This window comes from Miniopterus natalensis, chromosome 15 (assembly GCF_054644295.1).
Source record: "Miniopterus natalensis isolate mMinNat1 chromosome 15, mMinNat1.hap1, whole genome shotgun sequence".
Classification (NCBI taxonomy): domain Eukaryota; kingdom Metazoa; phylum Chordata; class Mammalia; order Chiroptera; family Miniopteridae; genus Miniopterus; species Miniopterus natalensis.
This window is the reverse complement of record NC_142095.1, coordinates 8,007,988-8,067,481: the sequence shown is the minus strand read 5'-3', so window position 1 is coordinate 8,067,481 and position 59,494 is coordinate 8,007,988. Positions and strand designations below refer to the sequence as shown.

Genomic DNA, 59,494 nt, shown 5'->3' with positions numbered 1-59,494 from the left:
GGAGGCAGCGGATCAATGACTCTCGTCGTTGATGTTTCTCTCTCTCTCCCTCTCCTTTCCTCTCTCTGAAATCAATAAAGATATGTTTTTTAAAAATAAATAAAATTTTTGAAAAAGAGGGAAGATCTCATGTTAAGTATTCTTACCACAATAAAATAACATTTTAATTTAAAAATTCAAAAAAATAATAAGGAAAGTGTAGAGTGAGTTTCGGTCAGACGGCAGCATAGGTGAACGTCATACTCAGAACCTCCCACAACCACATCAGAATTCCAGCTAAATTACAGAACCACCATCATTCAGAAAGTTTGAAATCCAGCTAAACAGAAATCCAATAATTAAGGATATAAAGAAGCCCCATCGAGACTGGTAGGAGGGGTGGAGACATGAAACGGGCTGGTCCCACACCCACGTGTGGCAGATAAAATCTCTGCTGTGGAGGGTCCCCCCTAGGGAGCGAGGGGTCCAGACCTTACATCAGAACCCCAGCCCAGGGTTCCAGTGCCCGGAAGAAAACCCCCATAACTTCTGGCAGTAAAAACCAGACTGCAGATGAGTGAGACGAAGGGCTGCCGAAATACCAAGGGTTCCTCTTAGAGGGCCCATGCGCACTTACTGGGACTCGCTTGCCCTGAGCTCCAACGCTGCGGCAGCAACTCCAAAGGCGCCAGGGACACACGGCGAGGAGCGGAATTGTCTGGAGTCAGGGCGAGAGCTAGAGGGGCAGCTTTCTCCCAGACACAAATGCAGGCAGAGGCCACTGTTCCTTTGCCGAGCCCTCGCCTACAGAGCCCGCAGGTGGACGCCGGATTCTGAGTTTTCAGCCACCTGGCTAACAGTCAGCCCTGCCCTGGTGATTAACTGAGACCCCACCCAGCTTGCAGGCCCACCCAAGCCTTTCCAGTTGCTTTTCCATACAAAGGGCCTCTCTTGCCTCACGCTTTGGGCTTTCCTAAAATCTCTTCAACAAGCAGCACCTGGCCTCTGCATACCTTGTACCTCTTGCTAAGTGGCTCCAGGCCCAGCACTAGCAGCTGCCTGCCTTGGCCTCTCCTGGGCACCTTTAAGCCCAGACAAGTAGCAGCCGTCTACGGGCAGTGGCTGACTTTGCACCTCTGGGGAGACTCCAGAGCCAGTGCACACAGTGGTCAGCTTCAGACCGCACCGGATTATATGCACCCTGTGTTCATAGCAGTGTTATTTACAATAGCTAAGATTTGGAAACAGCCCAAATGCCCATCGGTAGATGAGTGGATAAAAGAGATGTGGGACATTCACACCATGGAATACTACACAGCTGTAAAGAAGAAGGATCTCTTACCCTTTGGGACAGCCTGGATGGAGCTGGATATGCTAAGTGAAATAAGCCAGGCAGAAAAAGACAAATATCACATGATCTCATTTATTTGTGGAATCTAATGGACAAAATAAACTAGCCAACAAAACAGGTCCAGATGCATGGTGATCACTTTGTAAGTTATATAAATGTCAAATCATGGGGTTGTACACCTGAAACTAATATAATATTGAACATCATTTGTAATTTAAAAATTAATTTTTTTAATTTTTAAAAGGAATTTTAAAAGTGTAGAGTATATGTATACATATATATTTATGTACTACATACTATATAGTATATACTACATACAAATGGAATATCATTTAGCTATAAAAAAGAAAGGAATCCTGCCATTTGCGACAATATGGGTGAACCTGGAGGACATTATGCTAAGTAAATAATCCAGACACATAGAGACAAATACTGAATGACTTCATGTATATGTGGAATCTAAAAAAGTTGACCCCATGGAACCAGAGAGTAGAATAGCGGTTACCAGAAACTAGGGGGCGGGGGAGGGGAATTGGGGAGATATTGGTCTAAGGGTACAAACTTTCAGTTATAAGATGATTAAGTTCTAGGGATCTAATGTGCAGTATGGTGACCGTAGTTAATACCGTATTGCATACTAGAAATTTGCTAAGAGAGTAGATCTTAAGTTTTCTCAGCACACCACAAAACAAACAAACAAACTGTGGGACATGATGGGTGTGAGAATGAACGATTGCAGTAATCATTTCACAGTGTAGCTGTGTGTCAAACCATTATATTGCACACCATCTATATACAATGTTTGTCAATTAGACCTCAGTAAACCTGGGAAAAAGTCAATTATGAACCATCAGTGTGATGTGGCTCCAGAAGTGATTTGAAAATATGGAAAGAGCTTAGAGCATGGAAAGGAGGTAGGGGACTTGAAGCAGCAATGGCTCAGCAGACACAAGGTTCTTAGTGAGACCGTGTGGTCATTCAGGTGGCTTGGGCTGGGGACTGGTGGAGATTAAGGAAAGCCAAATCTGGACCCCATGACACCTCTTGGTCCCGCCGCTGTCAGACTAGCACACCTCAGCCTGCATTTAGGAAAGTCATATACAGTACGTCTGAAGGAGGGGCGGCCCCTGCAGCCCCGGGCACCCCGCTGCTGGTGGGGAAGGGAGCCAGAGCTTGGCTGGAGCGCACAGAGGCTGCTAAGAGCACAGAAGCTGCGGCCAAGTACTAGGGAGCCCAGTGCGGCGACAGAACTGAGGGTGTTAAATTCGGAGACAGAGCACAGCGTCTCCCCACGTGGAGGGTGTTTCCACAAAGTCAGATCTCGGAGGAAATAAATGCATTAGCCCCAGAGGAGAAGCGGGTGGTGCAAGGTTTGCAGAGACCGCCTGGGAAGCGCAGTGCTGTCCCCGCAGCGTCTGTCACCTGCCTGTGAGCAGTGCGGGCCCTGGCCCGGAGCTGGAGCTCTGGAGCTGGATGGCTTGGGCTCGAGCCTCGTCGGGGCCATCGATGGGCTATGCGGCCTTGGACAAGCCTCCTGTTTCCACCACATGCCTCCGTGTTCTCGTCAGAACGAAGATTAAAAATAGTTCATCTTTCTTTAAGAGAGCTGTCGCGAAGATGAAAGGAGGTGATGCCAGTAAAGTGGCTACCGAGCCCGGAGTAAGTGCTCAGTAAATGTTAGCACTTGTGTTCTGAAGCCTCTTTGATTACTGCTTGTGCAGTGAGGGACGGGACTGCCCACTGAATGACCCTGGAGCTTCTACCTGCGTTGCCAGGCAACAGGCTACCTGGGACCAGCGGTCCCCCTCCCTGCGCGGGGTTTCAGCTTCCTAAGGGCCGGCATTCCAAGGCGGCTCCCTCCGGCCGCCCCTGTGCCTGGATCATTTGTAAGACAGGCGCCCGCGCTGTAGAGAGGTCCAGGAGTAGGGAGCGGTTCTTCCCGGGACAGGACCACAGCGTCCCCTGGCTCCCTGCGCATTCTTGGTGGGGGGGCTGAAGGGCTGGGACCCTGCATCTCATCTGGGGGCTGTGAATTCCTCTTGAAGCCTGCTCTGCGCCCACGCTGAATGGTGCCCAGTTTACCTTGGCTGACCTCCCCATACCCTTCCCCAAATTGTCCATTCCCCCTCATCTTCGGTCCCCGAGGGCGAGGGCGTGCCCCGGGCGAGTCCTCTGCCTCCTTCTAGGTCTGGCTGTGCTCGGTCCACGATTTCATCGGCTGCTGGGGGCTCGAATGTCACCCTTGTGCTGAGGACTCCTGGCCATGCCTTGTAGCTTCATGTGCCTGTAGGACGGAGCTCAGCCAGCCTCTCCGCCTCCCGGGGGTATCCCGGTCCCCGACATGGTGAGAGCTGCCTCTGGGGACAATGAGCTTTCTAGCACCCACCAGGGTTTGGATAACGCGTCGTTTCCTGCCTCGGTTCACCTTAGCCCTCGGCTCTTTGAATGCCGGGCTCGGACACAAATGCTGTGCTGCTCTCATGGCCGGGCGTTTGCTGCCGTCTAGTGGAGAAAACGTGACTCAGCCTCTTGCAAAACCCAAGTGGACCCTGTGCTCTCCCCAGGAGCTGGCTCCAGGAATCCAGCCCTGGTGAAGGGGGACCATATGGGGGTGAACAGGTGTCCGCGAGAAGGGCCAAAGCTTCTGCACAGAACAGATCCTATCTAAGCCCCTAAATTGTAATCTGGAATGGGCAAGACCATTTATTCCCAGATCCTCCGCTCCTTCCACTCAGGAGGTGTCCCTACTGGAACGATGGCCAGCCATCTTTTCCAGAAAACTTGGTAGGGATCTGTAAAACACCCATTTCGTAATCTGAGGCATCTTTTATGGAAGACGTAGGTCATCCCCAATGCCTCGGGCAGACCTGGCCATAACATTAGAACCGGTGCCCTTGCAGCCTGACATGGGAGCCGCTGTGGCGTGTCTCAAAGTTTTACTGCTCCTGGGACACCTCCCTCCCCCTCGCTAGCATGGGGAGGCTCAGGCTCCACCAGGCGAATGACTGCACACTTCCCGGGTTACTGTGAGGATCAAATGAGATTATTCATGACAAATGCTTAGCCAGTGCCTGGTGCACAGCCACCGATTATGTAAAAATTAGATACTGACAATAATTAGATAATGGTATTATTACTTTCTGCCAATGCTCCAGAGCCCAAGGCTGCCTACAAAACTCAGGAAACTCAGGCCCTGGACATGAATACATTGAGTCACGGTTAGATTGTGTACACATTGAAAATAATCACCCCTCCGTGCACCGCAGCATCTGGCACTGGCCTTCCCTCCACTGGACAGTCAGAGGCTCAACCCTCAGACTTCAGGCTGCTGATAGAAACATCAACTCCTCCAGGCTGTGTGCGGTACAGGATTCCAGGGCTATTTCTGCAGAATTTTCAATGTAGGTTCTTTGTCCTCAGTCCAGTCTCTGGGGACTGCCAGCCTGATGTCTTGTTTAGCCTCTGGGTGTTTCTAGTTTCTAGGGAGGTCCTGGGCTACCCCTGGGGCCAAGCCCACTTGATAGGCCTGGGTTGTTCCCTGGGCTGAATTTCATGCAGACATCCAACCAGAACTAAGTGTAGGGCTCATCAAATGGTTAAGATCACCAGCTAACCACTACGTCCCATGGCTTCCCCACCCTGGGGTCCAGATGCTGCTGAGGGGGTGGCCTCTCCACCGAAGGTGCCCACTACAGATTTTTAGCCAGAGCCAAGTGAGCCTCTCTTATTGGTTCCAGCCAGCGGTGTGCTGGAGCCAGCTTGGGCCAGCCCACGAGATCTGATGCTGGACATTTCTTCCCAGCTCCATGCTCAGGAACATCATGTTGGTAGCTTGAAATCAGCCATGATGGAAGAATTTGCCACAGAGATCAGTAAATGCTACAAATCCTGGCTTTTATACCCTTATCCGTACACCACCTGCTTTCACCTTTAATTCCAAACAAAGCATCGCATTTAAACCGCTGCTTACACAATCGCCAAACAAGAGGCTTTTAGTGTACTATCTGAATAAAATGCAAAATGAAAGTCTCATTTATTTATTTATTTATTTATTTATCCAAATATATATAACAGACTATAGCTGGTGAAAGATATGGTGGTAATTGACAAGTCAAGATCATGCTTTTAGGTTTGAAGTAAACCCCAAATATTTAATGTTGGTAAAAATATCTGCAGTGAGCTATTTATTTATTGTCAGGTTTTGAATTTTTACTCAGCATGCAAAGGAGCTCTATGTCATCAGCCACATACTTGCATTGAAAAAAACATTAAACAAAGGTATTGGATAATATACCTCAAAATATATGGAAAAACACAATTCAAAATTTTAATGTTTTTTTCTCTTTTTTTTGGCTTCTTTTTCCTTTGTTTTGACATAATTTGAACTGCGTTTCTGTCCTAATGTTAGTGTGTCCTCTTACTTGTGTCTTCTTATTAACACAGTATCAGGGGTTATAGTCAGGCAGCCTCATCTTATAGCACTGTAAAAACCATTTTAAGTGACCCCTGAAATATCACTTCTTTTAGCAAGAAAAATGATGGAATAGCCTGTTCAGTAAGTCCACTGTTTGTTCACACACTGAGCTGTGGATCCCTGGAGCTCAGAGGCTGGAGGCGAGGCTGTGAGGCAGGGGTGGCAGTGAGGGGCTCAATCACAGTGGACCTTGCCCTCAGCCCCCCCGGAGCCAGACAGGTTCCCATTGCAGAGCGAATGAGGCCTGCCTTCCACGGAGCACTTGTTTGTCTTCACCATCACTCTGTATTTTCGAAAGGCCTTCTGAATGACAGCAGCACATTTCTCCTCCTCCTTCCTCTTGGTGGTGCTGACTATGGGCTCATATAACTTCTTCAGAGGGTTGGCATCCATGAACTTCTCCTCCATCATTGCTTTCATGCTGTCCAGGCCAGTGGAGTCACCGAGGACCCTTGTGGTGAAAGCGAAGAGAATGTCCAGGCAGTGAAGGCGATCCCCACTTACCATGGGCAAGTCCATCACTAGGAACTGAAATTTATTTGGCTTTGCCACACGCAGAGGCTCAGGAAGGGCATCGGCAAAGTCGGAGAGGGCGGAATATTTGATAAACTGTGTGGCCTCTGGGTCAAACTTTTCCCAGACTTCATAAAACATTTCAAAGTCATCTTCACCCAGAGGGTCCTCACTTTCTTCGGTGGCTGTGTTGAAGTTTTCTAAAATCACAGCAATATACATGTTGACAACAATGAGGAAGGAGATGATGATGTAACTGACAAAGTAGGCGATGGCTATGGTCGAGAGGTGGCAGTTGTCTGTGCTGGGGTTACATGACTCTTTGGACTGCAACATGGGGTTGAGGAGGGTGTCCCACCCTGCTGAGGTGGTGATCTGGAAGAGACAGAGCAAGCTGCCCGCAAACGTCTGGAAGTTGAATATGTCATCAATTCCAGAGTCTGGCTTCACTCTGCAGAAAGAGTTCATACCGAAAATGGCATAAATAAACATAACCAGAAAGAGTAGGAGGCCGATGTTGAACAGAGAGGGGAGGGACATCATCAGAGCAAAGAGGAGAGTCCTGATTCCCCGTGCAGCTCGGACAAGCCTCAGGATCCTGCCAATCCGAGCCAGGCGGACAATCCTGAAGAGTGTGGGTGGGAAAGGAATGTGCTCCTGGTGTTCTAAGGCAGAGATCATCGTACCTGAGGAGGAGAGGAGTCCATCAGTTTCTAGCAGGCACGCTGGTTTCAGACCCTTGGAAATCTTAGTGGGACCAACTTTTACCAATACCTTTTCATTTATGCACAAAAGTAAGAATTTTCTTTACCCATATAAGGGAAAATATCTATCTGTGCCTTACCTTGGAAAATAATTTCCAAGGGTCATACAGTTTTAGGTGGGAATTTAGATGAGATAGGATGTCTGGAATATTCAAGACCCAAGGAAAGGTAAGAAAAGGCAGTGGATGAAAGGCTATTTTGTGAGTTATCTCATGCACTTGAAATGTATTATCTATGCTGGGCATTTAAAGTCATTTGTGGGATAACAGTATAATAGTTTTCCACATTTATTAAATGTATGGAATGGAGAACAGATAAGCTACAGATGGAGTATCTTAGAATGCAAAGAGAAATGTCTGCTAATGAAGGTTGGCTTAAGCCTGAGCTATCACTGGAACCCCTAACTTCAAAGTTCCTCACAGGGAAGGGTTCTTATTTGTATAGAGGAATTTGAACACAGCGTGACATAGGCGCGGTCAGGGCTGGAAGGAGATGGTGGTGTTAGGATGTTCATCTTTGGGCTAAAGCTGCCATGGATCTCTCCTATTTGTTAATATGGTAATTCCAAGGATTCCTGAAGTCCAAACTCAAAAAGTTTAAGGGACTGAATTGGAGGTACTTTGTCTGTTGTAGACAGTCCAGAAATGGCATCTCAAGTAGAGGTTTCTGCAAACTGCCTAACATTTGGCCTAAAATGTCACCCTGTTCTCTCATTGCCTACTTTGCAGGCAAGTGAAACAAAGATTTCAAACAACTCACATTTTGGCCCCAATATTAAAGAATGGCTGGAACGTGCTTGCCTTGAGTAGACATGGCCTTGCTCTGGGGGTCCTCTAAGGTCCTTAGGGTGTTGGGCAGCCAACACTGTCTGCCATCACCTAATGACTAAAAAGAACTAATTGATGACATACTTCACTGATGGCCCAATAGTGCCAAAGAAGTTTAATTCACGAGTCCATTGGGCAGCCAACCCTGGTGAGATGTGGAATTTAAGTACCAATTCCGCTGGAGGAGGTCCATCCTTTAAGGCTTACCTCCTTTGAGGAATCAAGTCCACAGTGATCTGTCCCATCTCAGAGCTCAAGTCATCTGTGTACCATGTAGTTTGGTGTTCAATTTATTTCTCTATCTTTTTCTGACTCTGAGGTGAGTGGATTTTAACGACTAGATTGTTAACTCCTGGAGAGAGACACTCACTTTGACTCTCTCATTTTGTATTTCTTTAAAGGCTTAGGAAAGAGTTGGAGAAAGTGTAGAGGCTAAGCGTTGAATGGCAGACCTACTGGCAAAGGCATAAAAAATGCTGCCCACATTGGTGAGTAGGATTTGGCTCAATGTGCCTATTTCCTAGATCATTGGAGCAGAATGCGATCCAGGGCTAGGCAGAGTAAAAGCAACTGCCAAACATTTGTTCAAAGGACAGAAGTCAGGGATGTTTCCACAAACTGCATGATGCCTGCCCTGCCTGGAAGGAGCTCAGCGGATGGTGGAATGAATGAGCTGCTCTCTGTATAATGGAGAAAGGGCTCCAGAAGCTCCTAGAGGGCTGCCCCAGCCTCATCCTACCACCATTTTCTAACATAGCTGCTCCTGTCAATTTCACCAGGATTTGTGATTGGAATTTAGTCATAAAGATTAAACGTCTATTGAACTGTAAGCACATAGAAGGATCTATTGATAAACTTTATCTACATAAACCTCGTGGCTTAGAAACCAGAACAGCCTGTGAACTGTACCATTTCCTTGTCCCCTGAAAAATATCACTGCTGCTTTAGTGATAGGAACCAAAGTATTTTGGTCCAACATATCTATTTAACGCATTCTTTCTGAGATAGCACAAAAGCTTCCACCTGTGAAATCAGTTTCTATTGTCTCCACTGCTCTTTGAGCTATAAGAAGGGCCCCTGGGCAGTTTTACACAATTATAAAAAGTCAAATTATTGGTTTAGTTAAAAGCAGACTTCAAAAACCCAGAGTAAACTCAATGGTTTAGCCATGAAGAATAAAGGAATATGGCAATAACCCTCTTCCCCCTAGTCTTCCTTCATAAACCTCATGGTTAATCCTGCCTGTGGTTGGGGAAACATACTGATTACGGAGTGAGGCTGGCTGGTGAGTGGGGTCTAAGCAGTAGAGACAAGCATAGTTCATGCAGTGCTTTAAGTTAACATAGGGTACAGAGTAAAGAGAAAGTACTGCTTGGCCTCCTGACACACCTGTGGGAGCCCCATCTAGGATGGGTCACAGAGGCCTTACACAGGAGGTGAGGGACGGCCTGACAATGCCACAGGAGCACAATAATCATGATCTGACATCCACATGGATTTTGAACCAAAGAAAAACATGGAAACTAAATGCCAAATCCTTAAAATTATAAAATGTTCATTAGGGCTTCTAGATGCACAGGAAAGGTAGAGCTTTTACTCAATTACCCGGAACCACAGAAACTTTCAAGTCACCTTAGTGTTGCCTATCTCCATGGAATAAATGACCCACGTTATTATTTAACTCTCTGTTCCAGCTGTGTAGACAGCTGAGGGAGTGGAAATTACTCTGTATCTTCTAGCAGCTTCCCAGTAAAGAATGGCATCAGCACACCTATGTTTTCAGAAATCACACAAAGCCTCCCTTGTTGCTCTGTGCATAGTGTGGAACATACTTCCAAATACTAAGATTTACAAGTTTACTCCTGGCTCTCAGATTAAAACCCCTCTGGCTGCTGATTTTACTTACTAACAATAGAAATGACCACAATCAAGCAATCAAATAAGTTCCAGCCATTGGTGAAGTAGTACTGCCTCAAAGCAAAGATCTTGATGAGACACTCGACTGTGAAGATGACCACAAAGGCCAGGTTGAGACGCTCGAGGATGGATCTCGTGGCGTCGGACTGGTCGTATGACTCGGCCATCATGCTGACCATGTTGAGGAGGATGAAGATGATGATGAGGACATCGAAGAACTGGCTCGTGACCAGGTCGAACACCAGGCCCTGGCATTTGTTCTGAGGAAACAACAAGGAATCGCAGATCACTTAATCCTAGTGGGATGGGCTCTGTGTATGCCCTAAAACATTCCTTCTTTCAACAAATACACACAGAGAACACACTTTATGCCAGGCTCTGTTCTGAAAGCTGGGAATAGCAGTAAATTTAACACACTTTTGATAATTTTGGGTCTTATGTTTGAATGGAAATCTCAAAATCCTCCACATGCTTCAGCCACCAGGCCTTTCTTCCATACACTGCTCCCCAGACTCCTCAGTCCCCACTCACCCTCCCCGCTTAGCACGTCTTCAAACTCACGTCAGAGCTACCAATGGTGCTTGTCTTAGTATTTTATAATCTGATGCTCTCAAATCCCAGCCCTTCAATCAGACTGTGAGCACAGAGCAGCCCTCTTGTACCTGGTAAAGCAGGGTTCCTAGAAAGCAGGGTCAGCAAACTGTGGCCTGTAGGCCAAATCTGGCCACCACCTGTTTTCGTATAGCCCGGGGGCTCAGAATGGGTTCTATGTCTTTAAATGTTTGAGAAAAAAACTCAAAAGAATAAAGTTTTGACATATGAAAAGTATATGCAATCCAAACTCTGGCGTCTTCAGATGAAGGTGTATCGGAACGCAGCCATGCACGTTCGTCCCATACCGGCTGAGGCTGTTTTAGTGCCACAGTGGCAGAGTGAGGAGGAGCAGAGACCATGCGGCCTGAGAAAATGAAAACATTTGCTGCCTGACCTTTTACAGAAAGAGTCTGCCAGTGCCTGATACAGAAAGTTTATCAGAAACACTTGTGAAGTGGAAACGAGTATGCATGGCCTCAACATCACAGCAGAAAAAGTTGACAAATGATATGAACACATTTTAAACTGGTCAAGATGAAGTTACCACAGTCTGCTGAGAGATGCAGACAACAGTGTGGTGATAGCCAGAGGGAAAGGGGGGTGGGGGCAAGGTGGAGGTGGGCAAAGGGGGGTGATGGGAATAGAAGGAGACTTTGCTTGGAGCAATGGGCCCACAATGGAGTGTGCAGATGATGTTTTGTTGAGTTGTACACTTGAAACCTGTATGGTTTTATGAACTAATAAATTCAATTAAAAAACAACAACAGTCTGCTAAGTTCCCATCATTGCAATGAGTACATAATAAGCACACTAAAAAGCAAATTAGAGTTGCTGCTCAGACTCTTACTATTGACTGTGAGTGTCTAATTTTCCTAAGGACTTTAGCCATACACCAGTGTATGTGGGTTTTTACTGAGTTTTTGGGTAATGTCTGTAAATTTTGAAAATTAAAGGACAGCAGTGTAGACATCTAAGTTCCTCAGAACCACTTAATGGATCTGTGCATTTAGAATCAATCAGCTGTTCTCACCAGAGGCCTTGGAATGGGCTTTTGAGGTCTTTTGGATCCTAATTTTTTCATTGCATTATAGTATTTCTTCTGTTCTTCTGTCATAAAAATGTCTTGGCCACCTAAGTATATGAAGAAGATGAGAATTGATTATTAACAGAGTTTTAGAAACAAGTTCTGAATTATCAGAAATACTTTGAAAGTTATATTACACTTCTATCAATAATTCCTAAATTACAATGGGAAGCAAAAGAGGTAGGACTCTAGGGGAGGGCTGAAAGGAAACAGGGTTTAAATTAAGAAATAAAAGAAATGTTATTTTTATCAGTTATATTTCACTTTTTAGAATATAAACAAAGATCACAAATTCTTTGCAAACATCCACAAAAACAGAAACATCCACACACAAAAAATTGAGAAATTAAACTTCATAAAAATTTAATGCATCATCACAGGACACTTAGATTTTTTCCATGTCTTGGGCACCATGAATAATGCTGCAGTCAGCATAGGGGAACATGTATCTTTATGAATAAATGTTTTCAAATTTTGGGAGCAGACACCCAGGAGAGAGGTTGCTGGGTCATATGGTAGCTCTAGTCGTAAGTTTTTTGAAGCACCTCCATACTGTTTTCCATAGTGGCTGCACCAATTTATATTCTTTTGATGGATGACTGGATAAAGATGTTATACATACATACAATGAATACTGATCGGCCATACACAAAGATGAAATACTGCCATTTGCGACAACATGGGTGGGTCTTGAGAACATCATGCTCAGCGAAATAAGTCAGACACAAAAAGTCAAAAACCATATGATTTCACTCACATGTTGATATAAAACAGAAAGTAACAGGTGAACAAACAAGACAAATAAAGAAACAAAATAAACTAGAGGATATTGTGCTAAATGAAATAAGCCAATCACAAAAAGGCAGATACTGTGTGATTCCACTTGTGTGAGATCCTTAGAGCAGTCAAAGTATAGAGGCGGAAAGTGGAAGGGTGACTGCCAGCGGCTGGGGGGAGGGGGTCATGCGGAGTTATTATTTAATGGGTACAGAGTGTCAGTTTTACAAGATGAAAAGAGTTATGAGGATGGATGGTGGTGATAGTTGCACAACATTATGAATGTACTTAACGCCACTGACCTGTACACTAAAAGTGGTTAAGATGATAAATTGTGTGTTATGTGTATTGCACTAAAGTAAAAAATATATATATATTTTTAAGTAGAGCCCTAGAAGTTAACCAGGTTGTTTCAGGATGCCTGACAGAAACAAGTGTCTTCAGCAATATGCATTATGAAAGTATTAACACTGTTTTTCTAAGCCTGTCCTATGTGTGTGTTGTGGGATTGAGAAAATGAGTAATTAAGGAAATTTTTAATGCTATCATCTCCTGTGCCCATAAGAACCAGGTTTCTCAGTGCAGAGGAGAGGAGAGACAGATGTATCAGTTAAATGAAAACCCCAGAGTCCTGAATTTATTCCTAAATTTGAAGTAGCTCTGTCTGCTGACAAAGCCTTGAAGCAATGACAATGAGCATTCCAGACTGTGGTCCTGGACCACCATCTCATGGAACAAAACCAGCCCTCCTTAGAAAAACACCGATTTCAGAGCTGGCCAGGAAGGGTGTGATCTATGCCTGGAGCATCTCATTATTCCAGAGAGCAAGGAAGCTGTCAAATGGGAGGACCCTGTCTGAATCCTGATTTGAAAAGAAACAAATTTTAATATCAATGAATTAATCAATGAAAGGACGAATAAATAAATATTATAACAAAATGAAAGACTGTAGGAAATTTGAACATGAGCTTAGTATTTGACAAATTTAAAGAATTCATTTAACCCTTTTAGGTGAGATAATAGAGTGTGGTTATGCTTAAAAAGAGTTATGTTCTCAAATGTCTGTGGATGAAATTATATGATGTCTTTGATTTGTTCTATAAAAAAATCCAGTGGCAGGTTTGGGTGAGGCCAGAGATAACATAAGGATGTTCTTAAATCAATAAATGTTGTGATGGGTGATGCGTAGTTTGGGTTCCTTTTAATATCCTCTTGAGCATGTTTGAAATTTTCTGTAATGAAAAGTAAAACAATAAAATTGCAATGGCCTGATCAAAACAGTGATTTCACATGGAAGCTGAAACCCAAAATTGCAAGGCCTCACACCCAAATTCAGGTATTAATTGCAATCAAGCTGCATATTACAGAGGTGACTCTACATAGCACATTCCCGAGTAACAGACATGATAGACATGATAGACATGATAGAGCTGCGCAAGGACAGTGACTCGCTCTCCCTGCAAACATTGGGAGGGCTCATCGGTATCAAGATACATTTTGGATGGGTTAAAAGAGCTCAATAGAAAAATAAAAAAGAGTCCCCCAAAACCTAGGAAAACCAAAGGTGAATAATATTTAGTTACCTGGTTTTAGAATTCAGAAATGCATGAGAAGAAGTCATAAAGGTCAAGATTGGGAGTTGGACTCCATGAATACACTAAATGCCTGTAAGTCAAAAACGTCACTACAAAAATACAAGAAGCAAGTCACCAACTGGACTTACTACATAAAAACTTAAGAAAAAGATGACAGTCTCAATTCTAAAGAGACAAAGGCTAAAAACATAATTCTTCAGAGAGAAATACTTATGGCCACCATCCCCTGAAACCGTGTATAACCTCACACATGACCAAATAAATGAATATAAAACAATGAGCCCAGCCAGGCGTGGCTCAGGGGTTGAGCATCGACCTAGGATCCAGGAGATCGTGGTTTGGTTCCCGGTCAGGGCACATGCCTGGGTTGCGGGCTCGATCCCCAGTTGGGGGTTGCAGGAGGCAGCCGATCAATGACCCTCTCATCATTGATGTTTCTACCTCTCTCTCCCTCTCCCTTCCTCTCTCTGAAATCAATAAAGATATATTTTTTTTAAAAAACAACAAAAAAACCCCAAATGAGATAACCTTGTATCCATCAAGCTAGAAAAGATAAAAAATTTAAAAATCAGAATGATGAGAAAAGAACAAAGAGGCACTTTCATATCTTGCACAAGGAGGGCACCCAGCGCTATTACTGAGAGCTTATTTGACAGTATATCTTTAATGCCTGAAATTCTAAGAACTTATCCTAAGGAAATAATCAGAGATAAACAGAGAGAAGTTCAAGAACGTTTGTGACAGTTTTAGAAGAGCAAGAAATTCAGAAATGACCTAAGTGTCCAGAAAGGGGGAGAATGCTTAGGATTCTTTACAATCTATCCATAACATGGGATGTAATTCAGCCCCGAAAATTGTTAAGACAAAGATGATTTCGTGACATGGGCTCATAACCAATGGAAAGGAGGGGAAGCCACAAAATTAAAAACCTCATGCGAACTCAGCTATGTGAAAGGAACCCAGTTAGAAAGTAACTGGAAGGGGGTGTACCAAAGTGATGAGGCCGAATCCAAATGGTTATCCCTTGGTGGTCACCATAGAGATGGTTTAAATCTTCTACATATATTAGGAATGACAAAATCAAGGGGAAAATCTGTTTATTACAATGCATGGGGGTGGGGGGAATCTCTCCAAAACCACCTGCCTCTTTCCCAACCATCTTCTTTCCTAGTTATTTCCATGAATCCGCTGAGTTCGGGTGTTGGGGGCCAGGACATAGGTTTGCTGACGAGAAGAGTTTATTCTTTACCCTGGATAACAAGTTATATTTGGTGGGTTACTAACACACGACTATAGCATCATGAATACCAATGCTGGTAGTTGCTTTTTTGTTGGGGTTCAACAATGTCCTTTGTGTTAAAGGATAGAATGGAGAGAGGAAACAGTGGTTCCATGAAACCCAGCTGTTCTCAGTCCCTTTCCAGCCCCATTTGCAAGCCCCTTCTGCAGGTGGCGCCCTCTCTGCCCCCATGCTGATGATAAAGGCTGCTTTGCACAACCCTCTGGACCAGAGTTAGGTTTCAGTCCAGTGCCTGGGAGGACGGGGGTAAAGCGCCAAACCAGGACAGCCCCACTTATCTTTTTCTGCTGCTGGTTGAAGTTGTCAATGATGACGCCAATGAAGAGATTCAGGGTGAAGAAGGAGCCGAAGATGATAAAAGCCACGAAGTAAAGGTACATGTGCGTGTTCATCTCAAACCCTGGCTGGTCTTCCTTCTGGGGATGTTTTAAATGAGAGGAGAGAGCAGTTACTGGAGAGGACTGTAAGCCATACTAACTGCCTCGTCCAGAAGGCCAAGCATTTCTCAGCAGCTGCATTAACTCTTCAGCCCACTCCGGCAGCCATGGCGCCTACAGGGAGCCCCCCATTTCCCCCAGCCCGGGGTGCCATGCAGTGGGAGGGAACCACACTGGAGGGGAGGCCGTCAAGGGCAGAGGTGACTGACTTCCAACTCTTGTTGAACAATTACATCCTTCATACAGAGCCCACGTCATATTTAGTCTATGCTTATGTCCTGTTGCTTGCTCTTGAACCCCTGGTGCCTAGCATACCTTGTGACATGGAGCATTCCATGAATGAATGAATGAATGAATGAATGAATGAATGAATGAATGATCAAGCTCCAAAATGGACACAGATGGATTATAACCAAGCTTTCCCAGCTCAAGGTATAACCAAAAGCATCGAAGGCTGGGGTAGCATAATCGGACAGAGAGGTCTCTCAAACATTTTCAGTTCTCATGTGATTTGGACATGAGGTTGACAACCATGGGCTTGCCATGGTGGCCTTCATAGCAAGGAATGGAGTAGATTGCTAGGCCAGGAGACCATGTGGAGAATATGGCAGCAAGTCAGTATCTGAGGCCAGAAGGAGTTGAGGGGGGGAGAAATGCCCATGGCTTAACCACTTGTAACTTCAATATTTGAGACCAGCAGGATGCTCCATGGCTACACAGACAAGGGTGATCATGCTAGAAGCCAGCACACGCCAACTAGAATGTCCCAGGGCCAGCCTCAGGACAGGTACCCCTCCACACGCTTCCACTCACATACGTAAGCCACACACCTTTCCAATCATGCATCTGCAAAAGATTTCCTCCCCACCCCCCAGTTCCACCTCAAGGCAGGTGGAAGCTCACAGTAAATTAGGGCAAAAGCAGTATACCGAGACCAAAAAAAAAATGAGCACATTAGTATTTTAAAATACTTCCTTGGTTATAAATTGCCCGTACTACTCCTATAACACTACTCATAGCACCTCTATTGCTGCTACCAGCTCACATGTATCAAGCACCTACTATGCGCCAGACATCAACTGTGAAGACTCTCCAAAGCAATAACACATACACATGTGATGACAGGAAGAAGTAAACAATGCTGATTCCGTTCTTGATTCAACCATTTGCTCACAGTATGACTTTAGGCAACACTAACCCTTTCAATTCCTCAATCTTCCAATTGGGAAATGGAAATAAACTAGATCGCTGAGTATTCTTCTAACTTTGGGAATCCATGATCACTTTTTATTTAACTTGAATTTGACAGTTGACAATCACCAGAAATCCCTTTAGTCTCAGGGAAGCCTGAAGCCATGAGAGGGGTGGTCTTGCTTGGACTTAGTCCAATCTTCAGGTTTTCCCACAGTCAAGGGCAAGTACCCTTTGAAAAATGGCTTCTGCCTACCCACTCATTTGGAAGAAAGGTGAGAGAAAAAAATCAAGGCATCCTGTGGTTCTGTTGTTGTTTCTGCCTCCATCTCCTACATGGTTTCTCCTTGGCCACTATGGAGAAAGAGGACTGGACTTTGGAGCATGCTGGGATGTAGTCATAATATCCCTGATTTGACCCTAGTGCTCAAGAACATGGTGGAACACAAGCTCACCTCTCTGGCATCGACAGCTGCGTACATAATATCCATCCAGCCCTTAAATGTTGCCTGCAATGAAAAGTAGATAAACATGAACATAATTATAGACTTGCCATCAATAGACAGGTGCCAGGCAAATGCAAGCGAGGCCAGCGGAAAGATGTGTGTAAGATGATGCCCCAGCCTTCCAAGATAGAATGTCCAAATAAAAGAACAGTAGAAGGGAACTGCAAGGATGGGTGTCTTGGATTTTGTTTCTTCTAAATTTGTACAAAATAAAAAGATTAAAAACAAAAGAAATTTCTGCCTTAAAAATTGCTAGAGAAGCCATGAACCAACTACTGGAAAGAGCCAGTTTAAGGCTCTTCCTAATGCCACATCTGTCTGCACTGTCTGTCCAAGACCTGGCAACTGTGTCCTGACCTGGGACTGACTTCCAACAGGGACTTGTTACTGAAGGTGCAGGTGGGCCTCCGAGGCTCCTCTCCTCTCTCATTGGAGCTCTGAGGAACAAGGCACCATACATGGCAGGGGGGATGGACAGGCCCTTGCTGGGGCATCACCTGAAGGTGAGGCTCAGTGGACAGTAGCGTTGGAGATACTCAGTGAAGAGTAATTCCAGAGGGCGCTGGCTCCCACGTAAGGAACTGGGATTTGACTCTATAATCTCAGGGGAGCCACTGTATTCTTATTAGTTGAGAAATAATGTATGGTTCTCCTAAAGGTGAAAATCATGCTGGCAGCACTTACCACTTGGAGCAGGGCGAGGTAAGCCATCCCCACATTGTCGAAGTTGACTTTCAGGTTGATCCAGGTGAAATTTTCACTTAGACATTGACTTCGGTTTGCAACAATGGTGTAATTTATAAGTGCAGTCGAGTTAGCTGTTGTATTCATGCATCTTCCAAATCTTCCGGAAAACAAGTTTACTCCCAGGATACAAAATATAAGCCAGAAAATGAGGCAGACAAGTAAAACATTCAGAATGGCAGGTATGGCACCTATGAGAGCATTAACTACCACCTGAAGGAAACAAAAAAGAAAAATATAACAGATGTGTGAGACTCATCAAGCTCTTGATCGTCTCAGAATAGGCCTAATGTGTGGGGCTGGGTCTCTTAGAGCTCGTCTTTACTCTCCACCCCCACCCCTCCCCTCACCCCCATGGGCTCTCAGCTCCATAAGTAATGGGTCCTTTCTGCTGCCACTGAGGATCTCTCGAGAAGTGTTCTCTGGTGATGGTGTTAGAGACTCATGGGACACCTGCCTTAGGATTGAAGGGAAGCCATAGCCCATGTCAGCTGTCACAGAAGCTCTTTTAGGATGATGACTTTATCTTAGACTTTTCTCCATTTCTCAAATTCTAAGCAGTTGGCCGGAATGGAAGGAGTCCAGGAAAAGCTTAGCAATCTAAGGGAAGCCTTCTCAGCCCAGGGAGAAAAGCTCCGCCTTTCCTTGATAGCTGAAGAATGGGCCCCTCATGCACCTGAAGAATGTACCTTCATTCCTTCAAACTGGGACAGAGCTCGCAGGGGCCTCAGAGCTCGCAGAGTCCGGAGGGATTTAAAGATCTTTAAGTCGATGAGAGTGGGCACGGACACCTGGTGGGAAGAAAAGCCACAGGGAGTGCACCTGACTGGATGCCCAGAGAAGCCAATGTGGGGCTGAGGGTCCTCATTCTGAGAGGCAAGGTAGATTATCCAGACACAGAAACTGCTGGAAGGGAGAGGACAGATGGAGAAGCTCTTTTTCTTCTTGTCTGGCAAAGTTACAGTCCATGCCGGTGAGAACGATGTATTTACATTACTTGTTGAATGAAAGACAAAGAAAAGCTGAGAAATTGTCATGAATTAAAGGAAACCAAAGAGACATGTCAATGATATGTCATGTGGGGTCCTGAATTGGATACTGGATTGGAGTAGGGTGTTGGGGGTTGGGGGGAGAGGTGATGGGTAGACAGAGAAAATTAACTCTAAAGGACTTTGTTGTAACAACTGACAAAATCTGAAAACGGACGTTTTAGTATTAGGTCATGTTAAATTTCCTAACTTTCATGATTGTACTGTGACTGTGTGAGACAATATCCTTGCTCTTAGAAATACGCGCCAATTAACATTTTGCCCCATCTGCTTTGTCATTTTCTCTCTCTCTCTTTTTTTTTTTTCTAAACTGCTTGAGATTAAGTTGCAGGTATCACACCCCTTTACTCCTTGACAGAGATGGTAAACTTACCATCACAATGATGAAATCGAGCCAGCACCAGGCACAGGTGAAATACTTCTGAAATCCAAAGGCCACCCATTTCAGACCCATCTCCAGGATAAAAATGTATGTGAAAATATTGTCAGTACAATTAAGCAATACTTGGATTTTGGGTTGTTCACCAAGGTTAACATCTTCAAATATCTGAAATGATAAAACCACAGGCCAGGTTGAATATTTGCACAGGTCTCCTTGCTGACTTTACTTTTCATTTCCCTTCCTTATTTGAATAAACTAGTATCTTTCTTGGTGATAAAGTTTTGCTCAACAGGTATTAAGGCTGAATTTTTCCAATGGAATCAATTCCTTAAGTAAAACTGGAAGAAGAAAAATCCTGTTTCTAGCCACTGTGTTCCCAGGCTCTCATCGAATCACCACACCATTTCCTGGGCTTCCTGATCCTTTCAACTCTTGTCAACAATATCCTGCCAACTCTTCTAGAACCACCCAGTGGCACACACACCATCTCGTCTGTCCTCCTAGTTACCTTAGTGATTCTATCCAGTGGCTCTCTGTTGCTTATAATACCAAATCCAAACACCTTAGTCCACATTCTGGGTCTGGCCCACCCTGAGGCCCATCATCTCCTACCGCAAATAGCCTTATCTATGTGGCCCAGAGTTCCCTACACATGTGATCATTTTGTATATGCACCATGACATACAAAAGTTCGAGAGGCTATGGGCTAGAGCTCCCAGCATAAATGACTTTGAATACTAAACATTCATTGGTTGTGACTATGAAAAGGAGACAGCCTGGCTTTCAGAGACCCTTTTTCATGCTATGTACAAACATTTCCTTCACCCAAAGTGTACGTGTGCTTCTTCGGGGTCTATAGAACTAGAATGTACACTGTCCTTTTGGCCTTTACACAGCTACTGAGGATGAAAGGAAGGCGAGAAGGGGCCCTGACACTAAACCTGCCAGGACATTTGGGCAAATACCAAAAGCAAGAAAGACAGCAGCCCTGCTGTTGGGGACTCAAGTAATCCCATGGCTCCATGGCCTTGGGGTAAAAGAGTGCAACAGAGTAAGTCTCACCTCCAACTCCCAAGTGGGCTTGACTTGAAAAGGCGCTCCATCCCTGCTTCTGCCTCTGCCCCACGGGCTCCTTGTCAGCCCTGCGATCCCAGATTACCTGATCTTTTCTATAGGAAACTGTCCTCCTTCCACCAAGACTGGGTTAGCTGCCACCCTACATGGCCCCATGTCACCTACTGCTTCTCTGTCCTGGTCTATAGTGGCTGGACTCCATCTCGCCTTCCTACTGGACTCCAAGCTCCTGGAGGTCAGGGGCTTGTCCATGTGTTTGCCTCTTGAAGAGAGACAATCATGAATGGTATTGGAAGCTCATTTTCTCTCTCATTTTGGAAACCTGGCAGCAAGCTGCTCAGCAGGCCTGAGTTAGCTCAATGGAAGAGCGAGCTGATGATCAGCAACTGCTCTTTGGAGGCTCCCACATTCTAATGAAGCCATTTACTAATCCAGAATGCTCCCGTTATTAAGTTCCCAGACCAGAGCTTCTCAAACTCTCATGAGCCCCCAATCACCCAGGTTCTGATTTAGCAGGTCTGGGGTAGGCTCGAGACTGCATTTTTAACAAGCTTCTATGAGATAACTAAGGCTGCTGGCCCATACACCACAGATACTGGCAATCAACCAGATGTTTCTTTTCTCTGTTTCTCTGCAAATATGGATTGTGAAACAGGGCCTGGGTCCCTCTTCTGGAACCCTCTGCATTGTGTGTTCAGACTTGCTCTGCCCAGCCTACACCTGCCTCAGCTGAAGGCAGATGGGAAACAGGGGGATTGAGTGCCCTCTGCTACTTCTCTGATTATAAAGTTTTCTCATATGGTGCCATGGGTCACATGTCCGTGGCCTTCTGACAACACCACTGCTTTCCCACTGACCAGCACAGGGCTTGGGAGACACCAAGTACCATTTGTGGAGTCAATGAAACCCCTACCACTTGAATGAGAGTAGACAGCTGGTGAAACTGTAATTACCAAAAGACTATAGGGAACCAAAGCCTAAGGACTAGCCATAGAAATTAATCATGGAAGTCCTCTTGGATAGGTTTAGAGAGATCTTATTGTTTGAGGATTCATTTACATTGTGGTGAGTAGATAAATGAGGATGTCTGTTGGTTATAGGCTCTGATGGGCCCCAGTCTGTGCTCATCTCCTTTCACCGAGAGATCGCACAGGCGTAAAGCACTAAGCAGAAAGGACGGGGTAAAGAAGCGAAACATACCCTTGTCCCCCTCTATTTGCTAAGAACTTGCTGTGAAATGTTCTGTGACTCTAAATCAAAAAGGAAGAACCAGGGCTTCATTTACTTAACATAACAAATGGTAAGAAAATTTAGTTCTATATTATGGGCTTTTTAAGGGGACACACAAGATAGGAGGGGGGGGGCGTGATAAGAGCAAAGGGGGAGGCAAAGCAGGGGCAGAAAGGACCAAAAGGCGAGGAGAGAGGGCAGGAAGGAGTTTATGACTCTCTGGCTCTGGAGGCTGATGGATTTGGTTATTTCCAAACCTCACTGGGACACAGCATACCTCGGTTTGAAAGGACCTGTCATGCTCATAAAGCAGTCTCTCTTTGCCTCTCCTCTCAAGGGATTAAAAGTTATGGAAAACACCAAGGCAACTTATTAGGTTCTCATCTGGTCCCTGTAGCCTTCTCCTAACATTTACCCTTTAGGAAGCAGCATTATGGTCTTCAGGAAAGAGAGGGTAGGAGCACTGCTGTCTAAAGGTAGGATACAGTGAAAATGTCTAGAAATCTTCCAAGAATAATGGATAGACCTGGGGTCAAGGGCCAGACTTCAGGGGCCATTGTAGAGGGCTGGTTTGGGTGGTGCTTCCCTATAGGTAAGGTGCCTTTGGCTTGGGGATTTCCCACTTGCCCCATGACTCCAGGAGTTGCTATGTGAAATCCTATCCCCAAGGGGCACCCGCAGTAAAGATCCCATGTCTGCCTATTCTTCCCACATTCACAGCCCCATGAGGGGCAAAGTCAGAATGCAGCTCCCCCAGCTCCTTGCTCCCCAATGTCCCCACAAGACATGATAATTTACCAATGCCCCACTGCTCAGCAGAATCACAAAGATAATAAAGCTCTCAAACCAGCTGTGTTTCACTATTTGGTAGCAGGTTTTCCGCAGGTTCCACCAAGTGATCCAGGGGCACTTTCTCTTGTTCACAGCCCAGCACGGGAAGCAGCAACCCAGGCCTGCAAGGAAGGAGCAGTAGTGCTGTCATCTGTGTCTATAGTAAATTACAATAATAGCCCAACTCTTCACCCCTCCCTGCACACATGCCCCCCTTGCCATGTGATTTTGCCAATTCCTCTCACTAAAGAGGCGGAGTCTTTTTCCCATCCCTTCGAATCTGGGCTCAGCCATGTGACTTGGTTTGGCCAACAGAGCGGAGTGAGCCAGTTCTGAGCCTAGACCTTAAGAGGCGTTGCACGTTTCCACCTGCTCTCCTGCACCATGTCCCTTAGAAAGGTGTATTCAGGCCAGCCCACTGGTTCTAGGAGGAAAGTGGACATCCTACACAGAGCCAAGCTGCAGTTACACCCAGGCTAGACCAGCTGAGCTCCACGCACATGAACAAAGCCAGCCAAGATCAGCAGAGACAGCCAGCCTAGATGAGCTGCACCATGTTTATTACCACATGCTACTGGGGTTTTGTGGTTGTTTATTATGCAGTGTTTCTGGCAATAGTAAACAGCATCCTAAGGACTGCATGGAATGAGGCAGGGATGGACACAGGCTTTGTCAGCCACCCATTGAAGAATTGGATCAAATTGTCAGCATACTTACAAATAGCTGAGCATTTGGCCCCAACACGCACGAGCCTTCAGGATGAATCACATCACCCTTTTCACCTTGCCTCCTCCTCAGTTCTGTGGATGCTTACTTCAAGGTGATTATAACATTCTTCTCCTTTCCTCATCATCTTCCTAAATCACTGTAGGTCTCCTCAGTCTGCCCCGTACCTCCCTCCATCTTTCAGAACATCAATAAATTAATTTTCCTAAAAGTCTGTTTCTCTTACCCTACTCCCCCTTCTTCTAGAACTGCCCCCCTTTTCACCTCCTTCTCCGCTGCTGACATCCTGTGTACACCTCAAGGACCAGTCCAAATGTAAGTCAAGAGAATAGTATTCTATCCCTAGCCTGACCTCTGGCCCCATGGGCAGCTTTAGAGCTTTCAAACAACCTGGAGTGAGTTTAAAACCCATTCTCAGTGTTCCTTCTGAACCTGGTCTAGTCTCAAACTTATGGAGAAATTTTTTAATGTTTATATTCATTTATTCATTTGTTAGGTTACTTATTCATGTACTTACCAACATTTGTTGAGCTCATAGTCTGGGCCAGGTTCTCTTCTCACATGAGAGATACAATATTGATTAAGTTACCGCTTTTGTTTTAAGAACCTCGTTGGGGAGACAGACACAAATGAATTCCCCTCAACGAATACAAGAAATAATGAAGGCACATAGGAAGGAGCCACTGCATCCACTCAAGGAGTCAGGAAATGCTGGACTTGTTGATTGCTTATTATGTGCCAGAAACTCTTCTACATGATTTACATTCATTCATTTCAGACCTACAACAACCCTTTGCAGCAGGTACTGTTACTATACCCATTTTATAAGTTAGGCACAGAGAGGTTAATGAAACTTGTTTAGTAAATGGAGAGGCGAGATTTGAGCTCAGACAGTCTGGCTCCAGGGATGAAACTCTTAACTACAGTGCTGTCCTGCTTCCAGAGAAGAATCTGGAGGGATAAGCTGAGGGCCTGGTAGGGGTTCTAGTGAACCCTAAACTTATAGTTAAGTTCTCTCGGTCTATGACTCAAGTATATCCTGACAACTGATGTACTGGGGACTCTACAAAGTTACAGATATATTGGCTCACTGGGCTTTCTAGGAAAGTTTTCTGACATTTCTACCCTGGTTGTTGATCTCTGTAAACTGAGCCTACCCAGATCAAGAATATCCTGGAATCCCCTCTGCCTCCACCTGACAATAACCCCAAGAATCTGAGTAACCTCTCTCCACTTTTGTCTCCAGTAGAAGTAGAAAGAAGGCAGGTATCAAAACCACAGAGCTACAAAGAATAACAGAATCCCATGCAAATATTCTCTGAGTTGGATGCAGGAATACTGCCACTTACCTTTTGGAAAACATCTCTCTGGTTCCTTTTGGGGAACCATCTCAGGTAACCGCCTAAAGGGGTCTTGCAGGTCAATGGTGCTACATTCAGAGAGCACACTGGTAGTGTCAGACTTCTGCACACCAGAACAGAGGAAAGGGAGAGTCATTTTATCAGCGCCCTGTCTCACCACGGTAGTGCCTAATAGCTCATAAAAGTATGACTTTTTAGGTATGAAACTAACTAGGCAAAGGCTTCTATGTATGAGGGACATCAAGAAAGTGTCCCTCTTGTTGGGCCCTTTTCCAAATGCTCTGATCAGCCCTGACTTCAGGAGAGAATTCTCTAATTGCTCACCCCTGGTGGAGGAAAGGGGAGGAGTATAAACACATAGTATCTTAACCTTTTCCTCCCTTCAAGTCATAGCCCTGATCAGCTGCCTAACCCCAAATAGAGAAACCAGGTGACGAGAAGATGGCTACTTGGCTGCAACTGTGATACTCAGCTCTCTCGCCTCCTGGAATAACAGGCCTACACCGGGGGTTCGCAACAACTTCGCCCTCCAGGAGACCTTTTGGCAATGTCTAGAGACATTTTTGATTTTCACAACTGGGGAATGCTACTGGAATCTAGTGGGTAGAGGCCAACCATGCTGCTAAACATCCTAAAGTACACAGAACAGCCCACCACAGCAAAAAATTATCCTGCCCCAAATGTCATAGTGCAGAGGTTGAGAAACCCTGGTACAGGCCCTTGCTTAAGATCTGACTATAGAAGTTGTCTCTGCACTAATCTTGATATTTTCCAGAGTGGCTCCCTTGGAGGTGTATGGATGATCATGCCACATGTTCCTTCTGGGAACAAACACCTGGGAGAATTACCTTTCGGGGATTCTGTGTTGACAGATAAGCATCATCTTCAGAGAATACCTCAATTTCCACATTTTGATCTCTTGGGCTGGTGGATTTGGCCTCCTGGTGGAGCTCACAGGCCTGACACAGAGAAGCCCAGAGTAGAATTAATATTCCTCCAGGAAATCTCACTTGAGATGAAACAAGTCTGAATTCTCTTTGGTTTTCTGTTTGTCATGAAAATTGTGACATTATTACTCTTTTTCTTTTTAGTTTTTAAAATTGCTTGTGGAAAAACTCAACATAAAACGAATCTGGAGAAACTACTACAGAAAACAGATAACAAAATTTACTCAGCAGTCATATAATCATTATAATATGGTTCTGGTACAAAATTCATCAAAAAAATTCAGAGGTGAAACTTATTGTGTCCTTTCAATTCAGTAGCTAAATAATAAATTATTTAATAAATGGTACTAGTATAATTAGCTACCCCTGAAAAATTAATACAATACCAGAGTGTAGTAAAAATAAAATTCATAATTTGATGTAAAAACAAATGAGTAAAAATGTTAGAAGAAAATTTTGGAAAATAATTTTTTTATCCTTTGGTGTACAAAGGGTTGAATTAGCAAAATAAAAAAACAAAAGGCATAAAAGAAAATATGAAAATGTATCACTACATAAAAGTAAATTTTAAAAAATAAATAATAAATTTTGTATGATGACTTTTAGGGTTACCCAAAAAGGATGTGCAAAGTCACACTTTAGGTGAGGGTTTTATCCAAAAATCCATGCAAGAGTCCTCATGAGTCTGACACTGCAAGGTCATGAACACATGCAGTAACACACACAGACAAACACACACAAACATACACACACGAAAACAGGTAAATATACTTATGGACCACACACAGAACAGAAACATACAGTGGTAAGAATTAAAGCACATAGTAGGTAGTGGTGGCTAAAAGTGCCCCATGTGAGGAAGGGAACCACAGCTAAGTCCAAGGCTTGAAACTGTAGGCTGGGTTAAAGTTCTTAAACTTAAGAGAGAAAGCCAAAATGAGCTGTGGCCAATGCTTGGAATTATGATCATACAAGACTGCATACCTAGGGAGGCAGGAGGAAAAACAGTCTCAGAAATAGGACCTGAGCAAAGGTACCCATTGATTCAGTGACTGGATCTGCAATATGCTTAGTATTACTACTTGACAGTAATCCCAAGTTGGCAATATAACACTTGATTCTGAAATGGATGACTTAGAAGGGTCCATTGAAGGCATCATGGAACTTAGAATGCAAAGAGAGTGATAAATCTTCCCACTAAAAATGAGTTTGCAAACCACCACTTCAAAATATATGAGGAGACAAACATAAAATAAGTAGCCACTCCCCTCCCCCAAATTAAATACTGGGTGGTGAATTTACTCAAGAAAAAAACTGTATGTCAACAAATTAGATAACTTTAATGAAACAGACTTATTTCTAGAAATACAAAAATCTACAACAGACTCCAGAAGAAATAGAAAATCTGAATAGCCTTATTGCAAGTAAAGAGATTGAATTTATAATTTGGAAACTTCCCACAGAGACTTCCAGTTTCTAGTGTGACAGGTAAGACATCTGGAGGTTTCCACTCTATCCTAACAAGTAAAAAGCTGGACAAACTGGAAAATAAACAACTCTATTTAGATCCATAAGAGAAGTGAGGTCCAAGGCAAATGCTGCCCACCCCCCCAATTAGAGAGATAGGCAAATACAGAGAATCACGTCTTACTAGAGCAGAAACCCAAGAGCCAAAACCTCAATAGGAACTAGTGACAGGGTAGGGAAATTTGAACTATAATTGACAAATTGCTGGAGACTAAGTGTGGACAAGTTTAAGAGATAAAAGCTCCATAGGACCCAGTCTTCAGGTGGGCCCCACACTTTTATGAGTTTTACCTCTTGGAGCTCTACTAGGTTCTCACAGAGAATATTAAAGAAAAGTCCTCATGTTTTTGGCAGGGGGAGGGTAAAATAAATCATTTTGAAATATAGGAGAGTATTCTAAGTTCTTCCTAACAAGACCTATCCTTAAAAGAAACTAGTTAACCAGAGCCTAATCTGCTGGGTTTTATCAGGTTCTTACTGATCTGGGGGAAGAGAAATTCCCAATTCCAGCCAGCTCTAGATTTCCATGTGAAAGGAGGGAAATACTCAACTCCAGCTTACTTTGGCCATACTGTCCCACCTAAGAGGAGGGGGTATGGAGAAGCACTGTGAAGTTCAGAGTCCAGAGGCACAGGCTCACGAAAACACCGTGACCTAATCATAGAGGAAGGAGAGGGAGAGAATCCAACTGCATCCAACAATTTTGGCGTATTATATTACCACTCCTATTTATCTTTAAGTATTTTAAATATTTTTGTGATTTCTTCTTTGATTTGTTAGTTATTTAAGAATATTTTGTTTAATTTCCATATATTTGTGAATTCTTCCCTCTCCCTTTTCCTCTCCGATAGAACTCTTCCATTCCCCCCACAGCTCGCCAACACATAACTAAAAGCCTATTTATAGCAGTTTCATCTACCCAGTCCATGTACAGCTATGATGAAAAAGGTCAGTAAGCATACTAAAAGGCAAAAAATATAGTTTGAAGAGGGAGAGCAGGCATCAGAACCAGACCCAATATGGCAAAGGTGTATGAGTTAATCAGAACAGGAATTTAGAACAACATGATTAAAATGCTAAGGACTCTAATGGATAAAGACAGCATGTGAGGACACACAAGCAATTCAATCAGAGAGATGGAAATTCTAAGAAAGAATAAAACATAAGTGCTAGAGTTCAAAAGCATTGTGACAAAAATGAAGAATGCCATTGATGGACTTATTAGTAGGCTGGACACAGGCTGAGGAAAGAATCCCTGAGCTTGAGGATATCTCCACAGAAGCCTCCAAAACTGAAAAGCAAAGAGAAAAAATATGGAGAAAAAAGAAAGAGGAGAATACCCAAGATCTATAGGGCAACTACAAAGCTGCAACATACGTGTAATAGAAATTGACAGCCCTCGTCCCCTACCATTCCTCGCCCATGAGCCCCACCACTGATCCTTGCAGAGACCGAATGTGTTCCTACCACTGTCTTTGTCTATGCTACTCACTTCACTTCCCACACCTTTTCCTCACCTTTTATCCAATCCAAATTCTTTTAGGGCTCAACCAAAGGCACTTGATTCTCATGTTGTCCCAGCCCACTCTGATCTTGCTCCCTCTGAACTCCTCTGACACCTCCCATCTGTGCCACATGCACAGGACCACGATCAACACAGCCCAGGGATGTGCACATGGCATTGAGGAGCAGCCACCACATATTCTACCCTTATTATCCATGCATAGTGCAACCAGCACCACATGGCAACCAGTGCCCTGTGATAATTCTAGCTGTGCACAACCTCTAAGTCTACAAGTGAACCTTCATACCTGTTTCCCAGCCTCAGGTTCTGTGACAGGCTGAGCATCATCTTCATCAGGAAATTGAATATCATCTTCTTCCTCTGCAAGTGGGGCCAACCAAGTCCGATCGAGCCCAACACTCAAGGGCTTTGGTGCAGAAGTTAGTACACCAGACTCCTCCCAGGTCTCTGGACCTTTTTTCAGCTCTGTGACCAAAGGAATGACATCTTTGTTCCCTGCAGAAGAGCCCTCTGTCACCTCTTTTTGCTTCGGTAGCTTTCGCTTCCTGCACCTCTTGCGACAAAATTTCTCAAGAGTATGTATCACAAACCAAAAGGCCCGGCGGAAACGATCCAGGGCTAACTGGACTTTGGTTTTCCTGGACTCTCCTTCCAAGTTTCCATCTCTTTCCTCATTGCTGAAGGAATTGAGCAGCAAGGCAATGAAGAGGTTGAGCACCTGGGGTGGGGGAGGGTGGGGGCACAGGGAGAATGGACAATTTAGACAAGGAAAGGATACAGTCGGTTTCCAGAACAACTTTTCCCCAAGACCCAAAACTAATGAGAGTTCTATGTCCTTTTTTTTAGATATTTTTTTAATCCTCACCTGAAGATATTTTTTCCATTGCTTTTTAGAGAGAGTGGAAGGACAGGGGGGGAAGAGAGGGGGGGAGCGGGGAGGGAGGGAGGAGGGAGGGAGGGAGGGAGGAGGGAGGAAGGGAGGAAGGAGGGAGGGAGGGAGAGAGAAACATCAACGTGAAAGAGACACATTGATTGGTTGCCTCATGCATGTGCCCCAACCAGGGCTGGGGATTGAGCCTGCAACCAGTGCATATGCCCTTGGCCAGAATCGAACCCCAGACCCTTCAGTCTGAGTGCTGACTCTCTAACCACTGAGCAAACTGGCTAGGGGTATGTCCTTCTATTTCCCAAAAAATTTCATCTAAAAAATAAATAAAGCCCGGCCGGGCGTGGCTCAGCAGTTGAGCATCGACCTAGGATACAGGCGATCGGGGTTCGATTCCCGGTCAGGGCACATGCCCGGGTTGCGGGCTCAATCCCCATCTGGGGGCATGCAGGAGGCAGCCGATAAATGATTCTCTCTCATCACTGATGTTTCTCTCTCTCTCTCTCCCTCTCCTTTCCTCTCTCTGAAATCAATAAAGATATTTTTTTTTAAAAAAAAAACAACTTAAATAAATAAATAAATGGAGAGGAGATTGAGGAGTAATAGAGATAGCGAGATAAAACAAAAGAAAAACTGATGCTAAGAGGTACAAACAGCCAAATCCAGCTTATCTACATATAAGTAATACATATTGTAGACTCTGGCCAGGCTAGAGCAGACTGGTGTGACCATGTGGCATGATCAAAAGTGTATATTCCTTGTGAATCAGCCAGAGGCATGAGCTTGGACTTTTGTTGCAATTGCCCACAGGGATGTGGGTCTGATGTCTAAGGCTGCTGCGGGGTCCTCTCCTGTTTGCAAAATTTGAGAGATAGTGTACTTTGTGCAGGCTCGTTAGGTCCCTCTGCTTCAACTGCAGTGAGGTTCGGCACTGAGCCAGAGGGGTTTGAATCAAATCCACAGCTCTTCCGTTGAAATATGTATCACTTTAAATTCAGATCATCTCCACAGCTCCCTACTTAGGATTTTTGTTTACATTTACACAGCCGTAATTCATCATCTTTACCTCCTCAGACTCCTTTCTTTGTGGCTCTCGGCAGCTCAAAAATATACGGCCTTCAAGGGAGGAGTGTCTGTCAGGTATGAGTGGGTCTAGTCGATCGTCCTTGGCTTCCCTAGGAGAATTCCCGACTCTGTACCATTGCTCGAGCTAAGATGCACCCTCCACCTGCCACGTCCTCCTTGCCTCTCACGCACCACTCTCAAGTACCACCCTTTCTTAATGATCCCTCCGCACTCCCACCAGAGATATCCTGCTCTTCTGGACTCCTGTATCACTTACTGTCTATCTACACTTCTCATTATGTTCTTAGGCTAAAACCACCATGTGCAGATACCTAATTATATTTTCACCATCACCCCAACTTGATTTTGAAAGTCTTGTGCTCAGGGGTCTTTGGGTGTCTCCTGTCTCTTCACACCCTCACTGGTGGACACTGAATTAGCCACTCCATAAAGATCTATGTTTCCAGCTACAAGTAACAGACTCGAGGCAGTTTACACAATAAGGAAGTGTAACAGACCCAGAAGTTTGAAAATGAAGCAGGGGACTAGTTATGACACGGACACGGGTTTGTTCCACTTCGTCCCTCTACCTTCCTCAGGGCTGGCATAATGTTTGCAGCTCTACCCAGACTCAGGGGCATAAAAAGGCCCAGAGGAGGTAACCATTTGTTCCCTTGTCCCTTTTCCTTCTTCTTAAAGAATAAGAAACCTTCCTCAGTGGACATCCCTCTGTAGCTTATTGACCAAATTTAGTCACAAATCCCTCCCTCAGCCAATCACTGGCAAAGAGCATATGATTATCTTGGAATAATCGCCTGGAGTGGAACAGCTGCTGGGGCATCAGTCAGCACGAGCACTTATGCTGTTTTGTTTCATGCTTATATACTTGCCTCAAACCAGATTCAAACCAAAATATTAATATCACATAACATCATAATATTATATTTAGAATAAGAATTGCACTAGTGAAATGTTTGCAGAGAAGCTAATGCATCTCTTTAGTTCATGGATTTTTATTTTAAAAAGCCTAAGGCACTCACCACAAGTTTTCCTACCACCATGATCAGCAGGAAGACAACAATGCACAGGTATTCATCAGCCTCTTGCATACATTCCCACATGTTTTCGATCCATTCCCCGCAGAGGATTCGGAACACCACCAGAAAGGAGTGGTAGAAATTCCCCATGTGCCAGCGTCGAACACACGGGGCTGTAGTGGTGTCACAGGATTTGGCAATTTTCTTTTCACGACTGAACTTAGAGCCGAACAGCTGCATGCCAACTACTGAGAAAATGAAGACCACAATGGCCAGGACCACAGTCAGGTTTCCCAGGGCTCCAACGGAGTGGCCTATGATCTTAATCAGCGTGTTTAAAGTTGGCCAAGATTTGGCTAACTTGAAGACCCTCAGCTGTTGAAAAAGACAATGAACAAAAATGGAAGAGCCCGTTAAGGACAAGTTTTATCTGTCCAGTTACAAAACAAATGACATGTTCCCAAACCACAGCATTTATGACTTTCAAAAATCCTTTCAAAGCCAAATCCATACTAACCACGGTCACCAACCCCATATCCCAATCTAATACTCACCTACATCTACTTTTTGTTTTAAAAATGAAAGTATTTTTGTTCTAATTATTTTTAAATGATAAAGACTCTGGGGTCAGGATGATGGAAGTGAGTGAGATACATGTTTATTACATAAAATATGTATCAGAGGTCAAAAACTCAGGCCTCAGGGCCAAATCCATCCCATTGCCTGTTTTTGTATGGCTTGCGAGGTAAGGACATTTTTTACATTTTTAAATGGTTGGAAAATAATGAAGAGAAGGGCATTTTATTACACATGAAAATTGTATGAAGTTCAAATGTCCACGTTTGTAAAGTTTTATTGGGAAGCAGCCACGCCCACTCGTTCTCGAATGTCTATGGCTACATTTGTGTTATGAAGACAAAGCTGAATGGTGTTCACAGAGACCACATGACCTGTAAGGCTGAAAATATCTGCCATCTGGCCTTTCACAGAAAAGGTTTGCTAACTCCTGCATTGTATAATTCAGACCACAAGTCTGAATCTAACTTTATGGTAATGATGAATGTCATAAGATGTTTTATACCCGGGAGAGAAAAGGCAATCAGCTACTTAAAACACATACATTTTTTTCAGAAAAATAGAAATTTTCTCCATGAAACCTTACAGATATGTTAGAGACAATAACCTTAGAGAAAACACAGCAACTAATTTCATAGGTTATTTCTTCCATTAACTTTCAATGTAAACTATGGTTTAAATCCCAAGTACAATCCTGTTAAGTATCAACTATTTGGGGGTGGAAATATTGCAGGGCAGTAAGTCTTATGTCCTAAGAGAAAGACCATCACCATCTACTCAGAGTGGAGCTGGGAGACACTGTGGTCCTGGTCTCATATGCAGACAACACCAGGGTTCCCTGCCTAAGCGTGTGGCTATAATAAGCCTAAACAATAGCAAAAACAAATGTAACTTTGCTCACCTGAGCACCCATAAAACTTTAGTAGAGCAGCCTAACAGTGCCTGACTGAGCGGTGTGCTCTCCCGACATCCCCAAGAATGAACTGTGCACTCACTCAGGTAACTGAACCAAATGTCTCCTCCAGGCTGAGAAATCCCATCTGTGCCAGATTCCCTGTGGAAGAGGGGGAAAGGCCACCCCTCGTGGTCTCCCCGCTTCCTGCTCAGACGACTTCTCTATTGCTTTCTATCCATAACCTCTTGTGTGCCTGGCCACACTCTCCTCTGTCTTCTGGTCATTTCTGGGTCTGTCTTGTACCCTCCCTGGACTGCCAACTCCTTGCAGACGACCCTTCCCTCCTCCCTGAGCTGTCCCTGTGCCTAACCTGAGCTAACATCAGGTTCTCTGCACAGGCTGCCAGAATGCCTGCAGTGGTTAGGGCATGTGGGACGTGGCACTGGCGGCCCTGTGGAGGGACTCAGGAGGAAGCTCCTGCCGGCAGTGCCCATCCCCCTCATGGGCTCGGAGGCTAAAGCCTAATCCAAAATAGCCACTGAACTCATTCAAGATACTTTTCAATCCTGGCTGGGAAGTTATTCAGAGAAATAAGAAAGTAAGTGCCTTACCACTCTAAAGGAACGTAAAACTGGCCAATTTTTCGGCATCATCACATCTACAAAACTCAGAAGAGCAACAATGCTGTCAAAAATGTTCCAGCCTCGGCGAAAGTAGTGGTAGGGATCGAGCGCAATGATTTTCAGGCACATTTCTGCTATAAAAATGCCAGTGAAAACCTACATTGAGACAAAAAAAAGTGGGAAAAGGAAGCTACCTCTTCTTACACACACACTTTTAAGAATGGCCCCAGGGAATTACAGAGGTTACAAAGAAATAAAACACAATCTTGTGGTTGCACAATATGCCCTAAAATCCCTGAAAATGAAACATTTAACTGCTGTGGATGAACCTTACTCCGCCTGTGCTCTCTCTCCATCCCCTTCCATGCTGCCCAGTCCAATGTTACCAAGCTCACAGACATCTCAGGATGGAGAAAAAAATATTTTCATTTTGTTGAAAATAAGGCAAAGCTGGCATCTTGGTAGGTGGCAGAATGATAGAAAGTGTCAATCAATTTCACTGAATTCTTTAAAACAACAAGGGGTAAAAACTCCAGAAGGGGGAACTACACAACAGCTCTACAAATTGAAGACAGATATGCTCCATAACCAGAATCCAGAAGGAGCTCACCTAACCACTCAACCTTAGCACCTTGATAGGAAAAAAATAAAAAAGGGGCCCAGAGCAGAGAACTGAAAAACTTTACTAGGGACAGAAAAGTGTCTCTGAGCAACTCACACGATAAACCTTAGATTGATTGCTGCTAAGAGGAGGATTAGTGAGTTGGAATATAATCCTAAAAACTCACTCCGAATGCAAGGCTCTTCATTCCAGAATTAAATATCAAAGAATTAAAAAGGAAAGGTAAGAGTTAAAAAAAAAAAAGTGCTAAATTTTGTGTTTTCCATAGGCAAAAATTTACCTATAATTAGGTAAATATAGGCTTAAGAAACTTGCAAAATGTTGAATAAGTAGTAGCTAAATTCAAAACTAAATCTATCTTCTAAATTTCCTCATAGCAAAGAGCACATTCTCCATCTCACACACGCACACATAAAAATGAGAAAAACAATAGCATGAAAATTGTAAGGTACTATAAAAAGGGTTAAAGTCTTTTAAAACGTTGTCTATTACAAGACTCTACAATTCTGGAAAAGAGAAAACAACCCATTAATGATTAAATCTCCCTATTAAAAGTAACAGGTGATCTGTTTTTATAAATAATTCAATTACTTATTATTTCTTTTTTAAATCCCTAAAATAAAATGACATAAGTTAAAAGGATGGGCAAAGATAAATCCATGATAGCCAAATAAAAAGAAATCAAGGGTGGCAAGAAAAAATGTAAAGCTTATGTCTCTCTTTTCCCTTTAAACATTGCTGCCTACCCCTGCCCAACGCACACCCAGTGCCTAAAGGCTACATGTTGCCTGTCCTAGTTCACTGTGCTGGACTGATCCCAGTCCCCTTTTGACACCCTCCTCTTCCTCCTGTCTCCTTCAGGCTTTAGGTGTCTAACCCTACAGTCTCCCTGATGCCTTGGGACATTGGTTTCGCAATCCAATTCAATTGCTACGTATGGCCTCTCAGGAGCTCAGTATACTCCCCTGATTCGAGCAGTCCTGAAGCCTGGAGAGTCCATTTCCAAGTTCAGTCCCAAAGAACTCCGTAAACCAGCTTACTCCTGGTCCACCCATCAGAGGAGGGAGGTTTGGATGAGTTCTTTGGAACTCAAGGCCCCTAGGCCTCCCTCCAGCACCATAAGGGCATAATAGGTGGGGGGGCTGCCACCTTTGTATTGCATGTCTAGGGAATGGTGCACACGGAATGGAAGCACAGGCTGGGTAGCCAGCTCTACATGCTTCTCATCAGTTTTCAGGAGTTGAAGTGCAGCTGCTGCCTGGACCCTCAGACACCAACAACGTCCCTGTGTTTCCTTTTACCTCTGGAGAGAGTGAAGAAAATAGTCACTTAATTAGCCAGCTTCTGACTGCAAATGCGGCTCCATCTCAACATTCGGGACACCTTGCCAGTGGGAAATCTGAGAGGGGGCTTTTGTCATTTCCCACAGTTGGACCAGCTGATGAAGTGATGGACAGACCACCTTTGTAATTGTGAAGCCCTGTCCAGGGGGATGACTCTGTTCTTTGAGTATCCTCTGGAATTTATCCAATAACTCCATCCACCAGGAGGTGCTGAAAGATGGGTCTGCTGACTCTGTTGAGGCAGGAAGCATGGCCATAAAGGTATAGGATTCTGATCCCAAGTGAAACAACACCATCAGGCCATTTTTGGAGTACCAGAGCAGGAAATAGCTGAATACACTAGCCTGGAGCCCAGACTGCACCTGTCAGAAGATACTGAGCATGTTAGGGTTATCTATGCATGGGATCTAATCAGATCCATGCATACCCACAGGGTACCTCCTCCCAAAGACTATGGGGAAAGGAACTCAGACACAGACTGTCTGTAAGGAGAACCACCTTGGTCTTGCACTGCAGTCTCATTGTAACCCTGTTCCTCCTAGGAGGAATGTGGGACTGAGGGTGAGAGGTATCTATCTCCAGTTCTACACTATCTTAAACTCAATACATAGAAGTAGCTCTGTGAACCAAGTCCTGATTCAACAGGTACAGTAGGTTCTCATCAAGGTAAAAAAATGAATTAAAAAATACATGCATACATATATTCGTACTGTATGAAAACACTCAACAATGCTAAATAATTATTGTCTTTGCTAATGGGATCATAGGAAATTATTTTCTTTGTATTTCCTTTCTTTGTATTTTCCCTTATTTTTAAAATTAAAGAAGCATGTATTGCTTTTTAAATTGGAAAAATAAAGCTTCAAGAAGAAAAGACTAGACATTCTGGTAAGATTTTTAGCCTATTAACTAGGCTAAAAACTAATTAGGGTAGAACATTCAATGAGTAATTATTTGTTATTTATGATATTTGGAAAACTAATTTTCCTTTGGGAAAAAAAATTTCCTTCTACAGGAATTATGAAAAGTCCACTCTCTTACCTTGGTTTTCCCAATCTGAGACTAGCTCCATCCAATGAGAAACATGTTGAAGTAGGCTCAAGTCTGAAACCCTACCCCCAACTCATTCCACCCCACCATCTCCAGACACCCCGTTCCCGGAAGGCAAACCTCCCACAGCTGCCAGGCCCTGACTCATCTTTCCAAGGGAATAACCTTTAGTAATGGCAATCACATTATTTTGTGACAAATGATGTCATCAGTATCACCGGGGACCGTGGTACTCATTACCATGGGCCTCTGGATATGTTTTCTTAATCATCCCAAATAGTTGACATTTTAAGATGTCTACTTGCTTCTGGCTTACCACTGGATGACTAAAAAGACACTTTACCATACTAGAGGAGCCAACACAGAGCCCATGGGAAATTACAGAACAGGGTAAATGCAAAATCCTAAAAGTCATCTTTTTACTCTACTCCACGTAAGGGAACCAAAGACCTAGGTTAGGTTGGGTCACTCAAAAAATGTTTAGACTTTGAAAGAGAGAATTCAAAGTCTGAAATGTGTTTTATACTGTAAAAAGCCTAAAGTTACCAAATTTCCTGTTTGCAACATCAAATCAAAATTCTTATTCATGTTGTGATGCTCCATGGCCAAGAAGACAGTGTTGATTATGATGCAGATGGTGATGGCCAGCTCAGTGAAGGGGTCAGTCATCACAGTTCTCAGGGCCTTCTTAAAGCATAGCCACTGGGGGCTACAGTCCCAGATGAGGTATTTGGATGCCAGGTTTTCTCCACATGGAAGGCAAGGCTCCTGGGATTTTTCCTGTTCTGGAGAAAGAGAGTGAAAGAGTGGCTGAGGAGTGGTCTCTGAACCTGTCTGGCTGCTCTCCGCCTGAATGTATTCCTTCCTCCCTGTTCCCCAGGGCCTCTTGTGACACAGTATGACTAGTCAAGAAGGGCACCAACTGGTGTGGTCAGTAAGGTTTTCCACATACAACTTGCATGGGGTATAGTCAAGTTCATCAAGTCTTTATACTTGTATACAAGTCTTTATACTTATATTGTGAACCCATGGGAGAGATTGACACAAACCCATGATATGTTCACTCAAGGCAGACCATGCTGACAGCTGTCATAGAGGCATAAGGAGCTATCAGGGCTCAGGGCAGGAGGGATATTCAGACAGGAGCATCTGTATGCACTGAGACAGATGGCACTCTATAAGCTGGTTGAGTTCAAGTCAGCAAGCAGCTGCATCTCTGATTTCCCTGGAATCACTCCAGGGACAAATGCAGTCCGAGTGAGGTGATTCAACAGGCACGAAAGTGCCAAGCAATCCACTTGACCCTCTCCTTGTAGGGACTTGAGTCCTGCCCTTGAACACCAACCTTTAGTTGGGTCCCTGTTATGAGCTGTTAACCAGGTTCATCAGATGGATCCAGCTTGTCTTCACATGTCTTCCATTGTCCATGCCAGAGTCCTAACTCTAACCTCAATGACATCTGCCACCTACTGGAAACTTCTATGTCTTCTCTTCTAGGTTGACTATCATTGTGACAGACCTCCTGTGACTGCCCAGCCTGATCAGGAGGTTCCATCCGTGCTCTTGGTCCTGTCTAGCCAGTTCCCACACTACCCAAATGCCAGCTCAGGTTGAGCATACAGGGAAGACCCACTTCTTCCAAACCACTTTGCTCACATGCTCCAAAAAGGCACAGGAAATCACTCTTTACAAGACGTACAGTGGGTTGCAGAGGGCTCCGGGGGCGGGGGAGGGGAGGTGTCGAGGCTAAAGAGAGAGAATGGAAGACATCATTGAAGTTAGGCTCTCCCTTGGGCTGGGAGGCAGAACTTACCCTGCATGGTGATGGTGAGGATGCTGACAGCACTCAGCGCCCTCTGCCTTTGAAAGGGGTCTCTATGCTCCTCAAAGAGGTCCACTGACAGGTTCTGCGACAGTCGTTTGGTTTGCTCTAGGAGGTGTGGCTGTAAAAGAGGACATGGTGGACCTTCTAAGGCAAGAAGCTGCCTCTCTTCAAAACTTCACAAACTACAGACTTCAGAGTGCCACAGACAGTGAAGGCATTCAATATTTTACATAGGTTGACCCATTTCAGGATCATGGCATGACAGATGTTCAGTTCTCTTATCTCATATATAATAAATAGGAGAAGTGTGGCTTGACCACTCACATTTCTAGAGGCCTAGCTACAGAAATTTTTCTTTCTCTGTGATTTATTCATTGTCAACAAAAAGCAAACAAAATTTTACAAAAACTAATGAGCAGTGACTCAGGGTATGAAAGCAATAAAAAATCTAACTTGGGAACAATGTTTGAGAGGGGGAGATAAATTTAGGAAGGTGGACCAGGGCAGAGAGTGAAGTGCCTCGAATGGCTCCCTAAATAGATTCTGAAACAGTGACTGAAGAGTATGATCAAAATAAATATCACAAGAGCTACGTACCAACCCTCGAGTACTCTGACTGTGCCCAAGAGCTTACTGACTCTACTTTACCTACAGTTCCAAATTCTCTGGAGATTAAAGAACATAAACCTTCAGCTACCCAGGAAACTTGAGTATCCATATGACTTATTTCCCAAAAGTTCTGACCAACCAGAGCCCCAGAGGGAACTATCCCTCTGTGATCAGTTATTCTAAAGGCAACCTGTAATCTTTACATAGCTATTTTCTGTTTTATTAAAGGGAAAAAACACTTTATATTAGGTGTCTGGGTCTTTGTCTTTGTGGAACAAGAAGAAACTTTCAAAATATTAAGGAAGTGTTTGCAGTCTCTTCAATATGCTGTGGTCTGACAGCAAAGAACCTCTGAACCCTGTCATTCCATCAGAGAACTGCTCACAGCAGTGGATGGCGTCTATCCATCTACTCCTGCAGAGGCCCCTAACTCCCCCACATCCTCTGCATGCACACGCGCCTGCTGCCCACTTCATCCCCATTCTAGCCCAGGAAAGTGGCTCTAGCCTTTATTCCCTGGCCTGTATCTTCAACATTTTCCCGGTTTCTGACTCCTCTCTCCACAATTAAAACATGTTTAAACATCTCCCACCTTAATTATATATTTTTTCTACTGCACATCCCCCCATAACTTCATCTCTGTATATCCACTTGGCTACTCAATATCTGTAATTGGATGCCCATAAGGACCTCAAAATTGATAGTCCAAAACTGAACTTGCCATCTTCAACATCCCCAGAACAAGTTCCTTTCCTGTCTCAGTAAATTGCCCTCCATCAAGTCAACAACCAAAGCCATAAACTGGGCATCATCCCTACCCTCTATATTTAGTCCACTGCCAAATTTTATCTTCTGTGGGTCACTGTCATCTGTTCCTCTCTCTTCATCCTCTGCTCTAACCACAGTTTAAACCACTGTCACCTCTTACTTGGATTATTGCAACAACTTCTTAATTGGTTGAGTTTAGTCTTGCCCTCCTCCAATCCCCTTCTTCAATGCAAAACTGTAAATATTATCATATCACTCTTTTGCTTAAAACTTTTCAATGCTGCTTACCCCCTTGCTCTCCATGTAAAAGGGTGAATTCCTTAGCTTGGTTTCAAGGTCTTTTGTGATGGCTCCCATCTTATCACTACAGCCTCCTTTCACCCTCATCTCTCACACACACACACACACACACACACACACACACACACACACACACACACACATGCAAGTTTTCCACTGGGTCATGTTCCCCTGCTCTCCTTTGCTTCCAGGCCTTCGCCTTTGCATGTGTTGCTCTCTCTGCCTATAGTGTTCGACTTTTCCTTTTGCTTACTAATCCATCCTTTCAGCTCAGGCACAGTTTCCTCCAGGAACTCTTTTCTGATATAATGCTCTTTCCCGAGCCCCCAATAAGTCTGGGTTGGTTATCTGAAGCAGATGCTGTTGTTGGTCCCATCCACAAGTCCCTGGGCCTTCCTTACCTGGGAGCTTTCTCTGGTGACCCAAACCCCCTCTGCCCTACTGCATAGCAAGTCATAAATACAGGAAAATTATTGTCTCCTGATCCCAGAAGTCTTTAACCAAGGATGGACCAAAGTCGGTGTATAAATATTCTAGTGCCCCTACTCCAGGGAAGTTAAACTCCAAGTATCTTCAGTGACAACTGGCTTGATAATGCACTTCCATTGGCTGCCCTCTGTTCCATGTGTCACTTCTTTCCTGCCCTCTCAGTGCTTCCTGGGGTCACTTTCTGCATCATCAACTTGCACTCTAATGTCTCACGGTGTGCTTGGGAAGGAATGCTGCTCTCCCCCAGCAGTCATCCTGTCAGTCATCACATGGAACAGCAACTGCCTCCTTTTTAGTGTGTCTTCATCATTCATTGTTTGTCTTATATATCCCACGCATCCCCAGTACCTACCCCAGTGCCAAGCAGACAGGAAACACTGTCAACACTTTAAACAGATGTTTGTAAAGAAATGGGTAATTGAATAGACACAGGGGGGAAGGAAAGTATGTGCAAATGGAGGAGTGGATACATGAGTAAATGAATGAATGAATCCTTTCAATTAGATTGACAACTTGGCCTATCATTAATTCCTTGGCCAACACTTACCCTCTTTGGGGAATCGTCGTCGGAATCTGACCCTGGAAACTGCTCTTTCCCAGACTCTCTGAAAAAGAAGGACCTCCTCGTCTTATTACCAAATAGCTTTCTCTTCTTTGGGGAAAAAGATGATGCTTCAAGGGAATTAAGCGAACTTCTGTCAATTCCCATGGCAACCAGAGCCTTAGAAAAGAAACAAAAGTAATTAATGAACAGGTTATACCTCCCTATGAAACACTGCAAATGACCTCAGCCTTAGTGAGCACTCTCTCCTCTTTCCTGGTAGCACTGTTCCATGTAGATTGTTCATCACCTAATTGAAATATACTTTGTCATTATTTATCTGGGAAACACGTCCTGTTTGCCCACGGAGATTGCAGCCCTCGAAGGCAGGGTGGACTCTTTCATATCTGTATCCCTAACCCTTAGTGCAGCATCCAGTATGTGCTAGGCACCTGATAAATGTGTGTGCCTGTGATACATATATTAAGCACATACAATAGGTTTCCCTCTGACAAATCTCTGTGGAGGGTGAGAAGGAGTATAAGACATGGTCCCTGCCCTGAAAATCTTACAATTGAACTGGAAAAATCTAAAGATACCAGGAAAACAATGAGAATGGCCTATATATGTGACAGGAATTTCAAGAAGGGAGAGATGGTGATGGCTGTTGTCTCTAGAGCCACCATTATTGACCTCCCAGGCTCTCTCAAGCAAGGCCCTGAACATAAACATCTCCAGATTCCCACAAGAAGGCCTGGAGCAGAGGCTGGAGACAGATATACATAGCTATAGCTATAGATATTCATATATAGATAGCTATAGGTATAGCTATAGATATAGATATATAGATAGGTATAGGTATAGGCATAGGCATAGGCATAGGCATAGATATAGATATAGAGATAGGTATACATATAGATATATAGATATATAGGTGTAGATATAGGTATATAGATAGATATAGGTATAGGTATATGGATATATAGATATATATAGGCATAGGCATAGGCATAGGCACAGATATAGATAGATACATCCTCTAGCCAGCAATCTGAAATCTGTCCCAGAAGGCCCAGGTTTCCGAAGGTGAAAGAGCAACCAAACCAAGGGTTCCCTGTTCCCAAGGGCCCAGTGCCTGGACATCTCAGCGAGAGATAGCAGCAGAGCCTGTCCACAAGGGGTTTAAATCCTCAGAAAAGCACCAACAGGTCGAGTGCTGTGGCCAGGCCTCCTACAGCAGCCTCCACCTCAGGCGCCGTGGCCTCTGGAGCCCCAAGCAGAGCCGCTGTCTGACCCCGTGACTCTACCTCCTTTTCCTCCTTTAACAGCTGCTGGGCTTCCTGGAACATCTTCTCCTTGGCCTCCGTCTCGGCAGCCACGTTCCTGTTCTGTTCCTCATATGCCATGGTGACAACGGCCAGGGTTAAGTTAATCAGGTAGAACGAGCCCAGGAAGATGACCACCACAAAGAAGAAGACTGAGAAGGGCCCCGAGGTCCGCAAGGTCTGCAAGGGACAGAGCACACGCTGGCATCGAAGCCTTCTTCCACACAGGGGTGACCATCATTTCAAGTAGAAATTGTACAGGACCAGTTAGTCTTCCCGGGCACTAGTTGGCTCAGCTGCCCGCAGCATCATTTCCCCAGTTACCCAGGGACTCCTGATGCCCTATCTCTTGGGGAGGAGGTGTCATCTGTATGTTCCCATGGAAGTCTCAGTGAATTTCCTTTGAATTTCTCCAGAGTATTTGCATTCTAGAATTAAAGAGGCAAGAGCCATAGCAATGCTTCCTGGACACTGAAGCACCAGTGGTAGAACTTCAGACAGGAGAGAATCTGGGGAGCTATCATATCTCCTGGAAGAGAAGGGTTTGCACACTGTTCTTTCATATACCATGTTTATAATTTTTTGATGTTTCTAATAGAATTTCTAAAGCATAATGTAACAGCACCGCTGTTAAGGATGGGGAATAGATGACAAAGATGACGAACAGATAGTAGGTTATAAATAACATATATATGTATATATATATATATATATATATATATATAGAGAGAGAGAGAGAGAGAGAGAGAGAGAGAGGGAGAGAGAGGAAGAGAGAGGAAGAGAAAGAGAGAGAGAGAATAAAAAAACAGGTAACCTGTCGGTAAAGCTTCTCCCAGGAATCTTGGGTCATAAGCCGGAACATGGCAAGAAAAGATGAGCCAAAGTTGTCGAAATTTGTATAGCCATAGTCAGGATTGGTTTTGGTGTGGTTGCACATAAACTGATGGGAACAGGCACTAGATATGGGAAACAAGGGAACAGAGAAAGAATAACATTCCCTACAGCCCAGCTTCCCTAACCCCCCACACCCACAGCACTGGTTCATCTCAGGGCCATGGGCTCACACCCAAAAGTCCTGGGTGAAGACAATATTTGCAGAGTAGCCATCCCCCTGTCTGTCAACCCTTCCAGCCTATACCTTACTGTGGGTACCCACTGACTCTTTTCAAGTAGGTTGATTAGGAAATTCATATTAGCAGCTTCTCGTTGAAAAATTAAGTGCAGTGACATAATGAACAATTAACAGTAGAAAAGGGCACATAATAAATAACAAGTCTCCCTCTCTCCCCCAACCCTCAGCCCTACTTCCTAGAGGCAACTGCTTAACTTACTTTTGTAACTTTCCAGAAGTTTTTTAATGAATATAGAAGCATGTGTGTGTGTGTGTGTGTGTGTGTGTGTATCTCAGTACGTATCTTCTATAGCACATAAATGGAAGCATTCTTTAAACACTCTCATGCGCCTTGCTTTTTCTGTGGAACAATACAGCTTGAGGTCTTTCCATATCAGTGTTCAGGAAGATACTGCCTTTCTTTTCATGTCTACAATCCTATGAAGTATCTAACTCTCTGCTAATGATGAATCTTTACATTTCAGTTACTAACAGTCTTTTGCCTTTAGAGCATTTGGGTTTTACTCTACAAACAATGGATATCTTGCACACAGGTCTTTTGTTGCTACTTTCTGGGTTATTTCTCAAGTTTATCTTTTAATTCTACTATTGATTTTTTGTACTCATGTTAATTTTTAAATTTAATGATGCACGGCTAAACTTGCTTAGACATGTGAAATAATCAGTACTGTTTGAGAACCACTGTCACTGCCAGTCAGAAATCATTAGATGAAGACTGCTCACCACATCACTTTAAAAGATCTAGAGTTGCTCTGCCTGAGAGAAAATTGGAGAATATAAACGCCTTACCTCTTACCCAACCAGGTACCACACAACCTGAATTCAGTGGCATCTTTCTTTTCAAAGCAAGTTTCTGAGAAGAAAAGAATCATAAGTTCAGATAAAAAGAAACCACTGAAATGAAAGAGAATAGCAATTATGCTGGGTTATATTTGAAACAGGCAGTTCGGAGCCCTCCAAAATGATCAGTGGGTATCCAGCGAGGAACTGGAGCCTAAACCATCAGAAAGGAGCAAGAGAAAAGAAGGGGAAGGGAAAAGGAAGAAAGAAGAGGGGTGAAAGCAGTGTCATCACCACCACTTTGCCTCTTAGGACATACAACTGCAGTAAACACCACCTCCCAAGGAAGCTGGCCACAGACTTAGCCCATGAGAAGCTCATAAACCAAGACAGACATGGAGGCAGTGTAGCCACATGAGATTTGGCACACATGAAATTGGTGTAGGGGCCCAGCAGGCATGGCTCAGTAGTTGAGCATCGACCCATGAACCAAGAGATCACGGTTGGATTCCCGGTCAGGGCACATGTTGGGGTTACAGGCTCAGTCCCCAGCAGGGGGCATGCAGGAGGCAGCCAATCAATGACTCTCTCATCATTGATGTTTCTATCTCTCCCTCTCCCTCTCCCTTCCTCTCTCTGAAATCAATAAAAATATATTAAAAAATAATTTTGTTTAAAAAAAAATTGGTGTAGGGTCAACCTTAGCATGGAGAGGGTGCAAAGTAGAGAGAAGTGGTATCATTGGAGAAAATACTCAGGGCTGGGGGATGGGCAGTTGCCGGTTTGCTTTGGCCAAATCCAGGTAGTCTGAAGACTTCTGCAAAACATGTCAAAGAAGTGGGCAGAAATCTTTGTGGGAAAGGATAGGAGCTGACACTGTTCTTGTGGATGTCACTTTGGGCTTTTCTTTCTCCATAGAAACCCAAAAAATGAGGCAATTCTTTAAGACACACATCTGCCCACATGAGAACCCTGGGTGGATGAGGCCATCCCCTGCTCCTAAGAGACTGTGTAACGCACACATATAGATGGTATGAGTGGGACTAAAACAAAATTAACTAGGCATGAACCAAGGAATAAAAAGTGGGGTATTTACCGTCACTGATGTTCCCACAGTCCTTCCTGACACATTTCAGGTTCAGGCTCCCCATGAAGAGCTGCTGACCTACCAGGGCAAAGATGCTGAGGCAAAAGAGAGTCAGGATCAACACGTCAACAAGCTTCTTCACGGAGCGCAGCAGGGCCCCCACAATGACCTTCAGACCTGGGAGGGGGACAGGTGTGGAGAGGAGCCCCCTCAGACAGAGGCAAGGGGCAGACACAGAAGGGAGCAGCCACAGCCTCAGACGCTGTTTGACTACAGACTGGAGTTGGAAACGGCCCAAGGAGACCTAGGATTCCGATGCCATGAGCTCTAGTCCCAACTCTGCCTTAGAGGTTGAGGGTCATCAAAGTGTCCCATGTGTCCAATACTTGGCCTCCTCCTCCCTGCCCTAGGTCTGCCACAAGGTTGCTCTGAAGAGCAAATGAAGACCAAAACTTAGAGCAGGAACATGCTACACAGACGCTCCTAACTATGACAGCTGTGTAGGCACCTCCACAGCTGGGAGGGGGGCATCACATGTATCATTAAGACCAGAGTGAGGCCACCCAAGAAAAGGAGCCACAGTTATATTTAACATTCAGTAGTCACTACCTACTATGAGGTACATGAGGTGTCATGAGACGTAGCTAAATTGGGGGGCAGGAAGCTGGAAGAAAGAGCTTTGTTTGGACTCAAATGATGAGGATGTCTTAGGGGGAAAAAGCTCAGATTACTACTTCTAATAAGGTTTGTTTTTCACTCATTCAAGAAATATTTACTGAGCACCTACTGTGTCCACGGCACACTGTTAGAATGCCAAAGTTACAAAATAAGAACATAATCTTATAGCATGCTGACAAATATTTAAAATCAGCTCCTGGGGGTAGGGGGTGGTGAGGGTGCAGGAAACTCTTTAAAGCATTTACAGATTTCCTTGTTTTCTGAATTCCCTAGTGTGGGTTTCTCTTCTCCCTCCGTATCCAGCCCCCTGCTTGTCTCGAGCCACCGGCATGACGTCCTCGACGCAGAATTGGAAAAAGACGGACACCATCCGGGGGGAGCCAGAACAGGTCAGCCCAGCACGCCGTGCTGTCACAATACATATTTGTTGAACAATCAAATAAAAAGTAAAAGCAGAGTTTGTTTGTTTGTTTGCTTGCTTGCTTTTGGTTTATGTGACATTTGGAGAAATTTTAAATATAAAATAATGTTCTCTCCCGCTAAGAGCCGATGTTGAAAGTTAGAGTGACTTACCTGAAATGACTGAAATTGCTTTCAAAGCTCTAAACACTCGGAATGTACGCAGGGATGACAGGCTGATGCTGTTGACCTTGATATATGGTAAGTAGGACACAAACCTACAAGACAAGGCACAGGGAAAGCCTGGGCTTGCTCAGTCCTGCAGCTGCACTGCACACGTAAGCACAGCCTGGGTCCTGTGTCCACAAAGGTGAAATCTGGGGCCTCACCCTCCCAAGCCCACCTTCATCTCAGGGTCTCATAACATCATTTTCTATTGCTGTGGACCACAGATTGCACAGGAGGCTGTTCTCAGCTAATCTTTATATTTGGACAAAGGTAAGGATTCCTTGAGATAGTTGTGGCTACATCCATGGATCATCTAAATCAATTGAAACACTTATTGACTGGCCCCCATGCACCTCCTTAAGGTCTCACTGTGTGTGTGCCAAGCCCAGAAGGAACACAGGTGGTCTGTCTCCTGGGCCTGCACTACTCACCACTGCACCACACCACCTCTCACTAACCAAAAGCACCCGGCTGCTGAACTTCAAATGGAAAACTCTGAATGAACAACATCTACCTCAAAGGGCTCCAGTGATTATTAATATGAAAACATATTAACTTGAATCTATATGCAAGTGCTTAACATAATGGCCAGCATGACAAATTAATGCCAGGTTTATCATTACCATGCTGGCGATAGGCTGTTGCTCTGCTTTTTATTTTGCTGACGCTGTCTCTTCATTCAGATGCCAAATTGATATCCTTTCCCTCAGGAAGAACTTCAATTCTCACCTCATGTCATATACAATATACACAATAATAAACTCAAAACGGACTGTGGACTTCAAAATAAGAACCAAATCTATAGAAATTCTAGAAGACAACATGAGAAGAAACTCTTCGTGACCTTGTAGTAGCTAAAGATTTTTAGGATCCTTGGTTCCTCCTGCGCACTCTGACAGCCCGATACATGCACAGCTCCTATCCTAATGCTCACCAATAAGCGTATTGGTCACTAACTGATTCTCTTCTCATCTGGACCATGAGCTTCAAGAGGGTGAAGATGAGGTGTGTTTGTTTGTTTTTTCATTATCACAACCCCTGTATCTTACACAGAAGAGGCACTTAGCTGCTCACGTGGGTTCAGACAGAGCCCTGTGGTAAGCCAAGGGGCTTCTTTCCCACCCCAAGTGTCTTCGATAAAAATCTTGAACATTCTTACGCTGTTGCAATGACAATGGAGTCCAGCCAGTTCCATGGATCTCGAAGAAAAGAAAATTCATCCAGGATAAAACCTCTTGCCAATATTTTTATCAAAGCTTCAAAAATATAAATCCCAGTGAAGATATACCTACAAAGCAAATTATTCAGAACAAAAAGGCACAGGATAAGTGATGTGAAAAGCAGATGTATTACCTGGCCTTGGTTAGGTTTCATCTGTTTCAATGTGACATTTAACATTCTGGTCTTTAGCAAACCAGAGTTCAGAAAAGCAAGCTTGTCAATCAAGTTTTGGTAGAATTTCTGAGAAACATGGATAAAGTTGTAAAACTGCTTTACAATGTCTAGCTTCACAGCCATATTTTTGAGCATAGTTCCAGCCAACAGAGGGCCCTAGGACTTGGGATTGCAGTTTGTCACTGCTTTTCTAGAGTTGTCACTCTGATGTACAAAAGGAGATGGTGGCAAAGGGAAAAGTAAACCACAAGGCTAAAACCTGTCTTTCCACATCCCATGTTCATAGATTGGAAGACTTAATGTTGTTAAGGAGTTCATACTACTCAAAGTGATCTATAAATTCCATGCAATCCCTATCAAAATCTCAATGACATCTTTTTACAGAAAAAAAATGCATCCTGAAACTCGTATGGAATTTCATGAAACCATGAATAGCCAAGCAATCTTGAAAAAGAACAAAGTTTGGGGTCTCACACCCTGTTACATTAAAACTTATCACAGCAGTGATAAGCTAAAGTAATCAAAGCAGTGTGGTGTTGGTGTAAAGACAGACATGCAGACCACTGGAACAGGATAGAAAGTCTAGAAATAAGTCCTCATGTATAAGGTCAAAAGGTTTTCAACAAGGGCGCCAAGGCTACTGAATGGAAAAAGAGCAGTCTTTTCAAGAAGTGGTGCTGGGAAAGCTCAATATCTACATGCAGAAGGATGAAGGGCGACCCTTCTCTTACACCATGTACAGAAATTAACTCAAAATAGATCAGAGAGCTAGACATAAGACCAGAAAGTACAAAACTCCTAGAATAAAATATTTTCAAATCATTTACCTGGTGACGGGTTAATATCCAGATTACATAAAGAACTTCTAGGACTCAACAACAAAATCAAAGAATCCAATTTAAAAATGGTCAAACTACTTGAATGAACATTTCTCCAAAGATGATATACAAAAGGCCAACAAGAATATGAAAAGATGTTCAATGTCACTAATCATCAGGGAAATGCAAATCAAAATATCATGAGATACTGCCTTGTATCCATTAGGATGGCTACTTAAAAAACAGACAGACAAACAGAAAATAACAAGTGTGGACAAGGACATGGAGAAATTGGAACCTTTGTGCACTGTTGGTGGGGCTGTAAAATGGTGTAGCCACCATGGCAAATAGTATGGAGGTTCTCCAAAAAATTAAAAATTGAATTGCCATATGACCCAGCAATCCCATGTCTGGGTATATATACAAAAGAATTCAAAGCAGAGTCTCGAGATATTTGCACACCCATGTTTACAGCAGCACTATTCACAATAGCCAAGAAGTGGAAGCAACCCAAATGTCCATTGATACAGATAAATAGATCAATAAAATGGGGCACATATGATGGAATATTATTCAGCTTTTAAAAGGAAGGGAATCCTGTCACATGCTACAACATGGAGGAACCTTGAGGTCATTGTGCTAAGGGAAATAAACCAGTCACAAAAAGGCAAGCACCGCACAACTCCACTTATATGAGGCTTAGAGCAGTCAAACACCACATCAAGATGGAAAGTAGAGTGGTGCTTGCCAGGGAATGAAGGGAAGGGCAGAATGGCGAGTTACTGTTTAATGGGTACAGAGATTCAGTTTTGCAAGATGGATTTCTGGATATGAATGGTGGTAATGGTTGCACAGCCATGTGAATGTACTTAATACCACTGAACTGTACACTTAAAAATGGTTTAAATGGTAAATCTTATGTAATGTGTATTTTGCCACAATTTTTTAAAAACCTATTTCCATTTTCTTCCCTGAGTCCTTCGTCACGCCTATCCTTTATTTCCCTTCTGCCCCTTCCTCCTCCTCCAAAACAAAACACAACACCCTTTCTCTCTTGTTATAATCCCACGCTGTCAAAAACGCTGGGTCTGCGCTCGTGCTCTCTCTCTCTCACACACACATGCACACATGTACACTACTTCCACTTTGGGGACCAAAACAATCAATTCAAACAATCTGCTGGTTCGGATTAAGAGTGGGCCTTTTCTGGTAGAATATCCAGCCATTGTTATCCCTCGAAGCTAACTAAGGTCTTGAGAACTTGAAAAATCCCACAGCAGCCAAGTCCCAGAGAAGAAATGGTCATGAGGTTGCCACAGGCAAAAGCTCCTCTCTGCTTCAGCCCTTTTCTAAGCTGATCACCTTTTGGGTGACAGATGAACACAGAAGATTAATTAATTTCTGCTCTGAAATACAATTTTTTAAATTCAGATATAATTTATGAAGTTATAGGTACTTTGAAAAAGGGCCATAATTACAGATTTGTGGGATTTTGCAAGTCTTCATTTAGATCTCAAGTAAAAGAGACAGCAGCCCCTGACTGCCATTTCAACCTGACCATCTAGCCTCCCACCTCCCAACCCCACTGTACCCTCTTTTTCAGCAGAAGCCTGGCCAAGTGGTGGGACAGGCAGACCAAGATGCCATGTGATATGGAGTAGAGCCATGCCCACCAGTAGGAAGCTGGGCTTAGGAGCTCCATAACAGGGAGACCCCAACCCGTCAGGCAAATGAGGGCCCCTCGAGCATGTCACCACCAGTTCGAGCACAGTTAAAGTATCCAGCAGGCCATAGGTGGTGTCCAAGTAGGTTAACAGAATACCATCTCCTGGTCCTAGAGGACTTCTGCATTCATTCTCTGAGAGCTATTAACTTGGATTCAATTTTCCCATTTAAAGGTTTTCTAACCAGAGAATGCTGAACAAACTGTCCTTCCCATGGGACTAACCACTGCGCTGCATGCGTCCTTTCATGAGGACATTTTCAATGGCCTCCTCCCAGCCCCACTTTCATGCATCCACTACTCTGTTCCAAATGCCCCCAGGGGACAGCAGCACTTTCCCCACCTCCTACCCCTACCTCCAGCCTCTCTGCTTCCCTACAGCTTAGACAAGGGTGGGGGTTTTTTCCCATATCTCTGCCTTATGGGTCTTTTAATAATGAAAATGGCCCTGAGCAAATTAGCTTTCAGTTGGGTCACTGCTTCTCTTGTTAATGGGAAGAGAGGGCTCATTACATCTCTCCAGAAGTGCTGGGCAGGGCAAACCACTGCTATGGGAGCAATGCCGCCTCCTGGATCTGTCTCCTCCACAGGTTCCACTCTTTTGACCACAAAGGCTTCCAGGAACACTGCTGTAAACAATGAGCAGTAGCCCTCTCACTCTCAGCTCCTCACATGGAAGAGCCAACTCTCAGAGGGGAAACCATTTTCCCCAGCGATACTGCCAGGATGGTTTATATTCCCAGGGGGTCCACGTCCCCCTCCCTGTTCCAAGGCACAGCCCCTGAGCTGGCTGGTCTTAATCAGATTCCAGGTTCCACCCATCAACAAAGAGGGCACAACCACTAAAAAATAATGCAGAGAAGTAAAGCTAAAAAGACAGTAGAGGATTAAAATGAAATACTAAACATGCCTGATTAACACAAAAGAAGACAGGAAAGGAGAAACAACAGAAGAGCAAATGAACAACAACAAAATGAGATCAATAGGAAAACAGCAGACCTAAATTCAAGCCTATCCAAAATTACATTAAATGCAAGTGAACTAAACATTCCATCAAAAAAACAGAGATCAGATTGATAGACTGAAGAAAAAAAAAACACACAAAAACCATCTATATGTTTTTTACAAGAGATACACTATAAATACAAAAACACAAAAGGGTTGAGATAAAGAGATAGAAATATATATACCATGCAAGCAATGAGCATAAGAAAGATTAAATAGCTATATTAATATCAGACAGAACAAGTATTAAAAAGAGTATTACTAGAGACAAAGAAGGACATTTCATAATGATAAAAGAATGCATACACCAGGAAGATAAATAATCATAAATGTTCATGTGCCTAATAACAGTGCTTCAAAATACGTGAAGCAAAATTTAACAAAAAGAGAGGGAGAATGAATAAATCCATAATCACAGATAGAAATTTCAAGCCTCTCTTCAGTAACTGATAGAAGTTCTAATAGAAGCAGTAATGTTATAAAAGCTCCAAATAACATATCGACCACCTCAACCTAACCAGCCATTTACAGAATATCATACCAAACAACTACAGAATCCACTTTCTTTTCAAGTGCACATGAACTGTTCCCAAGGTGGACCATAAAACAAGTTTCTCTTGATTTCAAAAGACTGAAATCTTACCACAACAGAATTAAATTGGAAATCAATAACAATAAGACAACCAGAAAAGCATCAAATATTTGGAAATTTAAAACCACACTTCTAAATAACACATGGGACAAAGAAGAAGTCACAAGAAAAAGCGGGGAATATTTTGAACTGAAAGGTAATAAAAACACAATTATCAAAATCTGTGGGATGCAACTAAAGCAGTGCTTACATGGAAATTTATAACTTTATGCAATTATACAAGAAAAGAAGAAAGATCTAAATCCAACTATTTTTCTACCTTAAGAAGCTAGAAATAGAAGAGCAAATTAAAATCAGGGTGACTTGATGGGGGAAATTAATTAAGGCTTTGAACCTTTCATATATTGCTGGCAAGAATGTCAAACAGTGCAGCCACTTTGGAAAACTAAGGCAGTTTCTTATAACCTTCTCATACTTAGTCTAAGACCCAACAATTCCACTACTAGGTATTCATCCAAGAGAAACGCAAATATCCATGAAAAGACTTTTATACAGAAATGTTCATAACAACTTTATTTGTACAAAAAAACTGGAAACAATCCAAATGTCCATCAATGGGTAAAAGGGAAAACAAATTGTGGTATGCCCTTACAATGGAATACAATACAGCAATGAAAAGGAAAAAAGCTAGTGGTACATACAGCAGCATAAATGCATCTCAAAACATTACACTAAGTGAAAGAAGCCAGACACAAAAATATGGTATCACACATACTAAATGATTCCATTTATATGAAATTCCAGGAAAAGCAGAACTAGTCTAGAGTGACAAAGAAAACCACTTAAAGGCCAGACATAAAATTCATATATGTGCTGTTAATTACCAATGTAATTTTAAAAGGCCTTTAAAGACAATCATAAAATATACATACAAAGATAAAATTTATTCTGCCAGCACTGTGTTGGGGAATTGAGATTATGGGTGACTTTTTCTTTCTCTATATATCTAAACTCTCTCTCTATATATGTGTATGTGTACATATATATATGTATCATATATATATATAAAGTAATAATTTTTTAGGTGTCCTTGTTTTAAAACAGGACAAACACTTACTCAGCAAGGTCGGTATCAACGTTGTCTGTCCCATGAGTCGTGGCCATGAACACACAGTTGATGATGACGGTGCAGATGATGAACATGCTGAACAACGTGACCAGCATCGTTAAGGCAGGTACACGGCAGGATGGCAGGTATCATTAGTTACTATAGTGGAGATAGTGGGTGCCCTTCCAGGTCCATTCTCTGCAGGTGCACCTTCCTCTAACTGTAAGTGTTGGCTGAAAAGAACTCACAGCTGTCCCCTCCATTGGGGGAACAGCAGCCTCCTTGTCTGACTAAGACTCACAAAAAGCTGGTCCCTTGCCTCCAGGCATGGCAGTTTTGGGATTCAATTTGTGCCCCGGAGCTCTCTGTGGGCTCAGGTTGACACTAACTCAGCAGACACCCAGTCCCTGCTTGCCTCCTCCTTTGGCTCCATCCTGTTTCCTTTTTGCCTTCTCCAGAGAGCACTCCTCTACTAAATCGCCTAAATAAAAATCCCTATCTCAGACTCTGCTTCTAGGGAACCCAACCTAAAGAGTTATCTCTTCCCTTTCTCTTCAATACTTCGTTCTATCTACCAATCCATGTCTCTTACCCCTCTCCTAGTCTAAAACTGCCTAGCGTCTCCCCCAACCCCACACACATCAGAAATGCTCAATGATTCCTACCCGTGTTTATCCTTAAGACTGAGGTTGCAAACTCAGTCTTAAGAGCCTGGTAAGTAGCATAACTGGGTGAGATGGGCTGATATTGGGTCACAGGGAGTGATGAACATGTGGTGAAATAGAGCACACACATCCCCTCTAAAAGAGGCCAGTTTCTCACTACACCTGGACTTTGAACATTAGAGAGCATTTCCAAAAAGTTTTAAACACTGTGTAGGTCCAACACAGCACATTTATCAGTTAAATACAGTCCCCAGGTTGAGAGTTTACAACCTTTGGGTCTCAACTGAGATGTTCCTTTCTCCAGGAAGACATCCTTGATGCCACGAAAGCACAGAGGTGCCTCTCCACACTATCACTTTCAAACTGCCCAGCTCACTAAACAAAGTGCCTGCCTCTGACCCAGCTCCTTCCGAGGCCAAGGATCCCAGGGCAAGGACCACGCCTTGCTCACACCGAGCACAAGCACACTGCTGCCACACAACAGCAGGCCCTCAGCTAGTATTTGCTGAAAGAATGAGCTGTTGGTGCTCAACAAACATGTGAACACCCTGGGGCGCGTGCACTTTTCACATGACCTGGACTTCATAACACATGCAACAAAAGGATATGAATGGACTGAGATTCTAATGGCTAAACTTCGGATTGAATTAAAAGGCCCCAAAATGAACAAGGCACGCTTGGCACTGAAGCGGTAGATTGTCCTCTTTTTGTTCAACACCATAAATGTCTGCAAAAGAAACACAACAGGAATTAAAACACAGTGACAAAACATTTATCATGATTTCTTTTCGAGAAAATTCAGTGGAGCCATGGGTCAATTGAGGTACAGCTTGTTTTACTGTTATAACTACAGCTTCTGGTTGGAGGGCTGCCACTCTGAAACTGAGGCACTTTCTTTCCAGCCAACACTGTGACTCTGGAAGCCAACAGATGTCCCCAGGTAATTTGGGTCTCACTCAGAGCCCCAAGATAAGTGATGGGCCGTGGCCTATTCACCTAGTGGAATACTCTGGAGGCCCCGAGATGGAGCACATGGGCCCAGCTGGCGTGGCTCAGTGGATGATCCAGGAAATCTTGGTTAAATTCCCAGTCAGGACACATGCCCCGGTTGCGGGCTCGATCCCCAGTAGGGGGTGTGCAGGAGGCAGCTGATCAATGACTCTCTCTCATTGATGTTTCTCTCTTTCCCTTCCTCTCTCTCTGAAATAAATAAAAACATGTATTTTTTAAAAAATTGTTTAAGAAAAAAAAAGATCACATGGGCGCTGCAAATAAAGAGAAGAGGTGTGAAAAACAGTAACTGAGGCAAACAAAGCTCTTCATGTTGTACTCTATGGCATGTGTCTACAGAGACAAGAACTAGATGAGAACTGGAAGAGATGGAAGCAGAGTTGAACATTCACATTCAGCAGGTTATTTTAAAATATTTTGATTACTAATGAAAACTTTGTAATGAATCATAGAATAGTCAGGGATCTAGAGAGTCCATATTGTTATGCTTGAGCAGTTTGACATGAGATAGTCAGCCAATCAGTTGTAGCCTTGAGGATCTTCAATAAAAAAAGTCATCAAGGTTTCCAGGCTTGCTCTTCAATTCCCTCCATGGACATGGGCAAATCTGCCATTGGGTCTAGGGGAAGAAGCCTTGGGAATCTGGAAAGGCATGCAGGTGTTTTGGGTTGTCTGTCACAATGATTGGGGGCTCCACTGGCCTTTAGTGGGTAGGTCTATGGATGCCAAATAGTGCACTGTCCCCCTCACAGTGCCCAACCTGTACCCATTTCCTCCTAGCACATCTTCCTGGGCTCTGGGAATGAAGTAGCCCCTGGACAAAACTTTCACTCACAGGCTTCTAACACCAACACCCAGACCTCCCTCTTTCCATTTAACTGTAATCTAGGTGTTCCTTTATGTATCCTTAAAGCTGTTAGTTACAAAAGCCTTCACAGGATGAGGGTCAGCAAGGTGGGTAGTGCTTTGGCTAAAGTACCGGAACCTCAGCTACTTCACTGAGTTGCTGGAACTTACTTGTCTGCTGACCATCTGATTGCCGGAAAATGTGTGGACTAGGATATTTTGTTTCCTCCAAAACAAAATGAAATGGGCGATGGGGCTCTTTAAAAACTATGAATGAGCTCAGGAGCCCAAGACCCACTCTGGGGATTCTGTGCTCTTCCTTTGACAGAAAGACAATTTTAGGGCAGAGAGCAAGCCTATCCTTGAGGTGGGTCACCCCAAATTAATAGGTGGCATGATATGGCTCTGTTTCTGTGCCCTTTGATTTTGATATTTTATTAATACCTCCTCTGACTGCTTTAAATATTTCAACTAATGGTGTATTTAACTATACTTGCCAGAGTTTTAATGATTAAAATAATAGGTACCAGCTTCTTCCGCCTGCTTGCTGACACATCTCCACCCCTTTCCCTGTAGCTCTTCAGAATGGGAGCTCCTAGAGAGAAAGTGGCCTGCGACTATCCATGTAAAGAGCTGTTGGATTTGAGTCCCAGCTCCACCCCTTCCTCATTGCTTGACCCGGCATAAGCCACTTCCCCATCTGGTCTATGGTCTCCTCACCTGCAAGGTGGATGTTAACCACTACCACACAGACATCACATGACTGCTGAGGGCACTGGTCATGTGAGGTCATGGATGTGCAGAGCTCTAACCAAGGACTGCATCTTCTGATTTGAAGGGAGGACCCAGGCTGAGAAGAGACACTTCCAGAACCTTCATCCCGGCTAGAACAGCCTGTCCTCCAGGACTGTCCACAACACACCAAGCTGCTGCCCGCCTCCTGGGTCTCCTGTCCAGCCCTGAGGCAGAAGGGGGCCTCTGGCAGTTAACTCACATTCCACAGCCCTGCCTCCAAGGAGCCCCTGGATCCCGAGGCATAAGGAGGAGAAACACTAGAGTGTTTTCGCTCCTTTGTTGCTCTCCCTCTTTCTTATCCTCCCCATTCATACCCTACTTTCCTCTGTGCACACGGTGCTCATTTTACCTGGTAACCCTAAGTCCATCCCAATTCAAGGACATACGAACAAGGCGGTTTTTCTTTGGAGTGATGAATTTCTCATGCTGCTAGCGAAGGGTGCTCTCAGTGTGCCATGTTTTCTAGGACTTCCCCCAACTCCCAGCCTCCTCCCTGACCTCAGCCTGGTACAGTGGGCTTTCCGTACTCTACTGGATCACACGGTGAGGTGATAACGGCAAGGCCTTCTGAGCCTTTCCTGGAAGGGGATGGTCTGCTGAGAACTGTCCTCACTGTCTCCCTGGCTTTCAAACAGCCAGCAGAGGAGCCCAGAGCTCACATTTCCTCATTCAGAAGCCCTTTTAAGGCACTTTTACTAGAATTTTCCTGCAAGAATTACATCCAGGTAGATGAAACAGCAAGCCTGTCACACACTGGCATGGGGTTTACAATGTAATCTGTACGTGTCCAACTGATTATCATATTCTTAGACTTCATTTATTGAGTGAGCTCTGATTATGTGCCAAGTGTTGGTCTAGGGCTTTGACTTTCATAAGGTAAACTCTCAGAAGTTTTCAAGGTAAACCCTTATTGCTGAACTGAACAATCTTAGACAATCCTTCACATGGGTATAATGCTTTATAGTTATAAAGTGCTTCCATAGCATGTCTATGCTGTAGAGTAGGGAAAGCAGTCATTGTTCCCAATTTACAGATTAGAAAAATGAGGATTAGTGAAGTGATTTGCCCAAAGTCATAAAGCCAATCACTGAGATGGCCTTCACCCAGCTTCTCTGCTGCCAGTCCAGTTCAGTCCTCCTCCCGGGCAGCACTCTGTTTTCTCTGTTCTTGTTTTAACCTTTCTCTCCTCCCTCCCTCCCTCCCTCCCTCCCTCCCTCCCTCCCTCCCTCCCTCCCTCCCTCCCTCCTTCTTTTCTTCTTTCAATGTTTCTATTGATTTCAGAGAGGAAAGGAGAGGGAGAGAGATAGAAACATCAGTGATGAGAGAGTCATTGATCGGCTGCCTCCTGCACGCCTCCTACTGGGGATCGAGCCCACAGCCCAGGCATGTGCCCTGACCAGGAATTGAACCTTGACCTCCTGGTTGACGGGTCGCCACTTGACCACTAAGACACACCAGCCGGGCTTGTTTTAACCTTTCTGCTGCTCCTAGTCTTCATGTTCTTCTCCAAGACATGCATCACAGAGAGAAAATGGGGACAGAAGGGGCTCTCAGGATTACGGAGGCAATGACAAGGGGTGATAGCAAAGGAGAAGTACAGCCTGCCTCCTGAAAACCCCAAGACTGGTGTTTGGAGATCTGTATAACACCATTACCACTGCATGCTCAGAGCGCCCCGCCTCCCCATGGAACTACCTTATGATTTCTGTAGAACGGGTCCAAGTCTTCTAGGGGCTTTGCTATCAGCTCCTGGGGAATTTCACCATAGAGCTTGGGCAACTTCCTGGAGACCTTTAAGTCAAGCTGAGGCCGAGGCTGGGGTTGTGCTGCTGACTGGTCTTTGAGCTTCTTCTTCTCTTTTTGGATTGCAATCCGCTTCTCGATCGCAGCCAGAGACTCAGAAGTGAAGGGGCGGAAGTTCCGCGCATCTGGGAAGATCACGGGGTAGCACCAGTCATCCATCTTCACCCTCGGGGCAAAGACAAGCAGCAGATCCTCAGAGAGCTGGGGAGGTAGGGATCACACAGCCCGCCCTGGGATTCCGCTCTCCAAGGGCGATGTTATGGGGTCTACAAGAGTTGAGGCTGAGGTGAGGGACCTTGGGAGCTTATTGGCTGTGGGACAGGTCAGAAGAAGTGACCACCATTGTGAATATAGCAGGAACTTTGGGCACAGGCAAGACCAAAGCAGGGTATTATTCCTGGCAGATCTAGGGATAGGTGGGAGGTTGAATTCGAACAAGCGGCAGAAGAAGCCCAGTCTCTACAATTCAGACCCAAGCACAGAGCAAGACAGTTAAATCCAACTAACTGAACTACTGAAGTGAGGCCTGCAGATGGTAGACAAGTGGCCATAGTGTGAGTAGGAGAGGAAGGCACAGGGAATCAAGGGGCCCGTAACTATGGGTCACAAAATCAAAACTAAGTGCACGGATGTTTTCTCACATCTGGTCAGTGAATTTCTCAGAATTTGATGGGATGGAACACAGGCATGAACATTTACACTAACATCTATGGTCCTATGCCAGCTCTCTTACTTCTGAGACCCAGACCTGGCAGAAACGAGACCCCAAG

General features: G+C 44.1%; 1 protein-coding gene across 1 annotated transcript; it reads right to left on the bottom strand.

Moving 5' to 3' along the window:
- Positions 1 to 5,654: 5,654 nt before the first annotated feature.
- On the bottom strand, positions 5,655 to 58,883 carry SCN11A (sodium voltage-gated channel alpha subunit 11). The gene is made up of 26 exons (XM_016196167.2): positions 58,617 to 58,883; positions 54,878 to 54,996; positions 53,614 to 53,709; positions 48,123 to 48,251; positions 46,910 to 47,013; positions 45,668 to 45,835; positions 44,581 to 44,644; positions 43,474 to 43,615; positions 42,642 to 42,839; positions 41,341 to 41,514; positions 38,616 to 38,745; positions 37,349 to 37,587; positions 33,776 to 33,943; positions 31,697 to 32,068; positions 28,992 to 29,423; positions 25,555 to 25,665; positions 24,695 to 24,809; positions 22,587 to 22,741; positions 19,476 to 19,649; positions 18,743 to 18,844; positions 17,994 to 18,266; positions 17,259 to 17,312; positions 15,450 to 15,591; positions 11,450 to 11,550; positions 9,815 to 10,085; positions 5,655 to 7,003 (listed from the first exon to the last, which is right to left on the bottom strand). Exons 1-26 carry the CDS (start codon positions 58,881 to 58,883, stop codon positions 5,979 to 5,981), a joined length of 5,325 nt encoding a protein of 1,774 aa, XP_016051653.2. The 3' UTR covers positions 5,655 to 5,978.
- Positions 58,884 to 59,494: the final 611 nt, after the last annotated feature.

What these genes read in the sequence shown, in the direction of transcription:
- SCN11A (XM_016196167.2), bottom strand. Translation starts at nt 58,883, where the DNA reads ATGGATGACTGGTGCTACCCCGTGATCTTCCCAGATGCGCGGAACTTC. An exon ending in TGCTGAGCAGTGGGGCATTG is followed by an intron (nt 19,650 to 22,586) that starts GTAAATTATCAT and finishes TTATCATTTCAG; the next exon opens with ATATTTGAAGATGTTAACCT. An exon ending in CAGCTGTCGATGCCAGAGAG is followed by an intron (nt 15,592 to 17,258) that starts GTGAGCTTGTGT and finishes AAACATCCCCAG; the next exon opens with AAGGAAGACCAGCCAGGGTT.